Source organism: Malurus melanocephalus, unplaced genomic scaffold (assembly GCF_030028575.1).
Source record: "Malurus melanocephalus ecotype Western Australia unplaced genomic scaffold, MMel_1.1 scaffold_716, whole genome shotgun sequence".
In the NCBI taxonomy this organism is placed as follows: domain Eukaryota; kingdom Metazoa; phylum Chordata; class Aves; order Passeriformes; family Maluridae; genus Malurus; species Malurus melanocephalus.
The window spans coordinates 113,059-185,147 of NW_026623948.1; the positions used below are offsets into that span (position 1 = coordinate 113,059).

The window sequence follows — 72,089 nt, forward strand, 5'->3', positions numbered from 1 at the left end:
GAAACTTAACAGGTTGTGTGTTAAATGTTTAAAGAAAAAAAACACAGCTAAACAACAAAACAACTTTGAGCCACCCAAATACAAATTGAATAAATTGGCCAAAAGCTTCAYATGCTTACAGAAATCTGCTTTATCATTAAGGAAAGATGTACAAAGGAAGATTCAGATCCAAGCAAGATGCAGCTTAAAGAATGGAGAAGTAGCAAAAGGGAGATTAGAAAAAGTAATGAGGCACAGGACAGTGGCAATAAATCCCTAATGTTTATCTAAAGGAAACCTAATTTGAAACCTAACTAAAAAATGTTGCCAAATATCCCATTAGCTGATTCCAAAACYTGTGTCAACAGCTCAAACCCTTTTTCATATCACTGGGACCTGCACAGGTGCCTACAAAGGTATAATTTGAATTTGTTTCTTRTAAAACAGCTCATAAGTAGAAAATAGCCTGGTTTAGCCATTATCAGACGTATTTTTCTAGGTGCCCATAATGGCAAAACCAGCATAAGCCATTCACATCGTTAAAGCTTTGGGAGCTGACCAGGCTTAGCACACGGGCTCTGTGAGACCATAAAGAAAATGTCTGCGAGCAAATTCCTATCAAGAATGAATCAGAACTCTGTGTAAAAGGTAATTTCAGCATCTCTGGCCCAGCAAAGTCATGCCAATTTGGGTATATAAGATAGGTATATATACCTATATAAGATATAAAGCCAAAGTCTTTCTACTTAGATAACATTTCCAAGCAGGGGAAAAAAAAAAGTTTATGTTGTAGGAAACCTATGTGGGTATTAGACCTTTTTGTGCTTGTTTTTTTTAATAAAAACTAGTAACACACCCTCTTTCTAAAATTCACAGTTGCATCATTTAATGCTTGCAGCTTGTGCCAGCTCTCTGGATTAGTAAATCAAAATAACGAAATTGTGAAATATCTTCCTACCATCAAGAAAAGGGAAAAAAAAATAGTTTGAGGGTTTTCCCAAGCATTTGTGGTGATGATCTTGCCAATCAATTCTTGTTGTGTAGAGGGCAGAAAAGAACTAATTATATGACTTTTAAAAAATATTTTAATTTCAGAACAAAGAACATGTAATAATTATTGGTCCTGGAAACTTAAATATAGAATATGCTGTAATCCTGAGTTCATTATGACTTGAGGGACTGGTAATAATAATGAGGCATTAGGCAGCCCTAAGGAGCTTCATATCTAGGAGGTAAATACTTAAAAGCCATGGTACATCAGCAAATCCAGAGGCAGGAGTAGAGATTATTATGGTTTTAGGTGAAGGTACATTATAATTCTTGTTTTTAAATCAGCTTTTAATCTGATTGCAGAAGAGCTGGATTTCAAAAAAGAGCTTTGGTGTGCAAGAACATGGGAAGGGCCTGCATTTTACTTTTTTCTCGTCTGTTGGTAGGCTGAAGTAAAATGGTGCCTGAAAGTCATTAGGAATTGAACAATCTGAAGTCAAAAGCTTTGATCATGGAGTGGAAACAGGAAGCAGATAAGTGTGTTGTGTTTTCCTTCATTGKTTTGCCCTCAGACCACGACATTTGAAATTTAAAGTCATTGTTTGCTGTTTTCTTTTCTTGTTTACACTTTCTCTGTATAATGTTTTGATCACTTCAGTTTGTCATACAGAAGAACTCTCACTACAAAACAGCAACCACAAAGTTGCCCTTGTTCCTGACAAGCTAAAATACCTGTGTGATTAAAGCTATTAAATGACCTCCTTATCCTCAAAGCACTGAGTAGCACCTAAGTAATAACTCAGTAATAACATGTGATGTATATAATATACCTGCAGCTACAGAGTTTAACTCTGGTTACTCTTTAAATATTGGTAAATATTTGGTAACTCCTCTGAGTTTTGTGTTTCTGAAGGGCTGCTGCAGTGATCTTGGCTGCTGTGACTCCCTCATTCGGGTGCCACCTCCCCACAAATAGGAGTGGCACAGGTCACAGAACCCACCAGGCAGCATGGATATCCTGTTTCCATAATTCCTGATRACAAGTTTTTGGATTTGGCATTGAGAAGTGATCAAGAGTGGCGTGTCATCTTCGAGAGATGAGCCTGCTCCTGCAGCARGAGGCTCTTGCACAAAAGTCAAGGAGATGAGAAAAACATCCCAAAGAAGCCCCTGAATTGAGGGAAAGGTAACAGCTGGATTAATGTTCAACTGCTTCATTTTGGGGTTTGCAATGAATAATTAAGTGTAATTAATAAATAGTGCCCTGAAGATAGGATCAAAAAGACTTTGGGTGTGGTGCTTAATCCTTCCTGAGTTGGAGAGCAAGGCCAGCAGCCTATAATGGATTTAACTAATTCTCTTAATTGCAGCTTCATTTGCCTGATCTTTCTAAATGGTATTAATCTAGTGATTTGCAGAATAAGCACTTGGAAAAGACTTACCAAAATCACGGTAGGATCTCAAAGATACATTTCTCCTCTTAGATTTTCTTCAGTGGGAGATTTCATTGTCAATGCAAATTCCATTAATTTGGCWAAGCGTTCACAGTCTTTGTTGGCATAAATTAAGAATTTAAAATGTCATTAACAAATCCAACCCTTAGAATCAACATTGGAAATGACAAATTCTGCAAGACTGCTAATTAGTTATTTACAGATTAAATACTTCTAAAAGGCAAAACTGCAGCATTTCAGTCTCATTTCTGCGCTGGGTACTGAAGCACTGCAGATTTTTGGGTTTCACAGGATCTTTCAGCAGAAGAACATCCCACGTGTTGACAACCACACTGGGAGACAAGAAAATAATCACATTTCTTTATCACTCTTGCCTGGACAACAAGAAAYATGCATGAGAGGCCTTTAGTTCTGAGCAAATTCCAGCTAAAAGAAGTTATGGATCATATCCTCAGGTTTTCCAGATCTGATCTGCCCTCTGCTCCCACCACACCACCACTCAGGCATTCAGTTCCCCTCTCTACAGAGCTCGCTAAGTTGAACCCAGAAGAGCTAAAACAATGAACAAAACCTTGAGATGCAGAGGTTAAACCACTGCCAACAGTCTCCCTCCTTGGGCAACAACAGAAAATTTCTCTGACAGCATTCTGTTGGAGAAAAAGGAATAAACTGCACAAAAAAGTGAAGCTGAGTGAATGGCTTTGATGTCTCAGAGCTTTGATTTTTTTGCATCAGTTTTGACTTTTGAGCCCTTTTGGGTTTGATTTCATCCTCGAGTCCTGCAGAGTTMACTGCTGTCCTGCTTGCCTGGAACTCAACAGCATCATTTGTGTTATCACCCATGGAAATAAATGGCAAAATTCCCCCTGGCTCAGGGGTGCAGCATCTGCCAGCTGAGTCCAGTTCTGCTGTGCCTTTAGCTCCTGGCAAGKATTCTTTTGCCTTCTAATTACACACTGTGAATAAGGTATGTATAAAACTTAATCAAACACGAGTAACATGGACTGTCCAACATGCACATGACTCTTCTGGCTCTGTGCAGGTTCACACCACTCATCCTTTCCCCCCCCATGCTTTCCTGCCTCCATTGCTGTGTTTTGTCTTCAGCTGGGCTGTAAATTATTAGGAAAACATGTTTGTTTTTTAACTGTGTTCGTACAGCATTGAGCACTGAGAAGGCAAGGGCCTGTCACCCCATTCTACTATTAATAATTAAGAACAGTAATTGTTTTATTCTCATTATCAAATCAAAGAAATAAYGCTGCTTCAAAGCTACACATGTTGTTGCAAGTAGCAAAGCGCATGTGATATCCACGGCCCTTTTGCTGCTCTTAGCTAGCCACTAACTCACTTAATTTTGTGTAGTTTAGCACATTACAAGATTGTTCAGGAGTGCCATAAATGATGTCAGGCACCATCAGAAACCACTTCAGAAAATCATTGCCTGTAGCCAGATCAAAAGGTGAACACCTGGAAACTTGCAGTTCTGGGAAAGCAGAATAAATCTCTTTTTTCTTTTCCTTTTTTTNCCTTTCTCTTCCTCTTGGAGATTTGTTTCTTTTTGCCTTAAAGAATTTGAAAGGTTTATTTACAGCTTTTCAAATGACCCCTAATCTATTTAGAAAAACATAGCATGGCAAATTCATCTCGGGTGTAACTCCATTTGTTGACTTAAGCAGACTTGTGCCAGAAGGGAGCCTGGCTCAGGAGTTTCTCKGCAGAGAAAAAACAAAGTATTTGAATACAACACTTAATTGGCTCCTTGAGTCCCATCACAGACTGTCCTGGAATATATTTATTAAAGGTAATTCTTTTATTGTGGTAAGATTGTATCAGTAGCTGAAACTCATGGTGTTAGTTTTAAACCTTGTGCTGTTCCCCAGGCTTCACTGCTTGAGGCTGATAATTTTCACAGCACCTGACAACGTTTAAAGAGACATTGTGTTAYGTAGTGGAGTGAAATCTAAGACCGTAAATAACTGGGAAACTTGSTTATTTTGTCAGATATCAGCAATATAATTAATTACAATCCATCAGGGTCAACTTTCAGGAAGYAATGTAAAAAGTTGTTTACTGTGGACCGTGGAATTTAGAGATGTGCTGGGASCCTGTTGCAAAGACACACAGAGTCCATAAGTAATATTAAAATGACATCTGCTRTATTTAATTTAATCAAAAGCTAATTGATCTAAGCTTACAAATTGCTACCAATCTTCTCTTGATCAGGTTTTTATACTGATTCACTGGTTTTATTTGAATTTGCATTATCATTAATTTAGAATTATTATTATTATAATTATTTTAGAATTATTATTATAATCATTAAAATTATTATTATAATCATTAACAGAATAGTAATAATTATTATAATGATTATTATTATTGTTATTATTATTGTTGTTGGTTTTAGGATTATTTTTCCCAGTGAGTCCCAAAAAATGAATACTTTTATGAACACGTAAACCCCAGAAAAAGAGTCTGGGGCACAAAAAGRTCTATCAAAACCAGCAGCTACTGCTTTTCTTGCACAAAGGACAGAGCAYAAATGTGACTGTAAGAGCTCTCTCCATATTTTGTACATGCASCAGGGGCATGGGGCAGAGTGGAAGGACACTAAGGGAAAGGATTGGCAAAAAAATAAGGAAAAGAGTCTAAGGAGGGAGAAAATTCAGAAGGGGGAAATACAGAAATGTTCTGAAAGCAGAAATCAGCAAGTGTGACTGGGAGGTTGAGGCAGGGCCAAAGCAGCAACWATTGATCCTGTTCCCTACCTGCCTGGTGGTTGAATATAAAAGTTATGGAGCATCAATCCTCTCTGTCCTGTCCTGAGAAACAAAYCTGAAAAGATCCAGTGATGAACTAAGCAGGAAACTGGTGAATAACTCGTGTATATTTTGGATGAATCAGTTGCTTTGCTTTCATTTGGATGCTAATGATGTTGTGATTACGTTAGAGTAAACTGGGTTTGGGTTTTCTCAAGCACACAAAAAAATCTGTACAGTTTTAATTAGTTTACTACAAATGAGCTCACTTTAAAGAGTAGCATTTAGTGAAGATTGTAGATTTCCACCCCTTTTCCATGACTTTAATATACTAATTAAAAAGTTGTGCTTGTTGCACTGTTCTGGCCTTACACTGTGACTTTGGTCATATAGTTTAATAATTTATAAGAAAATCCTGATCCTACAGAGCATTTGCAAACACCAAGCTGAACTGATGGGGAGAGCACTAAGAGGGGAAATTTGTTTCAAAAATAAAAATGACCTTCCATGTGCAAGCAAACTGATTTTCAGGAAAAGGGCTAATAAAACAGAGCCTTTTTAATGAGGCATCCAAACAATATTTTTTTTTCAAACCAACTTCTTGCTAAAGAAGCTGGCTGAGTATATGCACATGCCTTGCTGCTAAAACCAATTACTTTACTACATATGCTAATAATACATATATATTACTAGCAAATACATATGCTAATAATTCACCCAGGGTAAAAAATGTCAAAGGAAAAAAAAAAAAGGAAGAGTAGTATTCTATAGAATGCTGGTTTGGTTTATCCAAGCAACTTGAATTCATACACCCCAAGGAAGAAAAAGTTTTCTTTTTTGCATAAGAAACAATGGCAGGTAATTTAAAASCAACAAATATAAACAGCGTCAAACCCCAAGCAATTATTTGAGACAGAGCAAGTTAAATGCCCAAATAATTTCTATACACATATATATGATATAGTGCCATGGGGATTTTAGAAATGGCTTCATGAGATCAAGGTCAAGCTCTGTAGCAACAATGATATTATAGGCACTATTTAGATATAGAATTACCAAGTCTGATAACTTTTGGTTTTGCTCTCCTCTGTAAAACACATTTACAATCCTTTCTGCAGTTTCAGGTTACAAATGACAAACTTAATCTGAAGAGAAACATTTATATATTTGAGGTTAACTGCAATAACAGCTCTATTCAGCTAAAATCCCTAAACCTTTTAATAAAGCAGATACTTGACACAAAGTTTTTATTTTATTTTTATAATAGATGTATCCCCAAAAAGCTTCAAGTGATAAATCTGACTATGGAGTAATATTTCTCAGTATTTGCCACATAGTTTGTACGTATTAGTGTTGCATAATAAATAGATGTTTAAAATATTTGTTCGTAGRGGTCTCTCCTTGAACTTAAGCGTAAGTTATCTAAACAGTTGAAAAAAGATTTATAGTTATGAAGAGGCCTATATGTCAAGCAAAGTTTTATGATATGTTCCATAATAAATTAGCAATAAATGGATACAGGTGACTGTGGAATTTATGGCCTTTAATGTTTTAATGCTTCACTAAAGAAAAACCTATTATTAAGGTCCTAAAGGGTAATACAGGAATACCATCTACAAATTGTCAAATTAAATAGTCGTTGCCAGGTATTTGAACAGTGGAACGTTTTGGCTTGACCAGCAGCAGGGGTGGACAGCAAAGAAAGTAGAAGAACAGATCATTTCTGAAATGCAGATTTCTCTCTGCAAACCCTSTGTACAGAAAATGATGGGTCTGATCCTAAACCATCTCGCATTTGAAAAATCTGCAATTATCCAGGTAATCTAAACCTGCTTGAAGGGCCCCAAATCATTAATACAGGTAAACGTTTTTAACAAATTTTATAAAATGTTTAACAAATGGCTAAAAGCCAGTGAGAGAAGCTTTGTTTTGCAGACACCTTTTCAAATGTTTCTGTCCATGTGAAAACTTGCTTGAATTCCACACTTKAATTTCCCCACTGTGGAAAAGAAATGGCTTTCACTGTGACCTCAGATAATACTGGAAAGTTTTATCCTGAAACACAAATGCCAATCTGCTGCTGCAGACGCTTGTGAACACCTTTTAAGCAAATAAACCCTCATCAAAAGATAAAAATATGGATAAAGCTGATGAGAATCCAATCAGAAAAAAAAAATCCAAAACTTTGGGTCAAGGCAGGGATGGTATTTGGAGAGGTAAAGGGAGATAAATCTTTGAAGGGAGTAAGACTTTCCAGTAASGAGTTAAGATCCCAAAACCACTTGGCAGTGCTGCCCGATCACGGGAAACAGCCCCCTCAGGGATAGAGCAGAGACCCAACCCCGWACTCAAAATTGCTTTTTAAGATTGAGCATATCCAAGCCATTAGCAGGATGTCTGCACGTTAACACATCAGCACAGAGATAGGGCCAGGGGGAGGGGGAGAGAGTTATGCAAAAGTGCTCTGCGACTGCCATTGGGGCAGTTCATCTCTAAAAGGAAACACATGTTACACAATCCTCTGCCTAATAGGGTTGGACAGTAATTAAAAAATATCTTTTATTTGGAGAGCTGGGTCTTGAAACTACCAACTCGCACCATTAATCTTCTTGATGTACTGCAAATATCTGCTGCAAAGGTCAGCCAGCAGCTCTGCCATTTGTAGGGGGACGMGATCCCAGATGGGACAGTGAGCTGCCGAGCAGATAAAGCCATTACACCCCGTTATCAGTCAACTGTGGTTGAGAGAGGGACTGTGGGGTGACCATGGCCTGATCACATCCCTATCTGCTCTCATATCATCRGACCATTGGCACCTTGAAAACTGCCAGCAGCTCATAAGAAATAAAATTCAGGTGAGGCAACTGCACAGGGAAACTGTTTAAATTGAATGGAAAGCAGGAAGAGAGCTCACTGCTCTGAGGGTGCACTGCTCCTCAGAGGTGGCAGAGCAAAAATCTATGGTAAAATGAGGTGTCTAAACCTCAGGTGATGCCACACTGACTGTGCCAGAGCAGTTAAAGCAGCAAACCCAGWGCTGCACTCCATCCCTTCAGCATTAAGCAAGCTCTGTCCCACCAAATGGTTTCAGCAGTCCCATTTGCTCCAGCTGGGGAATCTTCTGCTCTAAAGCACCTTGATGTCCTCTGCCAGAAAAACTAAATCCCTGGAGTGGCTGGTGGCAGTATAACCAGACAGAGTTTGTGGCCAGGGGGAAATCTATCCATAGGCAGAAGAGACACCAAATAACTGTTCCAGAGCAGAGCCTGGAGGGCAGTGTTTGATCCAGCCTCTAACACTGCCTTGGAGGATGTGCCAGATTAAGCCCTGTTGTCATTCAAGTAATCTCCAGCATGGCTCAGTAAAGAGAGAAGCTCTCCAGTGCAGATAGGGATAATCATTAATTAACCCATWAGTCTTGCTCACTTCACAGCTCCTTTCCCTTCTGTGCTCTACTGTCATGGCACCAGAGATGTTTTTCCTTATTTTGASAGGGCTGAGAATCTCTCTTTGGGGACTTTTTTAGATTTTGGGGTGTTTTAAAAAAGATTTTGCTGAACACCTGTGATTTCATCTGGAAGCTGTTTTTATCCCCGTGCTGTGAAGAGCTAACTTCCAGCTCTCCCTCGCATCCATGTGTCTATCAGATGTGTTCATCTTGTGCTGGGCTGGGCAGGGTGGTTGGGTTTTTTCCCACTATGAGCTTATCTGASCCTTACCAAGGCCTGCTGCAGGTGAGTTGTAAAGCTATCTTTATCTCAGATAAAGCTCAGATGCTATCTGCAGTTTGGCCTCTGTTTCAGGAGCCTTCTGCTGTGCTCTGTCCAGAGGGCCAGCACTTATTGCTTCCCAGGGAAGGTTCCTTCACCCCCAGGGTGAAGCTGCTGCAGAGTCTGACATTATGTAAATTCTTAACAATTGTTGTTTCCTTGTGCTTTTATTTGCCATTTTTTTTATTTACCTAAAAATTCGGTGTCACTGTAAAAGGCAGATTACTGAATAAAGATCCCCGTGATTATTTTTTTGAATTCTTTCTCCCTCAGGACAGAACAAACTGAGATGATTGTGTGAGCAAAGRATTCATTTAACTTGAAAAGTGTCCCCAGATCTGGCTCTAGGGTGTAATATCACCTSTCTATTGTCTCTGCATCCACTTCTGCTCAGGAAATAAGGGGGAAGGACTCTTCTGATACTTTTTTTTTCTTTCCTTGGACGGCAGAAGTTGGCAGACTTAGAGTTTTTCTATCCCTTTAAGATTAACAGTGATTTTTTTATACCTGACTTCAGCAGCTGTGACGAAGAGCCCACATACAGAAATACTCAGGAAAGGAGAGTTCACAAGAACACTCAGCTTCTGGGGACAGGAGAGATAAAAAAACTCTTGTGCAAAGACAGTTGGCATCTTCTAAATAAAAAGGTAACAAGAGATATGCTGGTTCAAGCCAACATTTATTTAATATATATRTTTAGATGGGATATTTGTACAAACAAGAGAAGAAATTACTTTACAACAGCTAAGATTCTTCATTAAAACTACAAGCTTCTAAATAATGATTTTCAGTCTTTTCTTCCTCTATCTACTATAGCAACATGATAAATCTTTAAACATATTGTGCAGATATGTTTCTTCCCTATTGATAGGTTTCCAATTATGGATATTTTAACGGTATCTACAGTAGTGTTCAAATAAGGATAAAGAAATAAAATTTATGGATTTCAGATGCTTCTTTGTTTAAAGCAGACTGAAAAAAACAAAAAAGTGGGGAAGTGATAGGTGTAATGCACCACAATTGCTTTGTATCTGGGATTTTCAAACATGTTTAAACCATTGGAATCTCTTMATGCATTCAGACACATTTCAAAGAGCTTTGAAGAGTCTTCCTTCATACAAATGTTGTGCTTTGGGAATGGGTGTGAACCAAAGCCCTACTCTGGATWCTCCTCTTCCAGTCTGTGGCTCTACATCCCAACCCGAATTTTGGAGCTGAGGTCCCTCCCTATTATGCTCAGGACTGAATATTCTTGTAACCCTTGTAAGGCACCATTTCAGTTACTAAAATGATATCAGTGACCTCTGACAGCTACAACTGGATGGAACAAAACAAAACAAAACAAATGGCTACAGTTTTTGAAAAAGAGAAAAAGAAACCAACACATGAATCAATCTCAGTCTGTGAAGTTGCTGATACTTTCTCCACACTCAGCAGGAGCATCCTAAAAAGCAGAGTATCTTCTGATGTTGAAAGARAAATACAAAAGGAAAGCACCAGTAGCTACAACTGAATCTCCATAAAATGTAAAGGTCCATTTGCACGTACACCTTCAAYATAAAGCAATAGTCTCAGACATCTGGGTACCTGTCTGATTTCCTGCTTTAATTTATGTATAGTCTATTGTTTTYGTTAAACATTTCCATAATAATAATGGAGTGTGACATTTGGGGTTTTGTCTTCCTATAGGTATGCAGCAGCTGAGTTTTATATCCAAATATATATGAGTCTCATTTGATTTTGCCTTAATGGCTTCTTTCCCAAATGCAATAATGCCTGACTCAATAGCATTTCAGCATTACTGCTGTGATTTATGTGATAGCCCGGTTCAGGGGATTTTTTTTTTTTAACTTAGTCTAACAGTATCTTCTTGTCCTTTTTTTTTCTTAATTTCAACTCCAGAGGGTCTTGGGACGGGGGACAGGGAAGACATTATGATAATGAAATTCTGTCTCCCTTTAAAAGATACAAGCATGATCTTTTGCTAACATGCTTATTGCAAATTCAGACACCCAGGATCGAAATTCAAAATTATTCTCATTTTCAAAAATAAAATCAATCTGTAAAAATCTCTAAATCACARCAAAGCATACCACACCTTGAAATCAACAGCCTAATTCATGCATAAAGCTGAAATTCCACCACGAAAGTTTCATTTTACCAAACATCCCCACCTGGGGACTGGGAGAATGAAGTGATAGCAGAAAGTCACCTCTCCAGGAACCCACCTGACTGCARCTTGTCTGGTGTTGAATGTCTGGTTCTGGTTTTACTCCTGTAAGACTCAAGTTAAACTATATATCCTTGCCCTCTGTCATCTGACACAGGAATGTACTCAGCCCCTAACATTTGCACTGCCTGTCTTGCTGCCGTGSTTAAGAGAACCTCCTGCCTTGTAAAAATGTAACTACACGTGTTTCATAAAAATCGATATAAAAATAACAACACCGGGGTACTTACATCTTTCTGGAACAATTGAATTTTGAAACAAGCATCTCTGGTTCTTCCTCCTGCAAATGGATCAGATTACATTTCACTGGGTAATAAAGTGTGGTACAATAGCCTGCCCAATCTGTTTTCATCTTGTCTGGTACAAAGTTTCAGATATACTCGCTCATTATTCAACCTAATGGGCTGGGTTTGGCATATATTGAATGTTAGTGCTCTCCCTGGAAGCTGCAGAGGTTAACTGCTCCTAACAGTCTCTTTCCTTCCTTTCTGGGCATGTTTTCCCCATGAATAATAGAAAAAAAMCCCGTCATAATACCCCAGAATGAAGGTGCTGGTACCGACCACAGTGATGAAATAATGGTAGCAATTTTTCTGCCCTTATCTTTGGTCATCCTAATGGAACCTAGTACATATTGGAAATATTTAGAAATTTATCAGGGAAGGAATCTGCTTTTGCCAAACTGCTTGCAGAATTGAGGGTCCATATTATTGAGCATTATCATAATYCTTTATTCAGTTTATTAGTAGAGTTTGCATGACTGTGTCTCTCCATGAAAAAAAAATTCTGTCAGAGGCTGAACTGGAGCTGTTACACCCTTCGTTCAATTACCATTTCAGAGGAGGAAAAAAAATCTTTCTAAATATAAATGCCTCAATTTAATGTTAACTATGAGCTAAATAATGGTCATTGTAGTCMTGTAAGTGGTCCTGCTGCAGGAAGTTAAAAACAAAGTTATTTTCAAAAACAGAAGCTTAAAAAACCTATGTATATAATTTCTAGGCTCCACAGCAAGGAGTTACACAAATTGCTAATCAGGCACCAAAATGAATATRCTGTTGATACAGTTGAAATGTTTTCTTTGCTCTCATTTCGTGCTGTAATATTTTTCTAGTCCCTGCACTCAAAGTAGATACATCACATTTTGATGTAGTTAGGCTCTTTTCAAGGTGTGAAATTGGTAAGTACCAACACCAAAGGAAAAAAATTCTTTTAATACTGCGCTGTGCCACTTGAAGCTGTATTACCCTTTGGCTTCGAGCCAGCAAACTCCAGTGAGAACTATTTTATAGCACATGACTATAATAAAAGATATTTAAACATGGCCTAACAATGGATTAAACTAGTAAGACATAGTTTGTGTTAGATCCCAAGGATGAATATCAAAAATAGAGGCAACAGTTTTGAAACAACAGCCAGCAGTGAAAAGTTTACTTCTAATATAAACCAGACAGCCCCCAAAATAATTTGTGGTTTATTTAATTCTTACCGTTCATCTTGTGTTCTTTTGAGTAAGCTAAAGTAAGACACCCGCATAAAGGCACCAGCTGGTTTAGATTTTGATTCTGGATCTCTAGTGAGCTGAACAACTCTAATCTGCATCTGCAAGGGTGGGGAGTCGTTTTTGTAAATAAGGAAAAAAAAAGGATTTGCTGCGGGGGGAAGGGCAGCTTAGAAGAAGGTGCATTTTGCGAGAAGAGGGAAAAAACAACCTCGTTAATATATTATAATAAATTACTGTTTTGTCATTATCTGGTTATATTTGCACAAACATCAATTGCATGTGAGCCCTGAAAAAAGAATGTTTCATTGCCTTTAATATGCACTGCAGTGTGCACCCATACAAAATCATTACTGTAACAAAACCAGCTGCGTGTAATAGAAAGCAAATGATTTACAATGTTACTATAAGAAACTACTTTATTTCATATTATCATAAAAAGAACAGCACTGAAAATTTGCATGACAAACACAAGAATCCAGGAAATTCCAAATCTAATTCATTTTTAGGTCTTAATAGGTATTAACTTAGGGAGGTGAATTGTTAAGAACATTTTTTGCAGAATATTTCCAGAGAGTTTAGCTGCAATATTGGAACTCATATTTAGTGAAATGTGAACTAGCCCAGTAGATGAAGAAAATGCATAAACTTTAAATTCTCTGCTGGACCTAAAAAAAGCATATTTATTTTTATCACCCTGCTGTGGCTGAAGGTTTGCATCTATCAAGGATCTCTCAAGTCAATGGGTCTTCATTCCTTTGAACAAAGAATGCTGGATTAGCTGCTGCTCTAAAATTTCATTTCTGTTACCATCCTACACAGCGACTGTTTTCAACTGTTGTGAAATTTTAACAAATGTACCTGACCAGCTCCAAACCCACGTTCTGTCTGGTTGTATGGAGTGGTTGGGATACTCTGCTGATTTAGCAGATTGTGAAGGATCAAATCCCAACCCTGTCTCACACMAGTCATGAAATAAGTTCCTGTTGTGTCGTAGAAGGGAAGCCTATTGTAYTCAGCTATGGAAGGAGATAACAGCTGTTACCAAAAAGGTGGCAGGCACATAAAACAAAAGTCTTGAACAAATGAAGCTTTATAAGACCCAGGCAGAACTCAAACAAATGTTCAATGAAAGTCACTTTTATGGCTTCACTTTGGTTTATCGCAAGGCAGTAATAAATGTGTCTCATTAAAAGCCAGTAAAAGAACACCACCTACACCACCAATTGCTGTAACTGCAGATATAGCAGATCTGGAATAGTTACCTAAAGACCCTCATTTCCTAGCATTTAATGCTTCCCTGTCCATATAAACTAGCTTTCTATGGATTTAAAGACTGTTGGATGCTAAAAGCAGCAGCTGTTGCTGGGAAAACGACACTTTCAAAGCCCTGTTTCTTTCTCAAGGTGAAGTTAGAGGAAGGTTGAATGAACATGGAACTCTGTACAGTGAAAAAAAATTGCCAGAGGAGAACATGCCAACAAAAAAACAAGCAATTCCCCCATCCTGGCTGGAGTGTAAGTGTTTTGCCTCAGCTTTATTGCTCAGTGGGTCAAATTCATTCCTGGTGAAATGGCAGTTCCCATGGTGAAGCCGCAGGAAAATTCTGAAACATTCTGGCACCTGTCAAGAAATGGGGATGTGAAAGTGGGGGGAGGAACTGGCATGCAGAAGCTGGGATTAAGGGTGGGAGCCACCACATAAAAGGTTATTCTTGTWCTAGTTGTTAGAACTTTTTTATTGCGTAGAATTTACATACATGCTTATTAAGTGGTTTAAAAAAGAAGCCTGACAGATATTAAACAGCATGCCACACTCTTTATGCTGCTGCCATACAGATGTGTCCAAAGCATAAACAGACTTACAGTCAGCACTTGATTGCTCTATGGGAGAGTATCTCTGCGGTAAATTTCTCCAAACTTTTCAGGACAATTAACTTGAGAATTGGATTTTTTTTCCCCCCACAGATTTGATCCATTGCTTGATCTCTCAATGCTTTCCAATTATCCAGGGAAAATATATATCAAGTGTTTTAATACCCTAGATTGAATTTCCCAAACCTAAGCTAGCAGCAGTATTACTGGGCCAGGGATTCTGGCACAAGAAGTACAGCTGTGTGTGAGCTGGTGGGAAAACTACTGGAATATCATGACTAGTCTTGGTGTTCACACTTCAAAGARGCCATGGAAAATTGAAAATAGATCAGAAAAGAATGATTTCAAGATCTGGAATATCTGCCTTGTAGGGATAGATGTTTGCAGCCTAATCTGTTTACTTTATCAAAAGAAAGGTTAAAAGACTTGATCAATATATTAATACCTACATGTGGAGAGTATTTATAATGGCTCCATAACAGAACATACAAAAATGAATCAAAACCAGAAGCTRGACATGGTCACATTCTGATTATAGATAAAACAGATAGGATAATTAACAGTGAGGTTAATTAGTCATCAGGAAATCAACAAAAGGACCTTGGTTTCTTCATTGCAGAAGCTTCTCAGTCAGGACTGGATGGCTCTTTGACCTGGGTGAAACCTGGGTGCWGGTTTTCCAGATGAGGCAAATGTGTTGATCATGATGGTCACTATGACCAAGGATGAGCTGGGTGGGGCAGGTCAGTCTTCTTCAGCTGAAAGAACTGGCAAAGCCAACAGCCATGTATGAACCACAGGAACACCCACCTGAAGATTCCTCTTCACAGCAACACTGATGCCCAGGGAAGCCCTGTCACTTGTGCTTGGCTGGTGAACAGCCCCTCTTTCCCTCTTGATTCCCTCCATGTCCGTGCTTTCCTGTAGAAAACRTAACAATGGAGCCAGGTAATCTGCTTTGTCCAATTCCACTGATGCCGCACACAAACCAACTGCTCCAATCCTTCTTTTACCTCTTTACCYCTTTTTATCTCACACTTAAAATTTCAGGCTGGCCACTGGATTGAAAAGTCTTCTTTGGGAACATATGCTGGATGCTTGAATGTTGAAGTGAATCTCCGTTTCTGCAATTTAAGTAAATCCAGGGATGACCCTGAGAAGTTGTATCTTGGCCGGGATTAGATAACTACTATTTAAGTTAGTATTCACAACTGCCTGTGAGTTTTGCTGAGCAAAGGTTATTTGTACAGTAATATTAGTCTTGTGCCTCTTTAGTCAGCACTCTCCAGTCATTGCCATGCTGCTTAATCTCAGCAGTGGTGCAATTATCAGCTTCTGCAACCTCTTGATACTGTCACTAGCAATGGAAGGACCCAGGTAATGGCAGGATACTGCACAAAAGATCCTGAGATAAATAAAATAAACAGCAAGAATATCTGATTGCCAGAGTGAAGCATTTAATCACATAGGCTTTTCTATCACTGGAAATGAAGGCRGACATGCTGTTACAGTAATATGGGGAGAGAAAAAATGAGATTGAGCAGCAGCAAAGAAACAAAGGAGAAGCTGAAGGAAAACAAAATATGGAGATGATTTAAAATCACTTATGAGACCTGTGTCTGCTAATGCATTTTTTCAAATGATTATGACTTACAGAAAATACATTCAGACATCTTCTTCTCATTAGAAACACTGAGTTGAAAAAGATATAACCAGTATCCCAGTGTGCTCCCCTAACACAGGCTTTTTGAACCACAGCTACGAAGTTGCATCCAACATTGGCATGCCTCAATATCTTCTGTTGCTGGATGATGAGACATCTGTGTTCTTATATGGACAATCAAATTTACCCCAACATCAGCAAGAGTGTTCCTAGATAACAACTGCTGATGTGTTAGCATGGTTTCTATCTTTCTATTAAGACTAGTATGCTTCATCTTTGATTTCATAATTTTCTAGCTGATGGGAATTTCAAAAGAGCTCCCTGTAGAGAGCTTTTGCTGGGATTCACTGCTTTTTCACATTTAGATAGGCAATGCTGTCAAATATCAGCAGAAAAATGAGGATGCATTAGTGGTTTAAACCATGAAGATAAAGTGAAAACTGAGATAATGACCAATCACTTTTGCTAAAACACCATTTAAAGTGGTGGTGAAGAAGCTCGGAGGGTGATGCCTAAACCTTAACACTGTCAGTGGTGACTTTTTCAGTGAGGCTTAACCAGAAAGAGCTCTGGCTGCAGACTTTAAAGGAATATGAAGAGTAAAGCAACGAGAGTTTTTAACACCAGGTAAGTGTTCTCATTTTTATCTACTCAGACTCCAAAACTGACTAAYTTTGCCTGTATTGCTTTGCTTTCATGTGCAGATACACTTTCTGACCACAATTCTAAAGGGAGAGTGGACAAAGTGACAGAAGAGCCTCAGTAGAGTCTTAGGGTAGGGGAAAGCCTTTCAGAGCTGCAAATAATAATCAGAGACTAAATTCTGCTCTCCATCACACTGGAGAAAATTCGAAGTAATTACCCCACTGACTTCAGTGTAGTGATCCTAGATTTGTATTACTGTAAATGRCAGCAAAAATTGGACCCAATATAGAAATAATTTATCTAAGGCCCTAAGTGTAGTTGGTTGCACAATTCAATCTGTAAATAATGCCTCTAATGCACATATGGCTAATTTACATCCAGACTATGAGAACACATCCAGTGCTGATTTCCAGGATGCTTGAAGYACTAGGCAGTGCCAAAATAAATCTGCAGTATTCCCATAGCCCTCACAATCCTTCCAACTTCTGGGGTTGGGAAGAAGATGCACTGCACATATTTTGGAAAAGTGAAATTCTATCTGCTATGTGCTAGTTATKGGATAATTCTTACCAAAAGGGCATAAAAGACTGTTAAGCAGCACTCCATGTCTACTTGCAAGAGCTCTGCAAGCTCTCTCCTCTCAAGAAGTTGTTTTTATCTAATTTGTCTCTTACTGGGAGCAGAATTCTAGGAGCAGCTTGAGTTTTCTAAGAATAAACCACACTTGAAAGAAAGGAGGGTTTTAAGTAACATTGGAGAAGAGTGCTTGGAGTACATACAWTTAACACACATAAAACTTAACTACAGCAATTTAATTTAGATTCCTTCTCTAATCACATATTTATGTTAAGACCTTGCTGAAGCCAAATTGAAATTGATATTGCTAGGAGGAAAGATGATATAAAAATCTGAATTATTCACCAGCTCGGCAAGAGGAAAAAAAATTCTGCCAAAATACCAAATATTGTTCTGGGCTTTTTATGARTGCTTCAATGTGTGGTGTGAAGAGTTAGAAAACCCATGTCTTGGTTTGCCTGGGCTTGAAAGGAGACATGCTAGGTCTAATTGTAACAAACACATCTTCCTTCCTTCCTTGCTTCCTTCCTTCCTTCCCTCCCTCCCATTACTTAACATAAAATATTAAATTATTTAATTTTTTGTTTGTTTGGTCATTTGGGGTGTGGGATTTTTGGTATCATCAGGGAAGAAGAATTCTCCTGTTGCAATCACACAGGAAGTGTTGAGACCCTGCAGTTAACTGCAGATTAATTGTGGCTGCCTCAGTGCTGCAGGTGGATTCCATTAGAGCCTTCAACAACAGAAGAGACACAGGATAGTCCTCTGGTAGAAGAAAATCCCTGGGAAGAGACTTTRGGGACAGCTAAGCCTGGGAAAAAGTCTTGGGAATGAGCAGGAAGTTTAAGTGTGTTGTTTTAGTTATGACCAAATTTCAAYGAGCACTCATTTACTCACTCATTTAAAGGAGGACACCATGCTCCAAGGTGGGTATTTTACCCACTTGCTGTGACTGCTATCTTGGCAAACAAACAAATGATATAACAATTAAATCTTCTTACAAATAATTACCTTTATTCTGTCCTCATATCACAGCCTAATGAATGTGTAGGTCCTGTAAGGCCCTTTGAGCTCCTAGAGAGGGAAAACAATTAAAGAAGTTCAGAACTCATCTTACAAAGAACTCTTTTTAGGACATAATTTTCTGGTATTTGCTGAGATGCTCCTTAAGGGAGTTGATAACTTTGGAGAATTTGTGAGGTAATGGTCTTTGAGATCCTTGGAGACCTATAAAGAATAAATGACCTAGAGAACAAATGCAGGAGTTATTTAAACACAGGTAAAGTACCTCTGAAGAAGCCTSCTACTCAAACAATGATAAAAATCTTTCTTTTTTTCTCCTCCTGGTTCATTAAGAAACCAGAAAGGTGATAATTTAGAAGTTGTTTATTTCTATTGTTAATGTTTCTTAGGTTCTGTCAACACAAAATGACACTATTCTCTGCAAAGATGACAAAATTATCCTTGACTCTCCCTGTACTACTTATATTAATTTCTAATGCATAAAAGTTCTTTAAAATGTTCAATCATTAGACATATACTTAAAACAAGAAAATAATGTTTATATTTCACTCTAAAAATAGATGCCATATAGCCAATTCCCATTTCTAACCTCTTTAATTTTAGCCCCAGTTTGTGTTTCTATGATTTTTAAATGGGTACGTCTCCAACAGTCAAATTGGAGGTTTCTAGGGAGTTTTGGGAGAGCCAAGGGCAAATCTTAATTTAGCCCTTACCGGTCTGTTTTGAAAGAGTTTCCTTTCACTAATGCTGTACCCTGTGGAGGTCTTGCTGAAGGCAGTTTGAATTCCACCASGTGTAGGGCAGGGTGCATCCCACAGCTCTGTCAGGTTGGAAATGCTCAAGGAGTTTGCATGGCAGGGAGGATTTGACAGAAGAGCCCAATGGTTTGTGCAAAAGCTGCTGAGAAGGAGATGTTTTAATGTTTTTAAAAGGCTGAATTGAAATCTAACCCAGACAGCTGACTAACATCTTGAGACACAGGCAGTTTGGGTCAAACCTGGGTGACTGGCAAGTTTAATTATAGTATTTGATGACTGTTTTACAGCATTTAAGCCTCTTTGAACTTCACAATGGATGAGAGTGTTGAAAGGCTGTGAAATATGTTCAGCTAAAAATGAACAAAAAGATGAYGCTTCCAACACTCTTAGTGGTACCTGGCATTTATTTGAAGTCTGATATTGCACACAGTACTTCCATGTCTGTGATTCCAGGTTTCCTGATGAAAAGTATMGGATTTCTATCAGAAAAATGGACAACTCTATGGTGTTTGCCTTATTTTAAGCCCCCACTCCACTCTTCAGAGACACATTTCCTCTGCTGAGGCCAAAGGYCTCCTCCTTCTGAAGAGATGATCCACAAGACTGAATGTAAAAGGTAAAAGAAAGCATGGGAGCAGGACATTGGCCTAACTCACTCAACTTCAGAAAATCTTGAGYATTTTGGGTTGCAAAATTTGGGGCCAGGACAGAAATTTGATGGATTCCTCTAGCTTTTAATAACAACAACAAAATACTTCCAGAGTAATGAATCCTTCTCAAGCCAATAGAGCAGAAAAAAACGATAGCTTGAGAAAAACCTTCTAATTCACAGTGGTGGGTTTGAGCCCAGCCATTTGATTTCTGCAATCAATTCATTTTAACGAATTCCTGAAGAAGTCACTAATTGGAAAAATAATGGCAGCTCAGATAAAGCTAACAGGCAACAATGTTCTGTCTCAAAAATTGCAGTGCCTTTCCAGAAAACAGTTTGGACGGTTGCAACAGCTACTGAAAGTTAGTCAGCAAGGCAGAAAGCAGAAGCTTTGTCACATGTCTAGACAAAAMCAGCCTGCTCCTTGCAGCAATGTAATGTTCAAAGCAAACACATCGCCCGCAATCTGCCAACTAAGAATTATTCAGCAAATTATTTCAAAGAGGAAATAGCATTTTCATTTAAAAAAATGACTAAATGTTTCCTACCTCATAAACAGAAGTCAGGGAGAAATTAAATCATCCAATTATGCTACCAGTTTTACCAGCRTACACACAACTGCTCTGTTCCTCTTTAGCAAGTAGACAACTGGAAATGAGAAGCAGAACGTGGAACTGTCTCAGCAAAAAGATTTTCTTGCATTTTCTTTTCAAAGGGCAGCCAGAATATCAAGTTTCATGTTTAGTCAGATGTACTGTAGGCTCAGGAGGGAGAATTGAGAGGGAATTACAAATTMCTGAAACTGAAAAAAAATCTACCATAATTCTTGGAATTCCCTCTATAAAACAAAACAAAACAAAACAAAAAAACAAACCAGTKTTGATCTCCTAAGTCAGAAATTATTGAAAGAATGTGTAATGGAAATAGATGGCACACATGAGTTGTAAGGTTCTATATTAAATATACCATAGATTTCGACTGTTATTCTGGGATAAACAACAGTTTTTTGAACTCACTGTCCTCCTATCTACAAGGARAAGGGGTGTTGGAGTAGCCACCAGGAACACARGACAGCWATTGCAAATCAGAAATAAAGAAACYGTTTTCTGAGGCCAAATAATCCAGCTTTGATGGCTTTTTCTTCATCAGTAAGAATTCTGAGCTTGCTTTTCTCAGCTCTCTCCACTGTTACACAGGTAGTGGCAGAACAGGGAAAAGGGACAAGGCAGAGAACACTACGGGAACTACCAACCATCCACAGGGAGAAATATTTTTTACCACAATTCAAGGGAGTTACATTTGAACACAAACCCGAAGTGTAATGATTTGAGTCCAAAATCCTCTAAAAGAAACCAAGGACTAGAAAATTCATGATAGAACATCCTCAGAGTGAGTGAGTGAACTCAAAAAGAAAACACAATACAGCAGTACGAGTGATTTAAAAAGATTCTTATTGCAGGACAACAGTGGATATCTATGGTGTACTGAAGGAACGGTACAGTCTTGTAACCAAAATGGTGCACAGGAAACAAAATGGATTTTCTAATATAATAATCACTAAATCTTGGACAGTGATGAGCAAAACCTACAGTGCATGCAGGCACTGAGCAGTGGTGGTGGCTTAGTGAATGAAAATCTGAGTCATTTCTGGATTAATGCTCTRACATAGTGCCAGGGGACACTGTGTTGCTGGAGATATCATTATTTCTCTGAGATATTTTGTCATTTATATCCCACGCTACATTCCAGAAGATGACAATTATGCTATTCCAAAGAGGACAGAATCAAAAGGCCAGCTTTCAGCTTGACCCTAGAGGGGTGTAAGAAGGAATAAAATGTATCTGGTGCACCTTTGAGCAGAATTCTCTTCAAGCACAGGGTGGAGGATTTGAGAGGGCATCTCCCCAGTGCCTGCTCCACCAGCTGAGCAGAGAGGAGAAACACGAGAAAGGSGAAAGGTTCCACACTCCTCTTCTCACATGCCAGATTGCACATAAGGAGCAGAGGACTAATAATCTGTTTATTTTTGAAAGCAGGGAAGGCAGATTGGGTATTGCACTGATACATTGTCTGTAGAAGTACAAAAGTTCTTCTACCTCCCCCTGTTCAGCTGTGTGCATTTGTGTTCCAGTGAGCTTCTGTTTAAGAAGAAATGGTAATAAGAAATTAGAGAGCACCAATAAAAGGCAAAGAAAAAGCACAAAACCTGTTGTAAAAACTCAGAAAACTTTTCCTAAGAAACAGCATGCAAGACATGATGTTTGATTTACATTTCTATTAAGAAATACATTCTTTCTACCTAAAATTCAYTTCTTGTTTTGATTTGATGAGTTCAGCATGCTTTGGTTTCTATTTAGTGCAATGAAGATTATTCTTCTAAAACAGAATTTGTATGTGATAAAATTCATTTCAGAAATATTCCGATGTACATAAGTGTCTCTGCTTTCCAACAAGAACCCTGTGRTTTTCCCCCATGGCCTAAAGTCTCCTGCAGAATACTGGCACCATAACCCCTTCTGGTTCTTCCAGCCCAAAATACTGCTACTCCTTCCCCAAGAGGAGCAACTCATCCTGGGAGCTTCATTGTGAAACATTTGGCAAAGATACCTGAGGATGTGGAAGAATGACAGCTGCAGTGTAGGGGAAGGGTTTTCAGGTGAGAGGGATGGTGATATCCCAGAGTTAATCAGCAGCCTTAATTGGCCATTAGCATCTCAGCATCACAAACCAGGGCACACAACCACAGCACCTGTAACTCTTACAGAAATTACTRCCCTGGATAATCCATTTACATGTTTTTCCCTGAATATGATCCYGAGACATCCACTGAAGTTACCACATCCAACTGGACCATCTATTTCCCAATATCAACAATAATCAGATACAATGTGGAAGAGGCAAGAAGTGYCAGCTCTGTATTAACATTACTCCATTTTTACCAGAGTTTCTCTACTTTATATTATTTTTCTTAATATTTTTGTTTTGTAATTTTCACGTTCTCATTTAATCCAACAGATTTGCCAGGGCGGGTGGATGGGACGGAAAACAAGGAAATTCCCGAAGCGGTTGGCAGCAGGATGGGCTCCGGGATCGCTCCCGGCTGGCTCTTTGGTCGCCCCCGAGCCCCTAATATTGAACGATAAAAACAATAGACGTCTTTATCTAAGTTCCCTCCTCYCCCCARCTCCTGCAGAGCTCTCTGCCCGCTCTAGAAATAAAAATAGCCATGAATTAATTAACGGGACGGGGATCTCAGCCGGGAGGCGGCCCCGGGAGCCCGGCGCTCCGYCACGCCCGGGGGAACCGCGGCCTCTCCGGCCCTGCCCGCGGGCACCGGGGGTGCTCGGTGTGCTGGGCAGCCGGGGAACGGCGGCGGAGCGAGGAGAGGGAGGGGGCGAACCCTGCCCTCTGCCCTCTGACCGCCGCCGCCGCCCGCAGCATGGGGAAGGCGGAAGCGGCGGAGCCGGCCCGTCAGGCCGGGCGGCGGCGGGGGGGCAGCGCGGCGAGAGGCTGAGGCGGCCGCGGTACGGACGGGCGGGCTGACGGAGGCAGGGAGGGTCAGCCCGGCAGCGAGCCCCCTCCGGCAGCGAGCCGGGACGAGCAGGGGGAGGCCGCCGCCGGCCTGCGGGGCCCCGCGGCGGAGCGGCCCTGCCCGGGGGATGCCCTGGGGGCGGCGCGGGGCCCGGCCGGCGGCAGCGGCAGCGGCGGGCAGGGCCAGGCCGGGCGCGGAGGGGCGGCGGGGCCGGGGCTGCGGCGGGACCTGCAGCCCCCCCCGGCCATGGAGCCGCAGGTGGGGCTGCCGGGGGAAGGGGGGACCCGCGGGCCGGTGAGGGCCACCCGCGGCCGGGAGTGCTAGAGAAAGGACCGGCCGAGCCCCTGACAGGTGTCTCCGCCGTAAGTGCCCTTACGCAGTCACTCGAGGACTGACAGACTTTGCGTTTGTTATTGCTGCTGCTGCTGCTGCGATCTTCAAAGATGATGTTGGCAGAGCAAGCCCAGAAGTGGTTCCCAACTCACGTGCAAGTTACGGTCCTTCAAGCCAAAGGTCTGAAGCCAAAAGGTAAAAATGGCAGCAACGATGCCTACACCATCATCCAGCTGGGCAAGGAGAAGTACTCCACCTCGGTGGCTGAGAAGACCCTGGATCCCATCTGGAAAGAAGAGGCCTCCTTTGAGCTCCCTGGATTACTCATGCAGGAGAATCCAGAAAAATACATCCTGTACCTGATTGTCATGCACAGGTCGCTGGTKGGGCTGGACAGGTTTTTGGGACAGGTGGCCATAAGTCTGAATGATATATTTGAAGACAAGCAAAGGCGGAAAACAGAGTAAGTGATGGTTTTTTCATTGTAATTTGTAATCCCTGGACAGTTGCACTTGGGGAGGACGGGAAATAGTAGCCTTACTATGAACGTACATATTTTGAAATGAAATTGTATGTTTTTCTCATTGATTCTGTGTTCAAGTCTCTTAACCAATACAGTTATGTCATTGTGGCCTGACGTCTTCCAAAGAAGTTTACTGTAATCAAAGTGCTCACCTTGCACAGGGAAGGACTTCAGTAACATTAACTTTTTTGACAAACTCTTGTGTGTAATGTGAACTCATCACAGCCTGTTTTTCTAAGCATTTTTCTTTGTTCTGCACAGGGCCATACCCCCATTCAACTCCTAGCGCAGCTTGAACCATGCGTGAGATGGTTCAAACTCAGATGCCCTGAAACCTGGTGTGGTTCTCTTTAAAATTGTTTTCCTTCAGTTGCTGCAACCACGTGTCTTTAAATATTTTATATTTATGTTTTAGTGGTCAATGGACTGTGACTTAATGAAGGCTTGCCACAACAGCACAGTGCTTTACTGGTTGTGATTAATCTTAGGCCATGATCCTTCAGGCTGCACTATGCAGCAGGCCTCGCCTGAGAAGACTGAAGAGAAATTTCATCTCTTGTGGTAGCTTTTATCAGTACCTCCATAAGCTTTTGTTGAATAAAGTTGCTACTTGCCGCCGAGTTCAGGCACGAGAATGCAAAAAAAAAAAGCATCATAACAATTAATATATTAAGTTGAACTGTATTTTTCTAATTGTGTGGGTTTTTCAGCTAAATTAGTGAAGTYGTTTTAATTCCTAGACAAGACATGGTTCTTAATGTTGTTTGGTACCAGCATAATTTATCATCCAAGTGTGTGTATAACTCAAACTGTAGGTAYGAGAGTACTGCAGGCATGCCTATGACTCCATGGTTTGGGTATGGATTAGGTATGCTTGTCCTGGAGACCTCCAAGTGAGCTCTATGTAGGCAGTGATGTRTGAATGCTGACAGATCTTTCTGCAGTGGTTAAAAAGTTCCTGCTCCAGRTGCCTTTCCTCCTCTAGTGTCTCTTCAGTATAGTACAAAGGCTCCTATGCCCAAATCTCAGCTGTTAAAATTAAAGTGTGATATCCATAGTGATGGTGAGTCTGTGGTGCGGTGTTGGACTTTGCATCCAAGCCACTAAAAGTCTGGCATCATTTGTGTGTCTCTGGCTGTGCCAGGGCTGAACCTCCAGCAGTGTTGGCAGTTGGAGGTGGAAATCCATATGGCAATGCCAGGCAGGGCTTCTTGGTCAGACAACGGTTTCTGCAGAAACCACTTCAAAACYTGCTCCTGCTTAAGTGCAGTGGCTGAGGTTGAAGAGGACCAAAGACAAGTCAARGCTCTCTTTGCACTGGTGTTTGTTTTTCTAAACTAAATATTTTGCAAAGATTATGTTTACAAACTGTATAATGGGAAAGCATTCTATGCAGAATCTCTTGTGGGTTCACTGTCTGGAGTATTACACATTTTAATTGCTTATCTTYTTAGGGACAAACCAGTTTATCTTGATGCAATACATGGTAATTCCTGTAGCCTTAGGGTCTTGATTTCTGTTAACACTTGATTCAAGAAGTTTCACTGCTCTTTAGACATGCATCTTAAAAATTCTTGAATCATTAGTTGTAATTATCTTGCAGGTTCAGTAGGCAACTGCCTTAGTTGCAGCACCTAGCAACAGGGTGAAAAACAAGGTGAATGAATGAGGGAGGAATGCTAATAAATATAAAGGCTGTAAATCTACATAGAAATATGTACATAGAAATATATATTCAGAAACTGGAGGAAAATATGTAAATTACTCATGTATTACTGTGAGTAATAAAACCTCTTTTCCCTAGGAAAAGAAACATAGTGTCTTGCAGCAGTTTTAGTGAAAGTGGTACTGGAGTCTTGCAAAATTATTCCAGAAATTTTTAAGTGGGGTAAGTGACACAGTCCTTGGTGATAGTTAAATAAACATTCAGATCTGCAGTGTTTTTGTAGGAAGTTATGCTTAGCAGGGCTCCATAGGTATTCTTTATTTTCTCATTTCTTTCTGTGAAGTGTGAGAGAGGAACTCCTGCAATGTAGACGTGAAGCAGTTCCTCCCAGACCACCGCTGCAATCACCGCGGCTCCCCGGGAACGCTGCGCGCTGCCCGCGAGCTCTGCTGCACAAGATGGGGGCCTATGGGGAAATTTTTACAAACAGCCTAAGTCCTTTCTTCAGAAGTTACTTGAGCTTTTAAGATTGCAAATCTTATTAAAAGKTGATGGGTGTTAGGCTCCTAGAGCCGAACAGCCGTACTTGTAAAAKTCTTATGTAAGTGTAAAGGTGCGGCGGGGCAGCAAGTGGGATTTTTGGCAGCGCGTTCTCGCTTAACGCCGCTTTAAATTCTTATGGGGAARGAGCCACTGAAAATCCACTTTTCTTGTTGGTGTCTAGCTGCTTAGAAACCTCAAAACCCCCTTTCTAAAACTCGCTTTTGGAAAAAAGTAACRTTGAGTTCTTAAGCTTAGATGTTTTTGAGATGTCAGTGTGCTTGTTTGCGCTCATGCCATGCRGGTATGTCTTTGCTGTCTCCATTTTTCACGTTGGAGATGCAATATTTGTATGTGTGTTTGGGAGGAGGGCAGACTTTCAAGAATAGATTTATGAATTCAGTCTCAAACAAAATACCCTTTCCCTCCCCTTTATTAAATCCTTTTTGATACAAAATATTCCTAGTCCTGTGTTGGCAGTAAACTAAGGGTACTATATTTGGATCCAAAGACCTTCTAACTGTGACTTTGGTGTGGGAACTGAGACACCCAGCACCTTTCAAAACCAAGTCCAATGTCTTTGTTACCAAAGCATTCTGATGGTTGAAAGCTATGTTCATTGTTTCAGAAACACTAATCTGTTTTATTAAGCAATGTTTTTACTTTCAAATATGTTCAACAGGCTTGTGCTGTTATTAAATTCAGAGTTATTTTCTTATGTTGATGTAACCTTAACATTTCTTGCTTTGTTTGGGGATGAATGAGATCCAGTTATTTGATGAAGTGTCTATTGGTAATATTTCTACTTTTTAATATATTTAATAGCTTCCTCTTTCCAACACAGCTGTACATATGGTGCTGTAAGAGACAGACTCAAGAGTCACCAGGGTATTGCAAAAAAGATATTTAATATTCTGCACAATGCTGAACCCTGTCAGCAATTCCCTAGTGCTTTTTTAGTAAGGAGGTATGAGAAGTGAAGGCTACCAGCTGATTCTGAATTCCTAGGAAGACCATGAGTGTGTGACATTTGGCTTTTTATATGTTTTTTAAATTTAATATTTTATAATTTGGAAGAAATAAATTTCAAAAGTCATTGCAGACTCAGGAACATTTTGTTRGAGAAAAATAGTCCTTYTTTTCTGTGCTTTTTTTGTTRCTTGTCATATCTTAAGACAAATACTCCCTKCAGTAAAGTTTTGAGGCAGAGGCCTCATGATAGGATTTGTCTAGTGCTTTAAGAAACTTGCTCTGGCTCAAGACTTAAGAAAAGTCTATAGTGAAATTTTTGTATACACCATCATGCAATGTCCTTTTCCTTTCTGAAACTGACGATTTTTCAAATTCTTAAAAGTAAAAATTCCTGGAACGGTTAGATCCAGATGTGGCTCAGATGGTCCCTCACTAGATCTCTTCCAGAGACTTCATCCAAAGCATCTGCAGGATCCCAGTTCATTTTCTTTCTSTCTTAGTGCAGAAATGCCCATCGTACTGTGAAAGTTCGTAAATTTGTGTCTTGGACATCTCTGTTGTTGGAAATGGACAGGGACTTTTTACTTCTGCTCTTTTTTCCAGAGCTGAAAATGAGGCTCCAGATGCTGAAAGATTTTACTGAAGTTTTTTACCAGTTCAAAAAGCTTTGGAAAAACTGCTTTAATGARATGTATTTAGCATAAGTTTTCAAATATTGCATTTCTGACATGACTTTTATTTTTTGTAGTAACATCGTGTGAGTTTTTTAATTTATCCTAAGAAATACATGACAGTTTTTTGTCTGCTCTTGCAAAATAAATATACCTCTTCTAGTCTTWCAGTTGAAATGTAAATTATGATCAATGAATACGTTGTTTTAAAACCTATATGCTTTTTAGTTGTAATTTCAAATCAGTTATAATTTCTATTTTGCCTTAATGCTGCTGATAATCTGATTGCATATAGCATCAAAACAAATTTTTGAATTACCATGGAGTAAAAGAAAAATCCTTGTTTGCTGACATGTCCTTATTTACTGAAGTATTTTGCTGTTGTTTTTAACAATGACTGTGCTTAGATTTTTTCCACCTGTGGASTAAACGAATGCAGCACTACAATAACAAACTGCTGTTAACTTTCCTGACATTACTTATTTCCTCCGCTTTTGCTTTATCCTTGTTACTCTCTAATTCCACTCTGTTTATTGTCCATTCCTTTATGAGCTTTCCTGGATCCCTCATTTTATTGTACGTTCAGCTGATTTAAGATGCAACACTTGTTTGGAATGCTATAAATTTGAGGAGGCAGGKGATGTAGATTTATTATTTCTTATGGAAATGCAGGAGGAGACATCTTTTATTTGTGATTTAGTTCCTCTTCTCCCTGGAGTCTATAATACCTCAACAACACTCCTCTCTACACACACACAAATTGCAGCACTTGTTAAAAAAAAGTGCTTGCTTTAGCTTAATACAGTGAAGGAATCTTGGCCTTTTCTAAAGATACTTCTCCACTTATWTTGGCAATAAAAAAGTCAAAACTGGCTTCTCAGCAAGCAAACAAAAAGAACTAATGGCTGACCATGACCAGTACCTTTGTGTGTAGGCACGCTCTTTAGTGYTGCTGAGTTTCCTGAACGATATGAAAATTGTGTGGCGTTTTCCAAATTAATGTGAATTCTTTCTTGGCAACCTCTGTCTTGGATGTCAACTTCCTCTTCAACTGCCTCTGCTCTGTCCTCTCTCTCATCTGTAGCAGCATAAGCAAGAGGAAGGAACTGGAGTAGGTAGCTTCAAACACATCTGGAATTATGATCAAGCAAACAGCTAGTAAATAGATAAAATATAGACTCAGTGCTAGTTAATGAGTGGGWACCATTTTAATAGTATTTCTGCAAWACSAAATACACTATAATTTACTAATTTTTAGTCTTAAAATGCATTTTTCTGGTTTAAACTAAATTTAAGTGATGAATTTCAATAATGGTGGAAATGGTAGGGTGTAACAGAACAAGTCTTTATTGTGGTCTTCATTCTAAAATGTGTTTATTCTCTTAAAGCAAGAGAAGAACCTTGTTCCACTCAAGCCAAAAGTGGGAAGAGTAGCAGTTGAGAAATTTGTTAAAGACACAGAAATAAAGTGCAGCCTAGAGATTCCATAAGGGCTGTTTTGTGGTACCACTCATTAAATGGAAAAAAAAAAAAAAAAAAGAAAGAATGTTAATAGTGAGGAACAGAAGAGAAGGATGGTTGTGGGGGAAAACAAAGTTTTGCTCAGTTGTAGCTTTATGGAATTGTAGTGATATTTTCAGTTTTTGATTAATATTCCCAGCATTTACATTTTGACAGCAAATCCATKCACATCCTCTCAATAAGTAATAATTCTGAGTAAGAGTCTAAGTGCCATCTGGATTGAAATGGTTCTTCATTTTCTGTGCATACACACATGCTYGCACACACACTCAACTCAAATAACTGGCCCTAATTCTCATACCTTCCGTTATTTTGTTTCTAAAATAWAAGTATTCACACATAGTCTTGAGCCAGAATAATAAGTAAACTAAGATCATTTTAATGACTTTGATTCCAGTTGATGTTAGCAAACCCTGTAGTGAGGGTGTTGTGATAGCTGTCAGTTCCCATATGTTTTGTGGTGTTAAAATGTCACTCTGTARTATTTATTTGAAACTGCTTTGAATATCTCATTTCAGTTGGCTTCCAGAAAGTAAGAGTATTTATCTTTGTGAGTGTCATCACTTATTTTAATAAAGAATCTGTTTTCTTCTTAATTTCTCCTCATGCACAATGTAGTCTGTGCTCAGCCCCTTGCCTTCATTTTCCTACTTGGCTGACTTTTGGGGCAATCTCTCCGTATGGTATCAGAATGATTTATCACAAAACATACTTCTGCATTTTTCAAAGTGCACATGCTGCTAAATGAAAATGTCAGACAGTTCTGTGCTTTGGATCTTGTTTTTTATCAATTAGGTGTGGACACTTAYGTTAGTGGGGTTTTGTGGAGCAAGTTTCTTCAGTGTATCTTGCTTGCCAGTCATCTACTTTGCTCCTGTGACAGCTGATGGACATGTTCTATCATTGAGATTCTGATGGTCTTATAGGGGTAAGTTTAAAAGTATCTGCCTGTATAGGAAGTTCTCATTGCTGTGTAGCAGATCAGGATGCTGTTTTTTTGCCTTTAAAATCAAGGTTAGAAATGTTGGCAGATGCTGTGATGATTACATGGCTTTTTGCAGAATTTCTTCAGTAATTTGTGAATTAAAGTAAAGATTTYGCAAAATTCTTTTGGTGTAATCTTACGCTTTCAGCAAAGCAAAACTAAATCAGCTCAACAGATAATTATTGGTAGAATGAAGGCAGTGGTGTGTTTGAGAAACAGGACGATGGGAAAATTCCTTCAATACTTTCCATGTTTGGCACTGGTGAGAAGATGGAGTCAAGATATCATCTGACATGCTCAGGTTGAATGTGCTGGCAYRTTCACTTGATTCCTGTYGAAATKGGTAGACAAGTTACCCGRTGGTTTTGGAGGCTGTTAAAGTATRTAAAGAAAATGTGATTGAAATGAGGTAGTGCTTTTTCWTACCCATACTGTCAGCCCGTCCTGCTCACTGTTACATAGTGAGTAGCATAGGCTGAGTGATGCTTCTTCAAAGGAGAAAAAGGGGTAAGAGTTGGAAGTGTCAAATTCTGTGGCAGATTTGGAGGACAAATCAGAAAAGGGGAGGAGCAAACCAGTTGAAAGTCTGTTGTGTAGACTGGAATGGAAATGGAATGGTCAGGCCTGGGTTTTGTAACTTGCTCATGTRTAGTAGCTTATTTCARTTTTGGCCTTCACCTTTCTTTTCTKTYTTTCYKAAGGTGAAGGTTCCTTACTAGTAATACTGCATAAGAGCTTGCTTTTTGCATCCCTGATTGTAGGTGTGGCCAAATTAATGTTGTCATGGTTAGAAAGTAGCCACACTGGTTGGGTTAGGAGTTGACTTTTTCAGGGCTGCCTGGTCARCTGGATTTTTCCTATTTGGGCTTGCACGTTGATCTCCTTGTGCGTTCAAAAAAATTGTCAGCATGCAGGGTGGCAATGTAGAGAATACTTAAAAGTAAAAAKTATCAGAAACCTGTGCAAGACAGGCAAAGCCCATTAGCACACTGAAAAACAGATGAGAAAAAGAAGCAAGGGTTGTACTTATAGAAGCCATAGGGAAAAAAAGTTGAAATTAGAGGGTGTATGGAGGACATTGCCCTACAGAACATTGAAGGTGAGAGCAAGAAGTATGAATGTGATTCCGAAGGCAATAGGGCTTCCTTTGAAGTTGGGAAAATTTGCCAGACTTTGTACAAGGTCTGTTTAAATAAAAAMTGTCTGCAAGACTGGATGTAATATTTGGTTATTAAGTAAAAGGGCATCTGCACTCATAAAAGCCACCCTGTTTTGTTCATGTATATTATTGGCTATTTTYCTACTTTGTACAGGCTTTCTATAGAATAAGCTTATGGCAGCCTGACAAATGGAGCATTTATTGTGGCTAAAAGTACTGTAAACAAAACCAAAATAGCAGGTTTTATTGGCTTTTATAATACATTTCAATTTTTTAAATTGGCAGTGGTATAGTGGAATTTAGAGTTTTAGGACCCAAATGTTGTTATCTGAAAACAGTGGACTTCATTTTCCGATTCTTTTTTCTCTCCTGTATAGTGCTGTTTTTTCTATTTGCTGCTCACGCCCATGTGTTGTTGAAACACATTCTAATAAGAAACATTTAMAGACTTAGTTGCTCGTTCACGTGCAGCTCCACATAAATGCATTGCCTGCATTTGTTCTCATCTGTTTAAAAAAGTAATTAGTTGCCTTTGAATTTGAAGAAAATCATGATTTGAGTCTGCTTCTCATATTGTCTTGTAATGAGCTGAAGCATATGGAACCTTCATTATAACTAAAACAAGATAAACTCTCCAAGGTAACAAAGAAACCTCCTTGAAATGCCTATGAAAATTAAATATCTGTCTTTCATACAAAGATTTGATCCAGCAATCATTATTCAAATAGAAATTCCRCTGAAGAACAGAGGAATTTTACTGGAGTAAAAGAGTTTATGATTAAATTCTGTTGGAATCAGTAGTAATGTTGAACCTGGTTCCAGCAGGACCTTCTGTTGTCTTCTTTGTTTTCCCACCTGAACTTATTTGTAATGTCAAGTTCTTCAAGGTCTACTTTGAAAAGAAGTGTAGAAGCTGTGAAGGCAACCTGTTAGTTGTGGGCTTCTCTTTAAAAAGATCTAAGTGTCCAAGTAGTTTGTGGGGGTTTGCCATTAAGCAGGTGGGTGCTGGTAATGACACAGCGTTGTTGATTGGTGGTAAGAATGCCAATAATTCAGTTAAATGAATTTTTAAAATAAAAGACATTCTTCYACATAGCAAAAGCTTAAGAGTTTATGTCTTGATATTGTTCTAAAACAAGTCATGCATCAGTTTAAAGTTTTGGTAATTCCTAAGCAGAAACATGGAAAAATTTACCAGTTTTATCAGAAATAGAGTATTAATGTTTGAAACCTGCGAAGAGAGGGAAAAAGAGAATGTTTTGTTACAGTGTGGCTGAGCCATTAAATTTGAATGTTAAAAAGTGAGGTCCTTTCTGGATATTACTTCTCATAAAATGCTCATGAGTCTCATTTGTATTTATGTATATGTTTAGTGTGTGTGTGAGGAATCATGGGAGGACTTTCTCAGCTTCAGGATGGTTTTTGTTGGGGGTTTTTTGTCTGCACAGGCAGGGTCTGCCTGAGCAGGGCTTGCTCATAATGCTATGTATTTGTATTTTTGTAAGGGAATATGTGAACTTATTTTCTTTTAAAGAAGAGTTTTAAAGAAAGCAGGCTATCTTGTCTTCCAGTWTTTCAATACTATGCAGCACAAAGGAAATTGACTTTTGGTTCTGTTGTGTGTTTTCTGTAACAASTCTATAGATGACTTAAACTGTTTCTGGAATCAGTTACCAGAGAAGTGAAACATTATTAACTAAAAGGAAAAACGATCCATCTTCTTCAGACACATATTTCAGGTTTTGCATTTCATTTAAAATACATAAATGAAGTTACCTCACAACAGAAGAAAAGCTTTTTTCCAGCAGATTTAATTATCCTTCTAGTTTGAAATTCTGAGTCTATTGGTCCAGATTCATGTTGTTCAGTGGCAGAAAAGAGAAGCCCTGGTACTTCTTAGTTATTCTGCTTTAGTATGAAACGTAAAATCATGTGGACATCACAAAGCAGCAACAAAAAAAGGCATCATATTCTTTTGATTTTTTTGGTATGTCACTTTTGGAAGTATTTTCTCAACTCAAAAAAACATAATCTCTGCCTGAAAATTTGATTTCAGTTGTCACCTTTAAAATATAYTCATGAAAATAAAAGGGTTATTTTTTTTTTCCTTTCCTGACCCTTTTTCTATATTTGTCAGGATTGAATAATGTATACATAATTGTATAATCAATTTCACATCTGTGCCAATAGGCAATTTAATTTCTTTATCTCGAAGGTAAAAGTTACTCATGGTAAAGTGCTGTTGTGTTAGTCTGTGTGCATGGATTTYTCCTGGCAGTAGGTTTAGAGCACTTCTTTGGAGTTGGTGGATCTGAAATATGCCTTTGCCCTTTTGAAATAGGAAAAGGCTCCTGTTGATGGTTGTGGAGAAGGGATTGTGTGTTGGTTATTCATTTAGGTGAAGCTGTGGAGGGGAGATTGGGCCATAATTCTGCAGATGCTTCCATGGGACAATGGAGCACAATAGGGAATGAATAAGACACTTGGATAATGATAAAGCTTTTGCTGGACCTGGCAAAGAAGCACACTTGGCTTTTTTAAACAGATGATCACACCTTTGATCTCTTTTCAAGGAGTGAGGATTTATGTCATGGTTCCAAAGGAAATATTTCTGAAGTTAATCCTGCTGGTGACCTGCAAAAGAGAGRATGCTGGGGATACACCTACGTGCTCACAGTTGTGCTCGCAGAGTTACTGTCAGCCAGAGAGGAGGCAATTGCAAAATTGAAATGGTAGTTGGATGTTCTGGGTTCTCAGATTCTTAGCTAGTGCTGCTACCAGTGCTTGGAAGGTAGAAAAGAGGGGAAAATGTTTGCTAGTGCRTGAACCTGAGCAAAATCAAAGGAGAAAAGGTTACTAGATGAAGCAATTGCCACATGGAACACATTAATATGCATCACTGCTAAATAAAGGACACTTGAATACTGTCATCCCTGCTAAATGAAGGACACTTGAAAACTGTCAAGTGTTCTTTTAAATACTAAAATAAAATTTATCTGTATTTATGAAAATTCTCATTCATGCAAGCTCATTAGCTTTGATGAGGTTTAGTCAGCTTCCAGAGTTGCTTTTGGTTTTTGAAATGGGTGGACACTGTAAAGAGCTTTGTACTGCTTAGTTAATAAATTTTGTCTTCAAAAACWAATATAAACAAAGGAGTTTTTCGGTACAGGAATGGTTGAATCTTTGGTATAGGATTTGGGTTTTCCTATTTTAAACTGCACTAACCTGATACATGAACCAACTAACCAGAGTGCAATGAGTAGTCTCCAGAAAACACAACTTAATTTGCTTGCTTTCTCTTTTAAGGTGGTTTCCCCTAGAATCCAGACAAGGGAAGAGAACGAAAGACAGAGGAGAAATAAATGTSAATATTCAGTTTATGAGGAACAACATGACAGCAAGTATGTTTGACTTGTCAATGAAGGACAAAACCAAATCTCCRTTTGCTAAACTAAAAGACAAAATGAAGGGTCGGAAAAACGATGGGACGTTTTCGGATACATCCTCTGCAATCATCCCAAGTACTCACATACCTGATGCAAATCTAGAGGTGTCTAGTGGTGAGGTACAAATGAAATCAAAACCAAAAAAACCTTTCCTCTTGGGACCTCAGCGRCTGTCCTCGGCTCACTCCATGTCAGATCTGACAGGACCACAYATCTCCTCAGAGAAAATGAAATCCAGCACTGTTGGCTACCCCCATCTTTTCAGGCGTCAGCTGGAATCCTTTGGTTCAGTTGATGAAGGTGGTAAGTAAAACTCATAACCATTACAATTACAGCTCACTGCTGTTAGAGCATTCAGAATCTGTCACTGCAGTTTATAAAGCACTTACAAGGCCAAAATGTTAAGAGATACTGCTGGCCTATTTTTTACACTTCTTTTGTTGCTGGTAATCATGATTGCTGTTTCTGAGCACAAGAAATACCTTATATTGCTCATAACGTATGATAATTCAGCATTTTCTCTTACTATGTCCTCAACCCAGAGTATATTTCATTCCAGAGGGGACTCTAGGCAAAATAACATCTTGTGAGTAATGTCTAATTGAAAAGTAAAAATCTGTCACCAAATTTTAAACCTGATTTATACAAAGAACTGAAAATACTTTGCATTGYTCAAAGTTATTATGCAGCAATATACTATTGTCTCTTTCTGAAATGGCATACCAGTCATAACTGTCTTGCCTGTATAACTTGGTTTTCATGCAGGAAACAAAAATTTCCTGTGCTGCCTATTGATAAACATTTGTGAAACATGAAATCAAGGCCTCAGCTGTTAATTTTACTTTTTAAATAGCTTAGTTACTCCTCAGTGAAGACGCAGTTGCAAAGCATCTAGATCTAAGCTAAAATGGGTTTTCTGCATGTCATAAATTGTGATATAGTGTCTCATTGATAATATACTAATGACAGATTGTTTGCAGGGAGTCTAAAATCTCCACACAGAAGGACATTAAGTGTTGATACTTCTAAAATGAGCCAACTTGACAGCACAGTTGATGAAACTGCACTTGAAGCACAAAATGACCCATTTAATGTGAGTGCTTCGTTACCCCAAAAATTTGCTACACTGCCAAGACAGAAGAATCCATTTGAAGAAAGCCCAGCAGCATGGGATCAAAACATAAGTCTGTTTTCCAAACCTGTYGAGATCAGGAAAGAAATTAAAAAAGAGAAAAAAGARAAAGTTAGTCTTTTTGAAAGAGTGACTGGAAAAAAAGATAGCAAGAGGTCAGATAAACTTAGCAATGGGGGATCAGAGAGTTCTACTGACTTGAAATCACCGAGTGCGTTTGGGGAAGCTCATCAGGAGAGTTTTGATTATGATTCAACTAATCCGTTTATGGCAAACTTCAAGCCTACGAGCCTGTTGCCATCTTCAAGGTAGGTTTTTGCTGTATTTCAATCTGATATCTTGAACWTGTTATATAAATGAAAATGTGAAGTGTTGAGGAACTTGATCTTTGTGCTTTATATACGTTTACGTCAGTGCTTGTCTGTTTCTAGGTAAAAGTTACAAACTCTTTAAATAATTTGATCGTTTCCTGTTTTGAGGTTACTTTTTTAYTACTAATACATGCTGTCAGTGATCTTTGGTACTAGTGTTTGTGGAAAACCTTGTTTGTGCTTCAGAATGGGTTCTCCTTGGAAGTCTTCTGCTGTCRCTGAACATTGGTTGCTAATTGTTACTTTGTCCTAAGTCAGGTTTTGAGAGGGAAACGTTTCAAGTTTAAGGGAAAGAGAAAATTGAATGAATAAAAGAGTAGTTAAAGTGCAAGTAGTAGAAAGAAATCCTGTGGATGTCACTGTTTGGGAAAAAAGAGTATTTATGTTGTATATGTTAGAGTACAAGAATTAAAGAGTGTTCTGTTTCTAAAAGGGAGGACCAACATGAGCACTTATCTCCCTTGAATTCATTTGGCTCACTGCAGCTTTGCTGAGTTCTAASTATTGAAATCATTGCATGAGGCAGCAGTTTATGTGCTGAGCAGAGTGAATTAAGTTACAAGGACTGATAAGAAACTTTGATTTAAATAATCCATTTTAATCTTTCTTTGTCTATCAATGCTTTACTTGTTTTCCCTAAGGAAAAAAAAAAAGTGTAACCTGCGGTTAGTTTCCTTTCTGGGTTTTGTTTGCTAGCAAGAAAGAAATGCTGTCTGTCTCTCTTTATAGATGTATAAATATATATATATATATATATATATATGTATTTATGTACATTCCCACCCACATATACTGTTCATAATAGATACATGTTTAAAAAGTTAATTAACTTTCATTAGTTTGCATTCTCTTTTTTTTTTTGTATATAAATGCCAGAAATTTACAGTCCTTGTTTTTTCAAGGTAGTGATTCATTTCTGTTTAATGACTTCAATTTGGTAGAAAATGTATTTAAAATTAAAAGGCTTTAAACTAGAATCTAAAGGTTGTAAAATTAATCACCAATTTAAATGGAAAACATGGTTCTAACAAATTCACCTTTTCCTGTATATGAATTCCTTAATTAATGACATAGAAGTAGTTATTTTTAAAAAAAAAAAAGTTTCTTGTTATCTTGTTCTTTTAGAACAGAGAGTTCTTATTGTTCCCAGCTCAGTTTTTTTTCCATGGGTTAGAGTGCATGCGCTCCTGATTTAAACTTAGAATAATTTTCTTAACAAARCTAATCATGGATGTGAATTAGATAAATGAACTGAAATGAAACTGCTGTAGAAAAGATTTGTTGCTAGAAGCTCATCCAGACCTCAACAAATTATCTTTTTAGTGCCTGCTATGAGTCAAGTCAGTTCCTGGTGTTTACAGACAACTTTAGAATATTTTTTATGTAATGAGGGATTTCTCTAAATTAGCAAAAGGTTAGGTTGTAGCTTGGTTTGTCAGAAGTGAAGCTTCCGTCTAAATAAGCTTTAAAGTGAAATAATTTAAATAACAATTAAAATTACATAGCGTTTAATTTTTTTTAAATTAAACACTGTATTTGGGCAGATGCTAGATATAAATAGTGAAATCTTTTGAAGTTCTTGAATGCAGCAKATCTTGATAAATATAAATCTTTAATGGTAATCATGATGGACTTTTTTTTCTTTGTTTTGTAATTAAAAAGCTCATCACAGTGCCCATTCAGAAGGACTCTAGTCATTTGTTTCCCTCTTTGTGTGAGAGTCTCTTTTGCTAATTCTTGACTTTTATGTAAACATAAACTTTTGATAAGACAAATAGATATTATTTTGTTTTAAAAAAGCCCAAAATAGTAAACATTCTGACTTTTTTTGTGAGATAGCTATTATGGCATAATATCTAGCATGCAATARGTAAAGTCAGAAGCTCTTGATTTTTATATGTTCATTTAGGATGTTCTGTGTGAACCTTTTAGACTTAGTTTACTTTCTTTCAAATGTATGTTGTACAATTATTTTCTTTTGAAGTAGAAACRCATGCAAAATGTGCATATTTAATTAGTTTACACTTTAAGTTTACCTTTTATCTGCAGAGGATTTCTCGAATGGAATCCATTTTTAGTTTTTTGAACTAGTAATACTGAAGAAAGAATTGTATGAATATGTAGGCACAAAATAAATGAGGCTGGGTAAGAAATTCAGTATGCAGAAAGCACAGAGAGGGAATTTGGACTTTGAGTTGCTTCTTATTTACTCAACGTGCTATGAAGCTCTTTTGGATCAATACCATTTTTGTAAGTAAACCAGATAGTGTATTTTTTATTAAGATTATCCAAAATCAGYGTTGTGCTGTGGATCAGGTGTTTGCTTTGCAGGCGGATCTCCCAGTTAATCCCACTTAGAGAAGCCTTAGTTTGGGTGATGGAGCATCCTGAGCTGGATTCCTGTCTGATGAAATTCAACTGGAGGATGTGTTCCAGGGACACACTGTACCCACAAAACAACATTCATTCTGTGGGGCCAGGCAAAGATAGAGCAAGGTGGAAGGAAAAAACTCAACCCATAGCAACCCTTTTACCAACCCTCAAAAAAGATACACCAATCCCAACTCTTTTGTATTTATAGTGGGAATGTCGAGTTCTCAGCACTGATGAAGCCACATCTGTAAGCGTAGTGGGAGCCTGTTCAGTGACTTTGGTAAACTTTGGGTCAGGCTTAAGTCCATCCTAATTAATTGTGGTTGGTAATGTTGGCTGAGCTGTAACAATGTGGAGAACAGCAGCTCATAATATCAACTGCTGTCTGGATGAGCTGCTGAATAGCCCTTCACCCAGCCCATCCTTCATTGCTTAACGGGCTATCTTCTTTCTCTGTCACTAATTAATCTTACTTACTAACTAAAAGAATGAAGATAAGCACATCTTCCATGTGTTGCTCAGCTGCYGATCCAAAAAATATAGAAGTAGTTCAGCAACAGTTGTCGGATTTTTTTTCTAAAAGCAAGTATCCCAGGATAATTTGGAAATTATTATTTCTTTTTTATTGGTATTATTATTGTTGTTTCAAAAAGGTTTTAGAAGTACTTTGGAAAAGCCAAACMAAACCTGCTTGGTTTGTATATAATACTTATTGACAGGAAATCACAAAATATGGACCTCTAATTTCTGTTAATCTCTGATCTGGCAAAGGCTTSTTTCTTGGCTTTGGCTAAATCTGTAAAATGGGGATGATACTTTGTTACCTCCTGCAAATGCTGAGTGGATGAATGAGTAATTTTTAAATGTTTTTATAGATATGATAGGCAGTGTTACCTAAGTGTTAAGATTGGGGGGTTATTTTGTCTGTTGTCAGCAAAGTAGCTGATTCCTTTACAATTTAAAAGTGCAAAAGTCTCATAGTGAAATAAAAAATGCCGGTTTTGCAAATACAAAATCTGTTAGTTTCAGAGCTTTTMTAACACACAGCCAATGAAGACTTTTCAAGCAAACAATGTCTAGTGCTCTTAGCCAGCATTTACCAATAATAATTTTGTCTTTGTAYTTACTAGTGCACTGTTTTGAAACTTTTACCGAATATTGCCTTAAATTGCAATCATTCTTACAATTACTGCTATTGTCATGGCTCTCAGGAGGTTAATTTGCAGTCAGAAGCCACATGGCTTTTGTGTTGAACACAGTTAAAGAAACTGAGGGTTCTCCTGGAAAACAAAGATTGTTTTGTGCCKCAACCAAAGCTTGCGATGGTTTTTCTGAAATTGTTTTTGTTTAGGAAAATACATGACACTACACTACAGGCTAATAAACCGATGTGAAAATTTCTCAATTTACACCACTTGACAAGTGCTAAAAGAAAAGCATCTTTAATTTTAATGTGTTATTAGGACCTTTTTAGAGAGATTGTACAAGTTATTAACAAGGTCCTCTGAGACAGGAGACGGGTAATTAACAAGACCTACAGAAAGGGAGTTTAGGTAATTAACAGGATCTTAGGCACTGGACACAGGGAGACAAATAGTCCAATATTTAAAGCTGACAGGTTGTTACTAGTCGGATCGAATTCTAGATGTGGGGAAACTGCATTGATAGGTGTTTGGGAGCTTTCTACTGAACATTATATATATACAAAATATRCACACATAAATGTGTATGTGTCTGTGTATACACATATATGTGTACATGAATACAGAGGCAYTAAAAAACCCTTCTAAAGTAACATTTTCTTGGCCTAACTATTGTTATACTTCAGAGAAAAGAAGATAAAACTTGTGCCTATACTCTGATTACACTTTATCTCAAGCTGTGGCAGTAAGTATGTTACGTTCTAAGCAATGTGGAAGGTGGAATAGTGGAGGAGAAAGAAACTTGCTAGGATTCACCGTAACAATTACAAATAATGCTCATATTTATATTATTCACTGGTAAATTGGAGCATAAATTATGAAATTATTACTTAACTTTTTTCCTGTATGCTCTTACTGCTTCAGCAGTTTTTCAAATTTGCAAGTCGAAAAGAAACAACAATCCAGTTGATTGCTTAAATTCTTTTGCATCTTTCCGCCTTTTAATTTCTGAGTGTGGTTATTTTCTTCAGCCTTTCTCCSTGCTTCATCACATGTGGCTGTTCGAGCTGCCTGCCTCTCCAATGTCACATGTTCCAAACAAATCAGGGACTGCAGTTTCATTTTTCCCAATGGAGGCAATGACTGAAATAAGCAATGTCTCTGCATTTTGGTGCAGTCTTTATTAGATTTGTTAAATAATGAGTGAGGTGCCGTGAAAACAGGAGGCTCTTGATAACAGCGATGTGTTTGGATCATATTAAATTGTTAATTCTAAAGAACAGTTGCTATCTGCTACATTTCAGCAAACATTAACATTTTGGATGTGTGGTGGTCAGGTAGTTAAAGAAGATTTTGCAACAACCTGGTGTTCCTCTGTCTGGGTTACTGCTTGTCACTTGAGCTGTGACAGTAGAGCAGGTGYCTGTCTTGAGCCAGCTGCAGTTCTAAAATAAAACCTGTTATCCCAAYCACACTGAGGGTGAGTTATTAGTGTAATAACTTCAGCATAATCAGTCATTGTTAAATGGCTTCAGTCTTGCAGAGTTACTGGCAACAGCTCCATTGGAATGAACCCCAAAAGTTGCCTGATGAGAGCAAAGGGTTGTAGTGACTGTGTGTTTCTYTGCCAAATAGGACATCCAGCGTACAACATAATGCACTATTTCTAATTTTCACATGCCTTTTTCAGAAGTGTTGCTCTCTATATATTACTGTGCTCGCTAAAGTAATAAATCTGTTACGACATTTTAGCATATTTATTTCTCTGTTAGTCAAAAAATGACATCAGGTGAACGATGCTATTTTCTGACTTTTGTTTCCTCTGTCAGCGTTAGCATGTCTTATTTTAAGAACAAGGTACTTCTGCATTTCTTTTCTTGAAATGAATGGATTTATTTTCAGTTCTCTACTGAAATTTGACTAGACTTTAGTCAACTGTGATCTACAGTCTAGGTAGAATATTGATGGAGAATGACTGCTTTAATTGTACTCTAGACTGTTAATATTTGTTAATTCAGTGTGGTAAAGCTGTCAGAGGAGCATTAGTTCAACAAAATACATTTGCTGGTACATGAGAGGTAAAGAGAAATTAAAGAACAGGCAGAAGTCATGCAGAGATTCTTGCAGAGGACTGTTACCATCTGATTTAGAAAGATCACTGTATGTGATAAGAGAATAATGAAATCTTTTGTAAAGCTCCTGCAGAGCAGCGGTCACAGCATTTGGAACATGACTAAGGTGGGATGGTGCAATCAATTCTTAGAGGAATATTGAAAAAAATACTTAGTATTAATCTTGACTTTTGCAGGGTCCTCATCAGCAATCAGTCACGCCTAATTAGTTGACTGTTTTAGGAATACTGTTAGGAAAGTTCATCCTGCTGGCTGCATGACAACATTTTTTCAAGCTTTCACTGTCTCTTGGTGCACATTAGGGCATGTGAAATCTTTTTTGAGAGGATGCATGAGGCATATTATCTCTCCCAAGRGAAAATGCACTGCCTGTTCTATTTTATTTTAAAAAAGAACAATTAGTTTTATTRTTTCTTTTTTAATAAATGCAGAAACTATGTAAAAGCAATGAACTTTTTTTAATATTTTTTTCTGTTTCATTATAACAACTAAGAATTAGTTCTTTTTTTTTAATCATTTAAAAATGGATCTGGGAGTTTCAGTTTTTTACTTTAGGGTTGTTTGATTTTTTTGTTGTTTTGTAGGCAGAGATCTCTACTAATAGGGTCTTCTAGTGGAGATGCTGGCACAACTTTTAGTGTAACAGTTCTTTGGTGGTCTCTTGAGGACAAAACCTTTTTGCTATAGCACAATTAGTAAAAGGAGGAATATTTATATACTTRAAAATACTAACTAATCAAGAAAAGGGAGTGATAGCCCCAAAACCTGATACTCCWTTTGTGTCCTACTGGGGTTACCCAAGCTCCAAAGGCCGTGGAACCTGGCWTGACAGCAGAGCAATTTATACAGTGAACTGTTTTAAATTATGTTCCCCAGAATCTAATTACAAACTAAATGGTCCTATGCTTACTCTGTGCTTGTTTAGCTGCCAGACAAGATAGTCATTCCTCCTCAGAATATAAAGTGAGCTCTGCATTGCCAGGCACAGCAGGCTGACAATATTCTATGGAAGGCCAAGTTTCTGAATTTCATTAACTSTATCTGATTTTTTCCATTACTTTTGTTTTCTTCTAGTGCATTGGTAATAACCTAAATTGCATCTTAATATTTTGAGATTTTTATATGTGTTGTAAGAATCCAAAGAAAAATGAATAAACACTGTGGTAAGAATCAGTCTGAAGACAGAGAAATAGGAATAGGAATTTCAACCCTAATGGAAAATGAATATGGTAGAACTTTGCTAATTACCTGTATGCAGACATTCCCTATTAAAGGAAAGAAACTRAAAGCTCACACTTAGCTCATTGGTATAATGGGTGTATTACAGAATGTTAGATTAACATAAATTTTAATACTTTGAATAGTAATGATTAATGTAAATATCCTAATTTTAATTTCTAATAGTATACACTGCTATCACGTAACTATTACAAATAGCAAAAGATAAGTAAAAAGCTTTTGCTCCTTAAGAAAATACTCTTTCCATGGAGCATAATTTAGCAGTCTGATTCCCATTCATTATGTTGTCAGAGTAAATGGCACTAAAATGTTTAAATCAGTTATAGGAAAGATTTGAAAAAGATTGTTTTAATCTGAAGGTATTCAGAAGCTAAATATTTAAGCAGCCACTAGACCTAATGTTTGAATTTTTAACTACCATTAAACTTCAAKAGACAAAATTATAAGCTGCCATCATAAACTTGAGCTTGTGGTTCATCCTGAACTCAACTCCACTTTTTATATTCTTGTATTGTTTTTATACAAACTGTAAATTCTCAGCATGCAATGGCAGTATTTAACTACCGCAAAAAATAGGAGTTATTTTTAAAAAAAAGTTCATGTGGTTATAATGAAATGTTTTGAAATAGGGAAAATAACAATAAAGTGCAAAATAATATGCTTGCTATGATTATGAAACAGTAACCCAAACCACTGTACAGAGTCAGCATTGCAGTATATCTCTCTCCATTATTAGTTTATACTATTTTTATTTCTCATCACTTTCTCCYATCAGGAACAGGATGATAGGAAACAGTTCTTGTCTCAGATGAGCTAAAATTGAAATCCAAGCTAATAAAACCCCAGAAATTMAAAGGAACTGTACTATTTAAGAAAAAACATAAATAGAAAGTTTCATCCAAAGCAGTAAAATGGTATGAAATAATAAAATAATGGATATGATTTCATCTGGTAAAAATGTCTGTTATATAAAGTGACTGTCAAGGACACTAATTGAATTCCCAGATGAGTGAAATGGAGGACAGGACTAATTGMTGTGCTGGTTTGGAGAAGTCTGTTSTACGTAGAAAAGGGTAGGGGTGATGTACAAGTTGGGTGGCTCAGTGTCACTTCCATGACCCTGCTGCAGCTGGTTTTTAATCTGTGCTGCTGTGATTTACCTCCCTTTTAGTAGCTCCTGTCTTGAAGGTGATCTGAATGAGTGGAAGTTTATTACTTGTAAGAGACAAACTGTTAAAAATCAGTATGGGACCTGAGACATCACCTATTTAAATTAAGAAATAATGCTTTCATGGATTCCAGTACACCAGACAGACAACTCCACCAACTATGTGCATTCACAACTTTACAGTATTTTCTTTGGAGGTGTTACCTGGTCCTCAGACAGTGAAATAGGGTGCAGTGGTGAGAGTCTGTGTCTGCTCACACTCACCTTGTGCTGGGAGCGCTGGCAGGAAACTCTGTGGGGATCAGTGAGGCTGACGAGCTYCCACCTTACTTAGCAGCCACTTTTATTTAGAAAAATGTTACTCTGTGCAATCTCAGCACCTGTTTCTTCCTCGAGARGCAGTATATTTTCTACATATCTCCTTGAAATATGACTAAGTCTTCATGGGTTTTGGATTTTATTGGGGAATATTTTAATAGCTTTTCATTTTTTTTGCATGTGTATTCAAATTTCTTCATGTAAAATACGCAGATGTTCTCTTTTGTAATTGCAGTTTTGATGTCCAYAATTTTACAGAAATGATTGCAGGTTTTTACTGCTTCAGAAAACCCCAAACAACTAGTCCATATTGCCAGTGATTTATACTCTTAATTTTCAAACGCAGCTTCTCATAGGCAGAACTGCTGCTTTCATTTTAAACTGCTGCTATGAAAAAAGAGTCCCAGAACTTATTTCACAGAAACTATAAAGTCATTCAAGGCAGCGAAAGATCCTGCTTTTTTAACCTTTCAGAAAGTCGCCCAGTTGAGCAGTCAGGCCGCATTATTCTATATCTTGTCTAACACGAGGAAACAGTCCCAAAAGAAAGATATCCCAAATTAACGCCACACTTCGTTAAATAGAGACATTCTTGGTTTTCACCAAGCTAATTCGATCCAGTTCAGTTAACTCATTTTTTTTGTCCTCGGATCACGGAAGGCAGCCATGAATGGAGCGAGTTCATCATGTGTTTGACACATCCGTGTGAGGCTGAAAGGAGGGCTGGGAGGGAGGGATCCTGCCTTTGGTGGGCAGACAATGCCCGATGAAAGAGGCCCCRCATTCAAAAGTGGTCTCCAGCAAACGAGGCAGGCTGCTGGGGATCTGTTACAAACAGGTATAATGGGAATTAGCCAAATTTGATTCCTCASACACCTCTGGATTTCTGGTTGTGACTGTTCTGTAGTCCAGGCTCTGTCTCGTACCGTCAGCCCACAGATGGTTTACAACACTTCTGTGTGAGCCAAAATTTGCTTGCTATGGAATTGAAAAATCATATGCAGAATAAAAAAAATAAAAGCAAAAAAAGAGAAATTAGTATAAACAAAAAATTCTTTACAAAAAAAAAATCTTATTTTATATTTTATGTATTTTAAATTTATACCTTTTTTTCCCTTCCACTTTTACACCATGAAATATATGGCTTAAAAACTCAGATAATAATAAATTCAGATAATAATATAATTTGGAGTACTGATCAGTCACAAAATACATGTTCCCTACTTTAAAAAATCCTTAAAATTGAAAAAAAAAGTGTAGATGTACTTTTGTACTTCTCAGTCAAACATCACCCTCAAAGCCAGTACATGCATTCTAACAGAACAGTGGATTCTGTGATGTGAAAGAATGTGTCTGCTGTGGTGCTACCAGGTAAATAATATTTGTRAGCCATATCCAAATTCTGAACACATTTTGAGAGAATGTTCTCTTTTCAGAGTTGCTGTAGCAAGTACGTAAGAACACAGCAGCATGGATTTTTGAAGATTCTTGCTAATAATTACAGCAACCTGAGAGACCAGTGGGCAGTTTCTKAAGCCTGACATTTAGACAATGGCTGTTTTTTATCAGTATAATGATAAAACATCAACATCATTAAAGAGCTTTGCTTTCTGGACATGTAGAATAATCACTAGGTTTATAAAAGAATAGATTATTTACTCAATTTTAAGTACAAAAKAAGTGTAGCTGACAGAAGATGGCTTTTTAGCCGTGACTTAAACTGGTGATGTCACTGGAATTTCTACAGGACCTTTGTCCTCTAGGAGCTGCCATGAAAGCTGGGAATGCCTGTTCGTCTGTAGGGTTTGGTTGCTGGTTTTTATCAGTCTCATCCCAGGGACCTCTTTCTAGGATATTTCATTTMAAGTTTCACTTCATGCTTAGAAGCTCAAGCTAAGTCTAAAGATAAGAGGAGAGATAAGGAAGCCCAATCCATAATAGCCTTTCTTGCATTTTTTAATTAGTTATTCAAATTTTGTGGCAGAGAGAATATGAAAAATACAAARAATTGGGAACAAAGAGTATATTAAAATTTCCTTTAATTTCTGATGTCTTCTTTTCCTAAGTTCAAGCAATCAAGAAAATAAACCATATTAAATACTTTGTAGCTGTATGCCTAATTCAGTGTTATCTTCTAGTAGATGTTCTGGTCAAGTAAGTGTGCACTGCTAATATTTGTTTGGTCTGTTTTTTTCCCTACAGTTTTAATGTGAATCCTTCTGGCATTGAGGATCTCAGGAAAAAAACGGTAAGTTATGAAATGTTACAAAAAGCCATCTAATTAGTACTTGTGTAAGCTTTTGTTCTTTCTTAACCTCTTATGTGGAAATGTTTGCGTTTTTGTTTTTTTCTTTTTTTTTTTTTTTTTACATATCCAGAAAATCTAAATAGAAAAGCACAGGCTTAATGTAAATTTGGAAATAAAGAAGAGTTTTGCACTCAGTGGGGAGTTTACCTGTAATATGATTTTAAGAAGGAAATATTTAGTTCTGTGCGTGAAAGGTACCCMAACCCTGGATTTTTGAGGGTGGTTTAGATGACTTTAGAGAAGTAATGGTCAGATGAGGAACTATTAATTGACCAAATAGGAGTTTACCATCTCTGTAACCAGAGACTTGAGGACAGTCTTTAGAGGGCAGATCAAAATTGAAATTATGAACTGATATAAGATTAATAATGCACATAATAAATGAACAGCTGAAAACACTAAAAAATAGAAATACTAGAAGATACTATTCAAAAATCTCCTGTTTCTAAACATACTGAGAATAAGTTGTTCACTAAGGAAAGAGATTGACTAGGCAGTGTCTTTGTTTCAAGGAAAATGTGGYCTTACTAGAATTCATTCTGTGAATAGATGACATCTTTAAAAGTGGGTTTGTTTTCAATCTTTAGAATATATAGAAAACAAGTTTCACAAGCAAATACGACTTTGTACTGTTTGTTTTCTGCTGGTTATGTAAATGATTTGTAATAACATTTGATGTTATTGTAAATGCCCGAGTTTTTATAATGTAAGTAGCTGGTGGGAGATGTCAGAGTATTTGAAGGCTGCCTTTGATCAGATAGTAAACTGAATTCTACCAGGCAGTTACTTAATCTCTGACAAAAAGAGACATCAAAAAATTGATTTAACTTAGCAGCCATTGTCTGTAAAGTAACCATAATTACGGTTTCTATGTGCTTGCAAATGTACTACTGCAAATCATGTAATTTATTGCTGGTAAAAGCATTGGTTTAACTCTTTTAAGGAATAAGATGTGAATTGTTTTATTTAAAGGATTTAAAGGTGATAAAAGAAATCCTTGATGATTTTTCTTTTGGAATACCAGCTATCCTAAATGTCAGTTGTAGGATTATGAGGTGGTGCTCATTTAATGCAAAATACAAATTAGGTGGGGAAGAAACTATATCTCAACCATAGTTTTGAAGGAAACCATTTGATTTTTTTCTTTAATATTCAGGATTGCTTTCTAAGGTGTTTGAAGTAATTTATTATTAGATTCTATAATAATAGCCCTCACCAAGTTATTATATTTCTTCCTTGTGCATATTATTTAGTAATTATGTTTATATGTCTCCTCCTCTGATGCCAACACCTGTCTCTGAAAGCAGTGTTTAAATGGGAGCAGTAGCCAGTTGAAAGGGCAGTGTGAGCTCTTTAAGGCCTAATTAAGAACTGAAAGGAAGATGAAGTAGGACAAAAGATGTGAAAGTAGCTTAGATGATATTCCCAGAGCAGAATTCCTCATTAGAACAATGAGGAGATGATCAGGGATTGCCAGGCCTTCCTTTTATCCAAGGTTGTTTCCTCTGGCTGGCAGCGTGTACCCCAACAGGGTTTTGTAGCTGAGACAATCATTCTTTGCATGCCTTATTGCTTAGAATCTTTTTTTTTTTTCTTAATAATTCATTATGGGATTATTGTTATGCATTAGAATTGTGGTATCTATTTTGGTAAAGATATAGGTGTTCCTYACACATTTAAATATCACCTATTGGCTCAAAATGAACATACAAMATCTTAATTTTAATATTAATTTCTAAGTACTAACATACTTCAGCTAAAATTTTCTTGCATAATTAATATGATTGGTTATTCCTTCCCAAATGTGTAAATGGAGGCTGTGGATGATAAAACATCTTTAAAGCATTTATATTGCACACAATTTTCCAGTAAAATTGGTAGCATTATTGAAGTCATCATTATATCTTAATTCCTGTTCTCTTGCCAAATCAAAAATTTAGGCAAACCCAATATTTCAGACATATGAGTGTTAATGTTGCTTTTTCCAGTGTGTACAAAAGTTAGTACCATARAGAGAAAAATCTCCTTCCTTCTTGTAGTAGAAAGTATGCTAAAAATATTACCACAAAGTGATTTTGTCTTCTATACTTGTTGAAAATCAATTGCAAACCAATTTATAAATTGTACCAAGTTACCTATTTTAATAAAGTGGGAGTTATTGATTACTTACAATCCCTTAACTTGGTAAGTTTAAAATACTGAACATAGTTACACAAATGTGACATTAAGTGTCTCAAATGTGGAGAGAAACCCTTAAAAGCACATATTTTTGAGAGCTACTATTAGAATATAATTGATGGAGAGAGGCTGATCTGTCACACTTCAGCCTATTTGCAGGGCACCATCACTTTTAATGAGGTTCATTTGAAAACTTTGGYCAGCTGCATATTTTAATGGTTCAGCACGTGCCAATGTGCAAATATGGAGCTGTACAGAAAGAAAAGGAATGGGGCATGGAAAAGGAAGGAGCATGACTGTTATGTGGTGTGCTTCTTAGCTGTGCAGGCTTTATAATTTTTAATGACATGTTTCTACTGTAAGCAAAAGCCATCTTGTGTGCCCTGTCAGAAGTGTGGGAGTTTTTTGGTTCCRTGTCCTTTTCATTTCTGAATGAGCTCAAACATACTGCTTAGCATGTCTAAGAGTGCTGCTACTTTTATAGACCAACACAAAATAAGACATTCAAGTTTATAGTGTTTTGGATCACATGTTGCTCTTTTTAAGAGGACTTAATTTATCCATCTCTGCTAATACCTGCACTTACTGAGTCATCAGAAATCGTTACAGGAACAATTCTGTTTTCCCTACTGCTTAATTGTGGGCCTCACCTGCTTCAAAGCAAGCAAGATCTTTTATAAGTCCACAYTTCTGCTTTAAGTGCTCTGGTGCAAGTAAGATGCAGCCTTTCACATTCACCTGAGATTTAAAATTGAGAGTTTTATTATGTGATTCAGAAGCCAAGGCCTGGAGAAYCACTGGTGACTAAAAATAGAATATGAAAGACAGATGAGAGCTGATGTCATTGAGAGCTGAGTAAATGCTTTGCTGTGATGCTCTCCAAAGGCAAARACTCAGAGAAGTTACAGTAGAAATTACATTCTCAGGGCACTTTTATTGTTCTGTAATGTAGGTGGTTGGTTTCCCAAAATGAACCTRCCAGCTGTTGTTGTGGTCACTGCTCATGTGGTCACTAACTGTGACACACTGACTGTGTGTCCATCTCACTGAGATTTTTTCCTGAGATGACACWGTGGGAACTGTTCATCCAACTGGGCAGCCCATCTCCTGCTGTCTGCTCCAGTGGGGTATTGGAGGGAAAAGCACCATACCAAACAGAGATTTTGCTGAAAAAGATTGYTCTGTCGAGTGATGCACATGAAAAACATGAAAAGCAATAACCAATCAATTTGCTGAGGGCAATRAACTGTTTAATAAAATCTGGTGTTTTTTTTCTAAATTTACCTGCAGGAAGGAAATCCTTTCGACGCCACTGCAGGATACCGAAACCTCACTTATGAGGAGGTTCTGCAGGAGCTGGTGAAACACAAAGAGCAGCTCAAGAAGAAGGACACCCACATTCGTGAGCTCGAGGATTACATTGACAATCTGCTGGTACGAGTGATGGAGGAAACCCCCAGTATTCTCAGAGTGCCATACGAACCTTCTCGGAAAGCTGGCAAATTTTCCAAAAGCTGAGAAAGCGGTACTTGAGGGCACTTTCTGCTGAATACTTTAGTGGAAGGAAATGACACTTAAATATTTTGACTTCTCTTCATTCCTTTTCTCCTAAGAAATTCCAGGAAAATGCGGAGGAGAGACAGCGGCGTGTGTTTTTTCATTTTTTTTTTTATACTCCAAACACTAGCAGGGGCTGCCAAAAGTAGTATTCTGTTAGATTACCTAAGTAACTTTTTTTTTTTTCTTTTTAAAAACACCTTTAGGTACMGAATACTTAAAATAGAGTTAATAATCCATATTAAATATGTCCATGCAGTTCATATAATAGCTTAGTGTTCACCATGTGGCAGTTTCAGCTGGGAAGCCTGTGCTGTTATGAATGTTTTCTTGAATGATTACTGATATTAGGCAAATATATTGATTCTTTTCTTACAGCATGCCATCAAGACCACTGTTTTCAAGCCAGTGTAGTTCTCTACTCAACCTAAGTGTGGTTTGTTGCAATGGAATGTACTTCTGCACACATTCGAGGAAAACAGTGATGCACAATCCTTGCAGAGTAAATGCTGTATTCTATACGATGTGCTTTTTATGCAACAATRTAAAAAAGCCCTGTGCCATTCCCGTCATGGCACATGCTGGAGCCAGTTATTTTACACTTAAATGCTGAATTTTGTGTATAATGAGTGAACTTTGGCAGTGAGCTCATGACATAAGGTTGTTTTGAGGATCTTTTTGTATGAAGTTACTGCATGCCTTTATATGTGTTAAGGTACTTTGAACAGTRTTCACAGAGTCAGAGGTACAACTGGAGAACTCAAGAATGGAGTAMAGATACAAATACTTTTGTTCAGTCAAAGTCTACTGCAATGTAGCAGAAATGGAGAGGCTGACTTAAATAGACACGATAAATCAATTTAAGGTTGGGTTTTACATGATRTATGTGTCTTAACTTTTTAAATCTTATGACAGCAAATTATATGCCTTTAGAAATAGGCCATGTTGTTGAAACACATATAGAGTACTTAGGCTTTTCATTAAAAATGTCTGTATTCCATGTAAATAGTTCTAAAAGTAGGTTTTCATTGAGGCAAATGAAAGAAGAATGTAGTAATATCTTCTGGATCATTTAATAATTGTAAAATGATGTATGAGAAAGGTATGTGTTATTCAATGAATTGGAAAAATATAGTGATGAACTTATAATGGGATAATACTGTAAGAGAACTCTCAAAACATTAACATGGATAGATTTTAATTTCCTTAGTAAGAGTCKTATTTGTATCTTCTGTTGCTGTGAAACAGTAAAATGTTACTTAAAAATGTACAGAGAATGTTTTAGCTTTGGTTTTAAAAAAAACTGTCTTTTCCTCTCTTTCTGCACCTGATCTGTTGGGTTTTTTAACAGCACCATGAAATGGCTGTTGCTGAGGTGACAAAAAAAGCTTGAAATTAAATTTCAATTTTTTCTTCTTGTAAAAGATTTAAATACATTTTCATTTTTAAAATTGCAGAAATTGGTAATGAATAATTATATGTGCAAAGATTGAAAATGTTCTATCTGACTGCTTTTGATATCGTTAGTATTGTAGGACAGCACAGAATTATTCTTGTTAGAAAAAAACGTTCTTTGTACAAATGTCAGATTTCATTTACTTTTTTTTGGCCTTTTCTTCTTTATTTTCTTCTTTTATTTAGYAACTACCTCCCATCCCCTTTAGCACTGTCCCTAAAATGTGTACAGCCAGTGTTCCCARCCCACCAGTGGGATCCCTGAGTGTAGATCCCTGTGCCTGGAAGGATCCTGAGKGATCCCAGCCTTGCCCAGTTGTAGAGCTCTGCATTTGTGTTTTGTAGTGCAGAAATCCATCCCACACCAGGCAGTCTCTCTTTTGTCAGCCTAAGGATGTATCAAGTTTGGTACCTCACAAACCACATGAATGTCCTTTTGACCCACTTAAGATCTCGATTACTGTAAATTTGTTGTAATATATTCAAAGTGCCAAAGGTTATTTACTGGGTTATGGTACATTTGCTGTTGGAGGTTGAGTTTTGCACTCAATTAGATTTTCATTTTCTAATTACACCAAGATGTATTTCAGTTACTCAGTATTTCCATAAAAGTTCTTAAACATTTTCAAATGTTTGGCCGAAGCCAGTAGTTTTCTCATGTCATTGATGGAGAAATGTTCTGCAATTGTTTTGAATTCCACACTCATTTTCAACTTACTGGTATGAGACCATTTCTAGTATCCACAGTGCTTAAGTCATACACACAATGAGGATTAACAACTGCACTAACCAGAGAATGTGCTCCAATGACTTTTCACATGCAAGCCAACTTAYAATTATTAAAATGAAACTCTACTATATTTAGCACCTCTGAAATCACCTCTTTTAGAATGTAAATGTAGAATATCAAACTGCATAATTGACTAAAAGCAGATCATTTGACATATTTGCATACCAAGAACGATAAGCAGATTAAAGGTAGCGAAAAGATCAATTTTTGTGCATTAGTGAAGAAATTCAGTGAAGCTTTGAATGTGCTATCTAGTCTTTATCTGATCTATAAGTGAAAAAAAGCACCTTTTGTTTTGAACAGTTTGTTAAGGAAGAGGGGAGAACAAATGCAATTTAGGAAGAGTTACTAGGAGAGGCAGAATTGTACATTAACAGCTATGAAGATAATTTTTATAGAGTTTATAGGTAAAGATACAGGCTGCWTTTTGGAGGCATTCTTGGAAGATGACATACACATCATCTGCTTAGAAAGAAAATTTTAGCATTTTCCTATATTCTGAGATTATTTTTGAAAAGCATCTTCACCCCCCATGCATTTTTTGAACCTTGCAGCTTTCAAACAAAAACTTTTCATACAGAGTAATTTGTTTGTTGAAAACAAAGTAAGTTCTGTTTTTCCCTGAAGGATGAATTTGTAGACTTTCTTGCAGATCRTTTTAAACCCATAAAAACCTGCCACTTGTGGTAAGTCGTTCTTCCCTTTGAAACATAGGGATGAAAATTTTGAACATCTCCATACTRTTTTGATATTTTCTCTCATAAATTAGCATAAGAGTTCATCCATGCATGCACTATACTTTGAAATTATCCTTTGAAACAGCTCTGCTCATAGCCATGTATTYTGCTTACTTAAAAGGACAAATATGAAGGCCATACTTTAATGTTGTAAGTAAGAAATGTAAACTTTCTGCCATTCAAGAAGGATGTTTAATATTTATRTATGTTACCTCTTGCTGCTGTATTTTACATTTAGCTTGGTTTTCCAYCTCCTAATGAATGTAGCATTCTCCCTAGATTATACATAACTACATTTATTGCTGTTGGCTCTGTGTCAAGAACTATTTGTAATTTTCCAGCTGTGGAAATGTTGCCTTGCATTTAGAAAGGTTTCACGGTTTGGGGAGCTGATGAGAATCATGCTCATTAGATAGTAGCCTGCATCTCTTTCTGTACAGGATGCCCTTTCTTAGATGCATCCTAAAACAAACAGAACTRCTGTCTTAATGTGTTTACTGCTGCACTGGGGGTTTATTTACACTTCCAGCTTTAAAGAAAGCTTATTGTCCTACATCAAGTATGTAAAGTAAGCTGATGCTTTTCTGCTCTTTATGTACCATTGCTGTTGTAGATACGATAGAGGCGTTAGCTGGGCTTTTACAATGGTGAATTTAGAGCATGTTGACTAACTTCCCCTTCTTTGAAGTACTTGCTGAAGGATTATAGCACTGCTGTGTTCATGATGCTAGTTTTAAGGGTCTGTCAGCACTTTTGGTATGAAACCCTATTTTCAGGGATTTATAATTTTAGAATTTCGATACAGTCGCTGGAAGTATTTAATATGCAATAGGTAGCACTTTAATCTGTTAATGAAGGGGTTTGAGTTTTGTTTCTGTTGAAAAGGTCAGTGTCTCCTAAAGCATGGTGGGCATTTGCTTTATCTTTTATAATTTCTATGTTGAAGAAGCCACTGTATGTTAGAAGTGGTAGAGCCATTCCTATTCATCTTAGAAGCTTCCAGATGTCTTGTATTACAATGTGTTATAAAAAGCTGAAGATCCAGGTTATATAGGAAGTCTGTAAAAGATATGAACATTAATTATAACTTAGGGGTTTTATTTTGTCTCGTGCAATCAATGGTAGTTTGTCTACATTTAAAAATGGTACAAAATCATAACAATATGCACTTGTGAGAACTATAAACTTAGAATGCATGAAAAACTTTATTTTGTTCCATTATTGCAACTTCAGATCCTTTAATTTGATTAAAATGTTATCTTAATATTTTAATTTCTGTTCATTAAATAAATATTGCATGTCTAACACTAATAAAGCACCACAATGCACTACTACAGTATTTCTTGAATTGTGRCATTAATCTGTGTTATGCAAAGCATGTGACTCCTAAACTCCATGGTGTTAATTCTCTCAGACCTCAGAGAGGGGTATTTCCTTAGGGACAGTTCTGAATGAGTATCCCAGATGTTTGCAGGAAAGCCTTTAAGGGAAATCGCTTCAGTAGTGCCCAAAGCTTAGAATTAGTTAAAAAAAAAACCACAAAGAAAACAAAAAAAAAACAAAAAAACAAAACAAAAAAAAACCATATTCTTAAATGTACTGATGTATATGTCTTTTTTCTATGGTATCTGCAATCCCTTTAAATGCACTATTCTTCTGATTCCATGGCTGGGTAAATAACACTGCAAATTTTGATWTGGAAAACATGACACATATTTTTCTTAATACTTGACAGAATAAAAATCGGCCAGAGTGACCAGAAACTGGAGCATCCTCCCTGCTTTRCCCATAAGTATTTTTTTCAATGCTCCTACAAGTTTTTCTCCTCTTCTAGGAAGAAGCAAAACAGCAAAGTCTGTCCTCTGACAACAGCAGGTTTTCTGGATGGTAAGGCGGTATGGAACAGTCCTGGCTTGGGAGAAGAACATTGGGAATCGTTCACCCCATTTCTTGGGGCCTTGAATGCCACTGGGATGATTCCTTCCCTTGCAGTTACCTTGCTGTGTGAGCAGGTCCTTTATCAATAGATCCATGGATTTAGCTTGGAAAGGGTTCTTCTCTKAGAGGTGTCCATGAAATGTGATGGTTTCAGGACATCACAGGCAGTTCATGAGCTGTCCCTGCACTTCCACACGTGTTGTTATGCAGATTTCCATCRGCTGTTCCACCCCATGGCTCACAGATTTTGGTGAGTGGTTGAGGAATGAGGACAGGAGGAAGGCAGGTTTCAGAAAGCACCACACTGCCTGTTAAATACCAGCTTCCATCTGTAATTCACATCTGGTAACTAATCTCAGTCCCTGTGCCCATTTGAAAAGGGAGCCACACAATTKCCCTCCCTCAGAGGCATAATGTTTGTTAGCTGATACCATCCGCAATCCTGCTGACAATATGAGAGTCCAACTCRATTAAACAGCTTCCAGTTTCTCCAGCACAGAGGTGCCTTCTGATCTTTCATCATTAACCATCTCAACCCGCTAATAAAGGTTTTCAAGGCTACTTTAAATATAGTTCAGCAGTTAAAGARCTATTCAAATTAGATATAAACTGGAAGTATCATTGAGGACAACCCAGTTGTACTTAGTATTTTTTTATGGAACCATAGAGAGTGAAAAYCAGGATTTCATTTCCATATTTTTATTTATTTTTGTGGGAGTGTTGTGCAAATTCTGGCTGCGGCTCACTGGGGATATATTGCCCTTTTGTGTAACACTGGGCATTTTTGTAAAGTTATAAATAATGATGATAAAAACAAATCCCATCTCTTTTTCTGGATTAATGAATTAAATGTTGGATTATTTTGTTGGACTGTTTTGAAATAGTGCCATTTTATCAGAGATAGGAGTAAAACTATCTGCTAAAGGAAGCTGTTTTCTCTGTAGTAATTATTGAGTAATTATGATAGAARGCTACCACACTGAGTGCAGCCCAACCTGGAAACTCTGTGGCACTGGTTGTGTAATGTTTATATAAATATCAGCATATTCAGTGCTGGAAGACAGTGGCTATTACATGAGGATTATTGCAATGTATTTATAATGTGTTTTTACAGCATTTAGTAATGTAGATCAGTCTTAGATAAATGGATGATGATTTAGGACAGAAAAGTACCCTCCATGGCTAAACACTGACATGTTTATACTTTAAAAGTAAGCAGCTTAAAAAGGTTTTAGGGCCATGCAACRTTTAAATGAAGCTGAATACTAAAAAGGGGAGAAACTTTGTGGGATGRTTCTTTTTTGTTGTTTCAGCCTAAACATTGTGTGCTGTGTAACTTGCAGGGAATGAGTAGAAGCAACACTGGGGAGAAGCAGAGCTGTCACTTCTGCTTTTWCAGTCCTATGATATTAACTTCAGGRATTAAACAAGCCACGTTCYTGGGAAAGCTGGGAAATGTCTGGAGAAATCTGGGGTCTGCAGCATGTGGCTGGCTGGGTTTTCTCTGTTACTTTAAGTGAGTGTCTGGCTCAGGGTCTTGTGGAGTGGCCAAAATGTGTCCTATCACCTCCTTCTCTAAATCATTCATTCAGGGCCTTCGAGGTGCTGAATGTCTCCTTCTCCGATAACTTGCTGCTCACATTATGAATTCCTTGAAAATTGACTCCCTGGGACATCTTTACAGGAGACATCAAGGGTCTCCATTTAAATTTAATGAATATTGTGTAATTTGCCAAGGACTTCTACAATGCAGTAGGAAAATCTGCCTCTTTGAGACCAGAGCTTTGCCAAAATAATGGCAGCTTAATGACATCCTTTCAAAGCAACTGCTGACTCTCCAGCTATGAGTATTTTCCATTTCCTAATAAAATGTTTTCCCATTAAAGCAGCTTATTTCATTAACTTATAATTCATAGCTTAAATATGCTTATATTTTGCTAATTGTAGATTACTTAGTGCTTATTTTTAAGGAACACTGAAGCACAAAATACAAAATGTCAGGGTTTTTTTTTTAAAGAAAAGTCTTGCCTTGTGCATAGCAATTGCATTTGGATAAGCATTTTAAATATGCTATTTTTAAGGAGTTTTTACATGCTATTTTAAACTAAATAATTAAACTTCTATTACAAGAAACAATTTGAAGGGTTCATGCAATTTATAGTTTTAATTCCTTTATAGATATGTGCTCCAACATTTTATAGTTATGATTCAAAAGCTACCACAGTTACATATTTTAAATTGTAAGGATATATTGTGAGACTTCAAATTATTCTTTTCCGAGGTACACAAAGCCAAAGATTCTGATGGACTCTTTTGTGGTTTGTAAAAGTTAAAAATGAGCTCTGGGAGAAGTAAGGTTTTTCTAAAAATTTGTACAAGCCTTTGTGTTGAGCCACAGTACAGCTCAATTTGGGTATGTAACCTCAGTCATTCCTTTATCCAACAGGCTAACACCAAATTTACTTTATTTTTTCATAATTCAAGGACAAGAGRACAGGAATCAGTTTGCAGCAGGTGCTGGGTACTTCCTTTAAGGAACAAGTTAGAAAATGGCAGAGCRTTGTGAGATGTGGTTTTGGCCTTTTGGTGTTTGTGAAGTAGATTMTGTGTGAATACCAGGCTTGTGTGTYTCCAGGATCAGATAGAAAACTTCCTGTTTTCTGATATTTTCATATTTAAAAACTATTTAAATATAATTTTTATTCTTAGTGGCCAGATTCTATTTGKCTACAATGCATGTAACATTTCACTTGATTGATGTGACTGCTGTTTGAGACCCTCTTGTAATTGGCCTCATAATCCACACACAGAATACTGTGAAATAGTGTGAATTTGAAGTTGAGAGACTGATGAAAGGAACATCCATCAATAGTGGGGAGAAATAAAATAATCCTAATTAAAAGCAAAAGAATTGTGTGATCAGAATTAAGATTCAGTTGGTGGATGCTGAAGAGTGTTTTTTTTTCTGGTAAGTATTTTTTTTATAACTGTCCAGTATAATTGCTTTGGAAAAAAACCCTCATCCTTTGTGTTTAATGGTCTAAAGTTTATTTGGTCTTTATAAACCAAATGCTCAGTAAGGGACTTAGGCTTAACCTTTGTTTCTTTCATTGGACATGATTTCAGAGGGTTGAAGCATTTTATTGCTGTAGTTGATCACCACAGTTATATTTGCTAACGGGCTCATAKTTATTCTTTTATCTGTTTCAGGATTTTCTGTTTAGTTTTAAGTGCTGAACATTTCACCACAGTCTATTTAGAGCATTATTTAAAACTTGTTCCAGTTCTCTTCATTCTTACGCATGCCCATGTGTTAAACTACTCCAGAAACTGGCTTAGCTCTGACCATATTTGGAGGCTGTTCCTCTCCTTTGCTCTTGGGCTGGTTTGGATGGGGACTTACGTCTAAAGTAACAAATGAAATATGTGACGAGAGCTGACTGCCAAARCCGGGATCAAAGCAATTTTCTGAGGAGCTCACTGGAAAACTATCCTGAACTTTGGAAGGAGGACTCAAAGCCACRTTCTAAACAGAGCAAACCACAGCGAAATAAATGGCAAGGTGAGAACAGATTTCTTGAGTAAGGTGTGTGTCCCCTAAGACCAGAAAGGCACTTTAGTCTTAGGGGAAAGGAAGCCAATTAGCAGATGAATTTCAAATATYGATCAGGATGAGTTGCTCAGGATATTCTTTGTCTGCAGGCCCACAAACCTTTGCAGTTCCTGTCTGGGTTTACTACACAGAAGCRTGTGAGCCAAAGAGCATTTAAAATGAAAGGTAACATTTGCTGATCATGTCATGTGAGGCATCATTAACTTGTTTGAAAAGTTGCCAAGTCTGAGGATGCATCCTGTTAAATGCACTCAGTGTCTTCCTCGTCTGACTTAGAACTGTGAGAACATTCAGCTCTGATTCATCAGTTTTAGGCAGTTCATCTWAATAAAAAGGAGACCTGAATAAAGAGGATTTCCCTGAACCTTCAGAGAAACATGCAGACTTGGAAAAAACAGCTGCTGTAACTGAGTAGAAGAAGGCTGTGCTTTGTGGTTGCGTGTGTCTTTAAAAAAGCTGGCATTGGAAAAAAGAGAGAGCTCTGTGAGAAACCTAAGCCTGTCTCAGTCATGGCATCTCTCAAAGTCACAAGACYTTAAGATGTTTAGAAATAGCTGGAGGAAACTGTTCAGCAATGCTGGTCTGTAGCATTGGGAACTGCAAACAAATGTTAATTTTAGAGGGAAAGGAGGGTTTGGGGTCATTGATGTGCTGAAGATTGATCAAATGCTGATTTATAAGGTAGCTGTAGAAGGGAACAGCAGATCTCTCACRATATAAAAGGTGGAGAATGAGCTTGTTGAGTTTGCCAGGGTAGGGATGAGAAGCAATRACTGCTTCCTTCCAGGAGGCAGAAAGAGGGTGGCTGCAGTGAGTGTCACTCTTCAGGAGAGCAATGGATGCTGTGAACACAAACAGTAGCAGATTTCTCAGATTTTCCTGGTGCCTGGGAAAAAACCCACACAAGTTGTCCTCCAAAGCAAATTGCTTCAAGTACAAGCCCTTCATTTTATTTATTCATTTGTTACCCAAAGGACAATAGCACATAGAAAAAATATTAAATCTGTTCTTTAAAGCTTCATTTGATTCTTCCTTTGACTTGTCTTGGAAAGAAAAATTGTGGATTTTAGTCTGACTTAAGGTTATTGGAGTTGATACTTTGTTCAAAGATTGACATACAAGCAAAGAGTGATGCAGTTATAAAGGGGAGATGTCAGGTTAGCAGAGTTATTATTACAATTAAAATCTTGCCGTGCAATAGTGGTCTTCTGCCAGGACTATCCTTCCCTCAATAAATCCCCACACAAAGCACCAACATTCTAGGTTGGGAAGAGTTTCTATCATGGTACTGGACAGCTGAAATAACCCCTCAGTGCAGTCCCAGGTWCAAAGTGATGCTTTCTCTGAAGTATTTTGGAAGGCAATGCTTTCTCATTAGAGCACTTTGAAAATTACTGAGGGGTAAGATCATCATGTTCTAAAATATGCAGGATTTCATCTTCTCGTGGCTAACCTCAGACTGGTACTTGGGCATAGTCAGTGTCTGAAAATCTTTGAGCCCTTTGTTTGTAGCTCTTGCAGTTTGCCCAGGAGAGGATCTGAGCATGGCACCTGGGTCATTGTTATCCCACTCCTGCAGTGCCCAGTGGCACCAGTGTACATTACAAAAACAGARAATGCTTYGGGYTGGARGGMACCTCAAAGTTCATCTGCTCCCAGCCTTCCACCATCCCAGGSTKCTCCAAGCCCTGTCCAGCCTGGCMTKKGRCAYTCCCAGGRATKGGRCAGCCACAGCTTCTCTGGACAACCTGTGCATTTCTTCCCAATATCTCATCTGTCAACTCTCTGCTACTGGATATTAATTATTTAGAATATTGGAACAGTGTACCACCCTACTTCCCACAGGTATAAAAAGTGTTTTGATGTGGCCCTGGAGTTTACACTGCCTGTTGCTTCCTGTGAGAAAAGCTGGCAGCATATCTGCTAAAAAACATGAATCTCTTTTTTATCAGGCCACTGCTCATGAGCAGTAAAACTCAGAAGGTTCAGTTCTGTGCAAAACTTTATTTTCCCTTTTTTTTTTTTTTTTCCTTCAGATCCTTACTAAATATGAAATTGTGGAATTCTTAATCAACATAATTATTTTTTTCAAACTTTGGCATTAGTGCACAAATTTGGCATTATACCAGGTCAAAAAGATCTTAAAAGGCTACTAAATCCCAGTATTAACAGTTATTCCCACTCTGTCCCTGTTTTAATGACTACATTAGATCCAGGGGAGGGGACCCTTGTCCCACCTATTTTCAAAGTAGCAATTAACTTTGCTGACAAAGAGGGAAATTTAGGGCCAAATATAAATCCTGTTCCTTGGGAAYGAAATATTTTGGCTTGTCTGATATTAAAGTTGCAAAAAACACAACGTGTTTGTAGCCCAGGATTTTTGTGAGCTGGCAATGGCATCAGTCTGTTGCTTTCTGAGTCTTTTTCCTCTTCTGGCACAGAGCTAAGCAGTCAAAGATGTTGATTTGTCACAACTTCAAATATGAATATAAACTTTTCCTTCATCTATTTGATAATATTTTCACATTTTAGTGCACCTGTACCTGTATTTGGCTTCAAATAGGTACAGACCATGAGCTTCAGCAAGTTGTAAAAATGAATTGAAGAATAATAATCAATAAAATGGCATTAAAATGGCATCCAGCCCAAGCGTGTTGTATTTTCTTTGCTCATATAATAGCTGGATGGAATTATTTTCCAGATACAGTTCTGTGTGTTTAAGTATGTATCTGAATAACTGCACTTTTAAATCAAGAGTCAAGTAGCTACTTTGTATGCTGTGCTTATCTGAAACAGAGTTTGATTTAAAACATTTATCTTCCCTGGTATCATCTCCCATGTCAAAGCACATTTAAATCCTGCTCTGTTCCTAATATCACTGGTGTCTAAAATGCTATCTGAGTACAAAAAAGTTKGATGATTGCTCTGTTGTTTGCTCACTTTGTAGTTATTAGCTGCTCTGTCATTGTTTTGGGCATCACTGAAGCCGAGAAGGAGAAGCCTCAGCAAAGYAAACTTTTAAAAATTAAAGCCAAGGTCAGAGTCCAGGGTCAGCAACACCAGGAGATGGCAATTTAAGAGGGGCCCAATTATGCAAAATCATGTGTTGAGTTACAGCCTCGTGTCTCYAGTGGGACCTGGGAGGTTTCCTGGGTAAAAATATCAGAGGAATTCCAGGAGGAGTTCTCTTTTGTTTCTCCCTYTAATCTTGAGAGAGAACAATACAATCTGGAAGAACAGCTTTCCTTTTGAGGTTGGTAACTCCAAAGGAAAACTCTTACCCCAGGAATGTTTACTGAATGCATTTCAGTGAGGGCAGCAAACCCAGCACAAGACTTGGGAGACTTTTGGCACCTTGTTGTGTTTTATTGGTTTGCACAGGCAGAACCTTCAGAAAACACCTCTGAATCCAGAAATAAATCAGTTGAGGCTCRTCAAGTGACCCAGGAAAAACAGAGAAGATTTTACTGTTTGTGTTATTAATGTTTAAACCAACCACCATCACAGCCAGGTGTTTCTTTAGAAGATCTTAAGATCTTAGCTTTCACTCATTTTTAATTTATTTTTTCCTTCAAATAAYTGGAAAGCACAAGAGCACAGTGGTGCCAAGTGGTGACTCCCAGAAAGGCTGGGAATGAAGAGATCAGACTCGGTTTACTTGGATGATTTGTGTGGAAGYTAGGATAGTCATTATTTTGCCAAAAAAAAAGATCTATTTTACTTCTTTTTTTTTTCTGAGTGAAAGAACATAATGTGCTATGCTTCTAAAGTACCTATCCCCAAGCCAAAACACTGTAGAGAWGTTGTCTTCCTACTTCAGAAAACATCAAAACTTATCACCATTACATTTTCTTCAATTCTGTCAGTGTGAGGTGTAAGGTTTCGTAATTTTGATGGTTTGTATGAAAGCATCCTTAATAAGAGAAACAGAGAGATTATGTTCAATAAAAGCAGAAACACGGCTCTGAATATGTTTAAACAAGTTTTTGCATTGATAAACAAAACTACTGGGTATTTTTTTCAATCACTCAGACACAAGTACTTACTGAAGAATTTACACAGTGCTCAGGGCAAGTTACAGCTGGATCCTCTTAAAAACCTCAATCTTTTCTAACAAATGACTCATAAAACTGGTGTAGCTCAGAAGTTTTTCAGAAAATGTATCTAATTAAAAGGGATTTTTGCCATTTGAACAAATAGTAAGTTATTGTAAATATCTTAAGTATGAGGTAAAAACCCGATGTGTTGCTTTTGCCGAGCATTTCTCTTTCAAACAGCCCAGAAACTGAGTTTCAAAACTGACAAGTTTATTATAGGAATTGTTCAAGTGTTTTTGACAGTGATGCTTCCTACTGAGCAGGGGTGAGGTACCTGGAAGGAAAATCGTGTGCATCTCTGTAATCAGCTGAGTGCATGAAAAATTGCTGTCCAGTTAATTCTGCAAGAGTTCTACTGAGCCAAATGCCTTTTTTTTTAATGCAGAATTTGTAAATATTACTGAGATTCCTTTGAATTGCTGACAAAGGAAGCAAATTCAAACCCTGACTCCTTCTGTTACCCTCCAGGATCTTCTCTCATCTTTGGATGTTGTTTAGCCCTCGACACATCTCTGCCTTCCCCAGCGTGCAGGTGAACTCCTGGTTTGATAATGACACAGACCTAGAAGAGGAGGAAAAATTGAATTTAAGCATCTCTCTTCTTCAYGTCCACTGCAGAAGAAACATTTTGTGCAATAAGGTCATCAGTGAGTCTAACCCAGAGCACTGAATTGTTTCTTCATGATCAAAAYACTTGGGGGAAAGAAATTCCCAGTCAGTGTTAAAAATATCTGGTGACTCATCTGGGRTGGGATGTCTGTCATGGAATAATTCGGGTTGGAAGGGACTTCAGATCGGATCATCTGGACCAGCTTCCCACACCTTCAGGCAASATCACCTTTCTAGGAAATCTGTGGTAATTAAATTGTTTCTTCATGGGAACATAACCAGCTGTCACGTTTTCATAGCTCAGAATGCAGAACTGCACTGGGTAACATATTTTAAGATGTAAAAACACACAAACCAACAAACAACAAACAAACAACAAACAAACAGGAAAACAAAAAGAAACAACACCCCCCAAAATAACCCCTCAACTAAAACAAAAAAATTAAACAAAGCAAAACAAAAAAAAACCACAAACAATCCAAAAAAAGCAAAAAAAACCCAACCAAACAAAAAAAACAAAAAAAAATCCGAAACCCCCAAAACACCCTAAACCCTTGCCATCCATTGCACTTTCACAATGACCTATTTATGTTAACAAGACTATGCAAGTCAGCAGTGGCAATGGAACTAGGTCATCTTCTAATCAGCTGATAATAATGAACTTAGTAATGAACTCAAAATGACTTTGCAAAACTTCCCAGGGATGTGTAAAAGCAAGTATTGTCTCTATGTGGAGGTTAACAGAGATTACTACTTTAAAGAAAGCTAATATGGACTCTAAAACCAGGTAATATTGAGTTTTAGGTTTTTATTCTGACAAAAATTAATCAGTATTAGGAGCAAAATTATTACTGTGGCAATAAGGACAACAAGCAGCTTTATAAAAATATTRTATGGTATGATTCTGTGTTCTCCAAGGTTCATATTAGAAAGGGAAAACTTTTTAAAAGGATAAAGCTTTATCTGAATATGCTGTCAAATAAAGTTCTCATTGACAATAAGGGAGAAAAAAATTAGAAGTCACTTAAGGCCTATTGATAGATTTAGTTGTAGAATACAACATGGAATATCCAATTTATTGATTTCCCTACTGATATTAGAGAGTTAAAAATTGTAATAATCTAGACTTTGGGAAACAATTTAAAATGTTSTGAGGTTGCCATTAAATTGGTGTTTGCCCAAGAGTCTGAGGATGTGAAGGGAGCTGGGCTGTCAGAACTAAAGTCTATTTGAACACAAGTGAATGAGTAAATTCAGGAAGCAAGGTGGACAATCATATTCAGGCATCCCATAAGGATCTGGGTTTGGTGTAAGATAAGGAATGCATTCCTTGGACTGGCAAAAACCACAGTCCTATAAAATTAATATGGAAATATTATTATTAAACCCTTACRAACCAAATCCCAAATGCTCGTTAACAAAGTGTGCATGGCATAGTTAAGGTGTGATAGATAATGAGGTTAAGGAGGCAAAAATGGATAATTCTGCTAAGGACAGAGATGTGCTATTAGAGGTTACAATGGAGCCTGGAAAGACCAAACCATGCTGAGTTTATTTAAACCAAAATAATAAAAAGTAATTTAAATAATCCCAATAAATAAGCAGAATACYTTTAAGGCTGCTATAACTTCTTTACTTGTAGGGGACACTTTATCTTGTATTTATTATTTAGGCTCTTTTATAGATTTGTTTCAATTTGCATTTATTATGGGCTGGATTATGTTTATATCCTCATTTGTGTATAAATTATAATTCCAGTGGATAGAAAATCTGGGAATTAATCTTGATGCTRCTGAAATAAATAATCCACAGTAGGCTAGATATATAAGGAAACAATTTAAAYTCATCTAAATTCAATTATTAAACAAAGGGAATATTGTATTTAATTAGAAAATTGAATCAATTTACTTACATTCATCCTTATCTGTCATAATTTTAGAGATGATAAATCTCTCCCTCTTACACTGTATTGTTATACACAGACAGAAAGAAGAAAATAATATCTCTTCCATTTTTAGTTCCAGTTTGATATTTTTTCTCAGCTATGGATGAGCTAATTACTAATCAGAACTAGTGGAATAAACTGAAGCAAAAGGAARGTGTTTTTATACAATAGAAAAGGATAGTGTTGTCAAAATGTGGATTAGACTTTGACAAACTGATACTTAGCCAGGACTCTAAATAATTCATTAGCTTAACTTACTTCAAACTTTAAAGAAAACCTGTGTGRATATTTCTTAGTTTTTAATTTAAAATATACAAATTTATTAAATATAACTATTTTTGAAAGATTTTTTTTTAAAATATAGCATTTCAAATTGTTTCAGTTACTCATCCCAATGGATAAGTGGAAACAAAACAAGAATGTGGAACTTAAGATACTTAATCCATCTTTTGGAGGCTTCCTTAATCACTAGAGTCCAGTGCAAAGTTGTCTYCTTCTGAAATGGATTTTATTTAATTTGTGTTTGATGGACTGGGTTTTTTTTCCTATGGAAGACTTAGGGTACTTAAGGTACAGTAATTTTAAAAAATTGATGATTTTTTTTTATACTCCAAGATACCACAAAGACTTGTGCAAACCAGAGTTTAAATTGCACTCAAGTCTCGTTCCTTGGAGCTGTTTCAGTCGGGAAGAACTCCTAAGTTTTGCACTCCAGGYTTTTGTGAAGCTTATTATCCCAAATGGGTCAGTCTGGATGTCACTGTAGTAAAAGTTTGTTATATTTGGCTGGGATCTGCAATTGTCAGGAGTCAGTCCAAAATTTGGGGAAGTCATGGATTTTCATCAAGTCAGTGTAAATTAACACGGACTAGAACTGTCACACTTCAGCCAACAATGACCTTTCTTTGCATTTATGAGCTTTCCCTTTCTGAATTCGATTACCAAGATATCTATTTCTTAAGCCCTACAAAGTACTTTTCTTGGGAAAAAATACCTTGCCTGTCAATTTTTCAACCAGTGATTTTAAGTAGTCATGGTAAATCCTGCAAACCACACTGAGACTAATCCTGGGAGAGAAAGACCCGTGCCAGCATCAAGAGAGCAGGTACCCAGTTTTTCCAAAGAAATGCAATTATAGTTAAGCATTTAAATAATACATTTAAATATTGAAAAAGGTGCAGCAAGTTTAGGGAGTTTCTTTGCATTACATTTCCTGAGAAACCATCGGGCTGATTTCCACCCCAATTTATCATCACATATAAAATTACCACAGTTAGGAAAATTGCTGTTTGATGTATAAAGGAGTGAATTGTTCTTCTGAAAGTGAGATATTATAGGGCTTGGCAGTTGTTATATTGGGGTTTATGAACTGTGAATGTTCTGCAATGTTCTCCTGTACCTCGTGGACCTRAACTGTTGATACATCTCTGAATGAATCTTGTAAATGCCGTTCCCGTGGGTGTGCTCCAATTTTGGAGCCTTTGTTAGAGCAAATGGRATAAAGAGTTTGCTAATCAAGTGACATAAATGCACCCTGTAGCATGAAAATTACACCGCTTCTGTTTCTCTAAATTCACTTTCAAAATATTTGATTGGTGCCACACACTTTGTGGTTATTGAGTTTTCTTACCTTAACTGGCATATGTGGAAAAGTGTTTTTTGCATACACTGAAGACTATTCATTGATGCAAACTAATCTAAGGACAGTGTGAGATATTGAAGCTGGTATGTGGTRGATTTGGCCAAAATAATGTATGTGTGTATCACTCTTTCGTGTATAATTACACAAAACCACAAAATAATAATGGAGCTAGACTCTCTTCTGTAATTAAGATGACTCCGTAGATCCTTTTAAAAATGAAAGTTATTCTGTCCTTTTAAAATTTAATTTTAGTGAAGGGAAAGGTGAATGTGAGGAGGATAAAAAGCATGCTAGTGGTTAGAAGCCTTGGAAGTGGTTAGAAGCTGTAAGGAATTCAGGTTCTCTGTCCTGTTCTGCAGGGCTGTTYTGGGCTCCAAACCCAAAGCTTCCAAGGAAGGTGTTTTTGCCACTGGCTGTCAGTGCTGGGCACAAGGACACTCCTCTCCATTTTGCAACTGAAGCTTTTCCAGCACTGCAAAAAAGCACAAAAAGTACAGGGCTGGTACAGGCAGGATCTCATCTCTCTGATTCTCTCATCATTCTCTGATGATCATTTTTGATGCCTGAAAGCTGCAAGAGCTGCTGCTGAATGTTTGGTGTTAAAGGCAATGCCACTTGAGTTTTGGCATAAGATCAGAGCTGGGCACTGAGCCCTCAGGGTGATGGTGGTGTGGGCTGAAAGCATCGAGATTTCTTACTGGGAAAAAATAAACCAAAGTTCATGTGTGACCTAGGGAGTCACAGCTCTGTGCCCCAGTGCCTGCATTTTATTCTTCTCTTGCTTTTTGCACTTCCATCCTTTGGCAGGTGATGGCTTTGGTGATTCAGCACAAATCATGCAGAAAACTGTAATGAAGAAGGAAAGCGGAGCCAAAGGCAGCATCTTTCAGGCTGGGGACATAATTAACAAATCCTCCTCTGGCCCTGCTGTTCTGTTCTGGATGGTCCCTGCGAAGAGGATCAGGTTTGTTTGTGAGTTATCCTCTCCATGACAGATCTCAGGGACTCTGCAATGGAGAAGTCAGAAAGGTTTAATTAGGGCCCACTGGTGTTTACAAACAGATCTGGTGAGGATCTGTGAGTCCAAGAGAGCAGAGAAGCCTGCAGGGACACTGACAGCTGTCTTGGGGCAGTTATGGCCATGTGGACTGSGAGAAGGAAAATAAAACTCAAATGTGCTCCACAGCCTGAGCCCCGTGCCTCAAGAGCCATGCTCTCCCTGTCTGATAGTCTTCAAATATGAGTCACATTTCTCCTTTCCCTGCAAAATCTCTTCTTTGTTCATCCATCACTYCAAACTGGCTGTGGGCTCTGAGCTTCCACGTCAGCTGCTGAGGCAGAGGCACCAGTTGAACTCGTGGGGATGGTGTAACATGGTTAGTTGACAAATATGCAACACTGAGACAGCTGAGAGCCTGTAAATTTCTCTAAGAAATGAGTCTTTAAAGCTCATCTCCTCCTGCCAGCTGAGAGGGGCGGGCCAAGAACAAGAGGTGTCATTTCAGATCTTAATTTCACAGTGCATCCTGTGGAAAAAAATCAGATGTGAATAATCAGGCAACACTAACTCTGTTATCTTTCAGCTTTGGAGCATATGCCTTTACAACCTTATATTCTTAACATTCCTTAATCAATAATTTGATATAATTTTGCCACTTTTGCTATTTTCTACTGGACTGGCAGAAGTTATGGGCTCACTCTAGTGGAGGTGGGTAAGCTCACACCTTTGCAGAGAGAAAGCAAATTAACTAATTAACTAATTTAAGAGTAATGATGCTGCTCATTGGAGTTCCAGCAGGCACCGAGGTGTCAGCAGGGTTGGGAATCTCATGATGGATGCTCTGGAACAGCCTGTTCTTACCGTTTTGAGAGGCATGAGCTGGCAAGCACACGTTTGCCTCCGGTGCTTAGAGCTGGAGCAGCCAAGCTCTGCTCAAACCTTTAGGTGCTGCTCCTGGGAAACTCTTCTGAGCRTGGAGTGAAGGTGCAGCACCCAATCGTGCTCTGCTGCATTCCAGGAGAGCTGCCCCAGCYCCAAATAGAAAGCCCTAACAACCAAGGGTGAGAGCTTTGTTTTGTAAATCAAAGGAAAGTGCTGGTTACAGAGCTGGAGGAGGCTGCAAGGAAAGGGGTATTTAGCAGCAAGTCTATCCTGGAGCATAAAAAAAATCACACACACAGTTCATGGAGTGCAGATTATAAACGTGCATGTTTTAGATCAGCTTCTGTTCTGCACATCAAGAAGTTCAGTGCAAGCCCAAGCAACGCTGACAAAAGCAGAATTGCTCTGAAGTTCCTCTGTTTGAAGGGGCCATAATTTGCCCTCAATTACCTTTGGCTGAGCATGGATCTACACAAAATTCCTGGAGCTGGCCCTCCTTGCATTTGCAAAAAGTGGCGTTAAAAATGTCCCAGAGCTCCCATCTCACCCTCCCCCTGCAGGGGCTGCACCTTTGGGATTTACCTGTGTGCTTGCAGTTGGAGAACCTCAGAAGATAAAAGTTGATGGGATACAAATTTCGAGCCACAAGCTGCACTGCAGAGGCAGGTTAATCAGCCTCTGAACATCCTGTGTTTCCCCTGGCAAGTAATGACATTATGCTTCAATCACATCAACCCCTTTTTAACACTGCCCTCAAGAAAGATTCGGAGGAGATAAACATTTCCCGTAACATTCTTCTCCCCCCTGACTTGCATCAGCTRTATATGATTTATCTTTAATGTGTTAAGGCCAGCTCAGTACTCCCTGGCCAAGRTAATCTCTCATTGGCTCCACTGGGAGATTTTCTCAGGGCAAGAACATTAAACAGAACACRGGTTTTATTTTATTTTTTAATGTGCTTCTGACAAATTTTTTAATTTTGTATCTCTGTTTTCATTTTCATTTYTGTCTCGGTGATGCAGTAAAAATAATTTATTGGGATGTATTTTCGACTCTATTGTCTCAGCCATGCTTTAACACCTGCCATGGATGATAAATATGCCACACACTGGTATAACATGAAATGTGACTCTTTCTCCTGTGCTTTCCTTCTAACTTTATTTTTAGATGGAGGTCTTTGTGYATAGAGACTGAGTTGAGTAAGTTTTGGTTGGCAGCATTGCTGTTATCAATGATTTCTTCTTCATGAACATTGACACATTTTCTTCAAATCCATCTCTTTTTGCTATTGAAGGCACTTTGATAGTGACTTGGTTTAAGAAATTGAAAGCCTACATAAAGCTTAYCATAATAGTGGACAGTGGAATGTAAAAAGTTATTACACTCTTTGTTCTGTAGAGACAGCCCTAAATTTTATCATGCATTTGCTAACTTTAAATGCCACTTTTGAAAAACCTTGTATGTATGATTACCTTTAGTAACCAAAAAGAATACATGAAATTGGCACTGCTATTTTGGTATTAAACAGGTTTATAAAATGAGGCCCTGTGTTAAGATAATGTATAGAAATTAGATTTTAATTGGCAATGTTMTTTTCTTTTCATTGTCAGGGTAGCTGTCACAATTAAAGGCCTTGTTGGAAAATACTTTTTGTTTACTTCTTACTTATAAGTTTTGATTTTCTTTTTTGACATGATAAACAGTTCCCCTAATGACTTTATGAGGCTTTTGAACYTTTTTTCCTCATTATGTGTAGCTACTGACATGCAACCAATTGCAGGATCAAGACACAGTTTTGCTTAGGGCATGGATATGAAGCACAGTGTCCTTGTCCTACTCAGGTTTTCACCCAGGTGATTAAAATTTGCACTGAGGGGCTCCAAAGCACAGTGCCCAAGCTCTCACCTGGCTCCATCTGCTCTGTTGGAGTTTTATTTGGGTTTTGATTATCCCCACAAAACAGGAAAATGYTGGGGCCAGATGCAGCTTCTGAAGAACAGTCAAGTGGGCCCATTCTTGAAATCCTTGCCCATCTTGCAGGTACCATTGTCTGCCACAGCATGAGACCTTAGTAATAGAAATAATGAAACATAACAGAAATAGATTAATATCTACTGCCTTCACACTCAAAACAATAATTTTGTCTCTGTGTTGATGGGTTTCCAGGCCTCCTCAGGCAAGAGTGAGTTTTTCCACAGTTTGATCGCTCCTTGTGTGAGGTTTGTCTACAAAGTG

At 37.8% G+C, this 72,089-nt stretch overlaps 1 protein-coding gene across 1 annotated transcript; it reads left to right on the forward strand.

Moving 5' to 3' along the window:
• Positions 1 to 23,632: 23,632 nt before the first annotated feature.
• On the forward strand, positions 23,633 to 52,154 carry RAB11FIP2 (RAB11 family interacting protein 2). Its single transcript, XM_057384529.1, has 5 exons — positions 23,633 to 24,205; positions 35,089 to 35,531; positions 36,209 to 36,668; positions 47,306 to 47,351; positions 50,880 to 52,154. The coding sequence occupies exons 1-5, from the start codon at positions 23,853 to 23,855 to the stop codon at positions 51,105 to 51,107; spliced, it is 1,530 nt and encodes a 509-aa protein (XP_057240512.1). The 5' UTR covers positions 23,633 to 23,852; the 3' UTR covers positions 51,108 to 52,154.
• The last annotated feature ends 19,935 nt before the right edge of the window (positions 52,155 to 72,089 follow it).